This window comes from Leptonychotes weddellii, chromosome 7 (genome assembly GCF_054177405.1).
Source record: "Leptonychotes weddellii isolate Sample4059 chromosome 7, ASM5417740v2, whole genome shotgun sequence".
Taxonomy (NCBI): Eukaryota; Metazoa; Chordata; class Mammalia; order Carnivora; family Phocidae; genus Leptonychotes; species Leptonychotes weddellii.
This window is the reverse complement of record NC_138375.1, coordinates 79,864,587-79,928,881: the sequence shown is the minus strand read 5'-3', so window position 1 is coordinate 79,928,881 and position 64,295 is coordinate 79,864,587. Positions and strand designations below refer to the sequence as shown.

The following is a 64,295-nucleotide window of genomic DNA, read 5'->3' as shown; positions in this document are numbered from 1 at the left end:
CCCTCGCTCCAGCCGAGGTCCTGGCTTGACTAAACCCCGACGCCACCCCCATGCACAAGCCCAACTCCGAGATTCCTAAGCAACCGCAATCCGGAGCTGGCGCAGGAGCAGGACCGAGGTCGCTGGTGAGGGGCCGAAGGGCCGACAAATAAAAAAAACACAACAGCCCTAGCGGATGCAACTCAACATGCCCGGCAGAGGAAGCTTGCCAGCCCCCCTCTACGGTTCTCAAACCTTGGAGGGCGGGCGCGGGAACTTGAACTCGCGCGAACTTGGGAGGCCTCCCAGCCGGCTACCTGGGCCGCAGCGCGCCCCCCGCGGCCTCGCCGCGCGCCAGCCAGGAGCGCGCGCCAGCCCCGGGAGCGCGCGCGCCGGCGCACCAGCTCCAGCAGCTCTGGCAGCCCTGGCAGCCCGTCTCCCGGGAAACACCAATCAGACGCCCGCTTCAGGAAAGGGCCGCCAGCAGCCACAGCTGCAGGAGGACTCTGGCTGTTGGCGGTCACCGGGAGGCGTCGTGCTGCCCGGCGGCAAGTCGGCCGCCTTCGCCGCTGCCACTGCCTAGCTCAGCCAGTCACCAGAGTCCGCTGTCTCCTCTGTGCACCGCCCACGCCAAGCACCTTGCAATGCGACTGCTAAGCCTGGCTATTTTTAGATCTCAAAGAATGCGTCGTGCGGGAGCTCAGCTAAACCTCAGTCAAACCACCAAACACAGTGATGTGCTTCTCTTTGAACAAATATGGCTCTGAACTCCATATTTCCCTGAATAAAGTCGATTATCTTCACTTTTTAAAGTCCTACCCCCTGTGGTCTGGCAGTTGGCTGCAAAGCGGAAAACCACATGCTCCCACCTCAAAGATGGTCATCACCTTTCTAAGGAAGTGCACTAACTCTCCCGGCCCTGATTGAGGGCAAGCAGACATTCTTTAGGAGCAATCATAACTATATACTTTTCATTTCCATTCACCTTCTTTAGAATTAATTCCACTATAAAGTCGAACGATTCCCAAAAGGGGTGAAATAGGTTCTCTAAGCAGATGAGAATGAAGGCTTCTACTGATTTCTGTTCTAGGTTAACTTGTGCTAAGAAACCGATGAACACAGAAACAGGACAACAAAGCCATCCATTAAAATCTGGAGACACTGAAGAACAACCTTACATGCCCCGTCACTGTTTAGCTGTCTCGAAATACTAACATTAAAACAATTGGGCCAGTATTATAGATGTCTTCTTCCTCATTAACTTCTAAAGGACACCTTGTCTCTGTTGCCCATCTCACCACCTCCACCCCCAGCATCCATCCAAATGCAACATCATATATAAGGTGTGTTTTACTTACCCTAACTTATTAGGGAAAAGCTAAGTCATAGCAAGACAGAGTGGGAAAAGGTATGAATAATGGCATTTCCAGAGGTACAGACACATAGAAAAAAAAAAACAACTAGATATACAGTTACACACTTTTTCATACATTTTCTAGCTATATTAGAAAATAAAACCTTTGGCTTTATCTCTCCATTTCTAAAAATTCAAAATTCTCAAAATGCTAAACTCTCTTGAACCATTTAAATGTAGTCTATAAATAGGAAGAACTTTTAGGAACGTGAAATATACTTATCCTTATCTCTTATTCAAGTGGTTTCTTAATTTTCATCAAAGACTACACAAAATCAAGTTAGAATTCATATTTTTCCAAATAAGGAAATCATTTTAATTTAAAAATTAAACAGAGCACTGGTAGAAATGTACTGTTTAAGACTTCAAGAAAAACCACTTTGAGAAAATAATGCATTTTGAATGTAAATAATGCTTTTATCTCATTACTATGCACACTAATGGTAATTTCACTAAGGGGCTCTGAGACTGGTGGATATATCCACTCACATCCTGCAAGGATATTGCAGGAGTTTTCCTATGTATCTTTTTTTACCTCTACCCAGTTTCCACTTTTGTTGTTGTTTTGGATTTTTCTGTAGGACTGTGTTTTTATGTTATATCCTCTATAATTCTATTATTGAGTGACTTTTCATTTTTAATTTTCTAGTAGAAAGTAGGACAAGGAAAATTAGTTGGTTATATCCCTGTATTTTCTTTCACAGGTGTCATTTTATTGGCCAATTTTTAAGTATTTCATGAAAAGATTCTAGATGTCAAAACCTGCAGTTAACGTTCCTGTTTAGAAATACACAAAATAATACCTTTGACGTTGGCAACTCAGATGTATTATTCAGCAAAACAGCAATTACTCATTGTTTTGCACTTACATGTTAAGAACTATGCGACACTTGGTGACACAATAACAAAATTGCAAAGTCAATTATATTTAAAATAGACATCCCAATAAAACATACACAACCAACTCCTTTTACTCTTTTTGAACTGTTTTGTTTCCTTTTTCTGACTGTTTACAGTTAAATCAATTATGTGAATGTTAAATCTAAGTATAATAACTGATTCACACACATCATGAGAAAAGGAAAGTTAGAAAATGGGGAGGAGGTATAACACAAAGGGAGGTGTATTCCTGAGGGTACCTGAATCCACCTAGGGAGGTGCCAGAATGTTGCATATTTTTTGAAATGTACATCTATGATGTTCTTTTGCAATGTCAATCATAGTGGCAAACTCTGAAAGAGCAGTGTCTGCCAAAATTCCAAGCAAAATTTGGGCTAGATTCATACTAATAATTCTAAGAAGATCTAAAGCAATAAAACCCAAGTAGAGTCAATATCTTTATATCTAAGAAGGGAGGGTTTCAGGTGGAAGTAGTTGTTTGTTTTATTCTATTTTAATTGCACAAAAAGCATTTTTGTAACTTGAACTTCCCAGTAATGAATTCCGCTTCTCAACCCAGCCTGCCTGCAGCCTGAATTGAAGTTCCCATCAGAAAATTAAAATGTTTGTCTGGATAAAACAACTTCTAAATGAATTCTCTATTTCTTTTCGTTTCTTTTTGTATTTTCTGCAATGTAGCCCCTCGCAATGATATTAGTTCTAGTGTGGGAAAATATTATAATTGAGATCTGGTAAGTTATTTGCAGACTTCAAGTTTTTCTTTACACTGTGCTGACATTTAGTACAGCCCTGGTGAGGAAAACAATACTACCATTCATAGCTCTAGACGTAGATTTCAATCGACTTAAGCGGGCACAATGAAACTTGGTCATTCACTGGTTACCCATATTGTGTTCTCAAATTTTCTCTCAGCAAAAGTATAATGACTCAGTATTGTATGGTTGCATAGACAAGGGCTCGGAACAAGAGACACTAGTTTTGTCTGACGGTGTGAGAAAGTCGTGAAGGGGTCTTTTCTTCCAGATGGTGTTAAATTCAGCTGCCTTTTTAACATTGGCCTTGCACAGCAATCTGCTGCTCCGCTTTCACAAAGACTGCGCTTGGTTCCCACTAGTTAACATGCATCCTCACGCAACCTGCAACTTCACTCCGACTGTTTCACAATGCAGCGGTATGCTAAATAAACTTGATCCGGTTTCTGCCAATGTTAAAACTAGCTTTCAAAGAACTACTTAATCGGTATTTACACTTTTTTTGACTTATATGTACATGCCTTTGGAATATTTCAGATTTCAAAGAAATATCACCTTATTATAAGGTCACTGTAGAGATTACCTTGGACATCCTTCAGACCCATGCTCAGATATAGTACCTCTCTCCAACACACACAAATAAAACAAAATGTCAGAAGTTTGATGTGCAATAGAAAAAAGAAAAATTGGGACATGTTGCAGCAGGAAGAGTGGAACAGCAAAAAATAAAATGAAAATAATAACATTGAAATGTATTTTTATTGATCGATAAGTCATGTAACATTAGTATGGTACAAAGCAAGTTTGATATGACAATGGCAAACACATAATTATAATATTGTTTATTTTCCTTAGATGCTATATTTAACATATTTACATAAAAGACCAAGATGTAAGCAAAAGCTTCAGTAATTTGACTCCATTGAGTGCTTTCAGTAAACAATAGGTTTCCCTAGCAAACATCTTATTGCCTTAATTGAACCTCCTTGAGAAAGAAAACCACACACTTTGTAATGTAAATGTTAATTGTAGTAGACAATGGTTCTAGGTAAATAGCACCCCTGGACATGAAGCAAATGAAAGGAATACAGGCACTTAACAATGAAAGGTTGTTTGCACAAACAGTGCTTCAAATGTAAATAAACAAGGGTCTTCTCAACGGTCACTACAGGAGTAAAACTTTGGCACGTGTTCAGCAGCCATAATGAGAATTTACGTTAATAAAGTCTCTCAGAGTTTCTAACTGAAACTAACAATGGGTTTACAGGGTTCTCCAGTCTGGAATCGTAGAAGGTGCTGAAGCTACGAAGGAAAATGTAATGTTTTTGAAGAAAAATTGTAGATTTGGGATTTGAAATTGTCAGTAATCCAGGCCACATGGAAAATAACAGGCCGTTTTAAGCATTTTCTTACTGCAATGTTTGTATTTACGTTTAATGCCTATACAAATGTTTGCTTTGACACGTGGAAAAATGTAAGAACTTTTATGAAAAGATTGCAATGGGGACCTCCAAAGCCCCAAAGTTTCTGCTAAGTATAGTCATTTTTAGATTCAATAAAAATGGCTGAATAGACTGCATCTTACTGGGACTATACCAAAACAACCTTTTATCATGTTACTATTGTAATTAACTTTCTGTAGGCTGATGATTTTATAGTTTTACTTCCAGTGTGTGTCTACTAGCACAATTAGGCCAAGTTCCTAGATATATCATGTTAAGGGGTAAACAGCCTGATGAAGTGATAATAATGTCCATTATAGAGTATGTTTTTTTTAGATATAATCCACCCAAAACAAAAGCCAAAATGTGTTCACAAGGCCAAAAGTACAGACTGAGAATTTGACGTGAAGGGCAGGCAGAAACGGGACTTTTTTGGAACTGCTTTCTACTAGCTTTCCTTAAATATTGAAAATCTTAACCAAAGAAGAAAGCTGAACTTAATTATGGCCAAATTAAACAGCGGTTATAAAATTAACAGAAACAGACAGTATGCAGCAGCTACAGACCAGTTGATGCTACCATTTGGGAGGTTGCAGATGGCTGTGGGTGGGAAATGCCTCTACTTTCTTGAGCGATGGAGATGAGTATGGTGTGTGCACTTGATGTTTTTTTCATACTCCCACCCCCCAACAGGGCTGTCTGTCATAGGCTGCCGGGCCGCTTTACCACTTGCCCCCGAGCGTGGGAATCGGAGCGTCCTGCCGTTCACATCTCCTGCATTCCGTTTATCGGAATCAATTAGGCAAGACAGACCCTCAGATTCCCCACCCCCTTTCCATTTTTGTCAGGTCTATATACGTCCTAATTATTTCAGTTTGGGATGCCAGAGCTGTTTCCTGGATAGACCTGATCATCCTTAAACAAAAAGAGAGGAGGCGCACACGTGGGTTGTGGCGTAAATGTCACTTTCATTTCCAATGCTAGGCGCAGAGTAAGACAGAACATTTTTTTAACACTTTGACAAGAGGGGAGGCGATCTCGTCTCCATCATGTCTTTCTGCTTCAGTAGCTTCCTCAAGGAAACCCTCTTGGAACAGAGAAGCATCTGTCCTTGTATTTTGAATAGAAGAATAAAAATCAGCCTTCGCTTTTTTTTTTTTTTCAGTTTTTCTGCTAGCTGTATGTCCTCAGAGATACAAATTATTAAACTTCCATTATAAACTTTTCTGATAGTCTAATTTAATATAATTTGACATACAACCCCAATACATGTAGTCCTCAAGCATAATCTTCCAATTTTTCAGGGGAGGGGAACCTCAGAAGGAGATAGCCTAGGTCTACGTATTATGAAATCATTTTCAAACTAGATACCAGACATCTCTACAACAGCTTTCTAAGGAAAAAAAAAACACCCTCATATAAACTTTTGTCTTAAAGTAGGACAAACTACACATGCATCTTTACTTATTAGCACTATACAACTCTCCTTTGCAGCTGTAACAACCCTTCTCAAAGTATCCGGCACCTTTGTATTTTGGCATCTGTGTGTCACTTAATTTCCTCTAATCCCACCTTTAATCATAAGGAAAAAGAACAAAAGCAAAAACAAAAACAAAGTTAGATTCAATAAGTATTCCTGACCTTTCTGGTTTTTACTGTCTCTTGGTTGTAGTCTTTCATTCTCACATGCTCCCCGGCGATCTTGAAGGAGTTTTTACTTTCGGTTATCTAGCTTTATGAAGACCAATACACTCATACAGCTAGATAACCAAAGATAACAACTCGCTTCCCTCACACGCCTCTGTCTTCCTCTGGCCAGATTCCAGATCCCGATCTCTCTGGCAATACCGAAGAGTAGTCCTCCAGGACACTTGCCGTGCATAAGATTCCTTCTTGCATGTAAATATGACCTGGTTTCTGTTTGTGTGTGCAGCTAAAACATCCAAACGAGATCTGTTGCTTTCAAAGTTTATTCCGAACTTTTTTTTTTCCTTTCAGCAAGTAATCTCCGGCAGCGTTAGCCAACAATTCATCTATTAATATCAGAAAATAAAACCAGCTACTAAGGTGCAGCAAGCAGTTATGAGTGAGCAGCAGCATCCGTCCCTCCACAGGCCTCTATTTGCATTGTAAATTGCTTCATTCTCACGCAAGACTCCTTAGCCTCCCTCTATAGAGATGTATAAAGCCAACGGCAATTTCCAGCGCAGGTTAAGGAGGAAGGAAAAAAAAACATCCCATTCTATAGAAGAGGTGACAGCTGATTCAAGGATCTGCTCCTGATCCTTTTGGGTTAGGCACCGTGAGCTTTTTACCAAGCGGTGGCAGCTTGATCGCACGTATCTCGTGTGTGTGTGTTTTGGGGGGAAGATCCTCGATTTCACAGGGCTTCTAGGCTGGGGAGGAGAAGAAGCCGTCTTGCTGGCGTGTTGCTGCCCCCGGTCTGAAAGAAGGAGAAAAGGGCCATCATTGGAGGGGCTTTCACTGCCAAAATGTGGACCAGCCCGGCAAGGTCAAAGGTTCGAGACCGCAGGAGACCAAGGTAATGATGATGTCATGAGAAATCTCAAGTACACGGTTATTGATATGCATCAGTGATCAGCCAACTGCCCCACGCCTCCTGCCCGCAGCAGCGGCCGCGGCCGCAGCATTGCAACAAGCCCTATTTTCTCAATCAACATCTCTTCCGCTAGCACTACCGACCGCTCCAGGATAAGCAACCCGCGGCCTTTTACCTCCTCCGTGCTAGTGTAGATCGCTCTAATATCCAAAGACTGGAAGAAATCTCTCTCTAAGGACAGATAAAAGCATTTCAGATCTGGGGAGCGTCTTTGCCTGCATTTCTCTTCTGGCAGATTGCATGGGCAGACAGATGGAAGGCACTTTGCTATTGCTTAAAGCAGGGCCTTGCTTTCTGGCGCTGGGAATCAGATCTGTATTACGCAGTGAGTCGATGTGTGATTACATTGACAATGTGCTCTGGTGGTGTGTTTTTAATGGCTTCACGGCTCAGTCATGTTTTGTATCTACGTGCCATGGCGATAGCGTATTTTGTTCGCTCTGTAAGTTCAAACGGAATGCTCTAAGCAGGCTGACTTCATCCTGGTTTTTAGAAAAAATGACTCTGTATAGGGTGTGTGCCTTAGAATGTAGCACAGGTAAACACTGCAGCATTAGTTTCTACTGCTGTACACAACTCTCCTGTAATAAAAACGCTGAGCCTTTGTTTATAATTTCAAAAATCAGTTTTCATACGTACTAGTCTTCCTTACGAAATTATGAAAACAGTATCGTTACCTCATGAAAACGACAAAATACCTGGGTGTTAAGAGCATAACTCTACCCCACCTTTCCCTGTCCCACCCCCACCTTTCTTCAATCTAGAGGAGAATACTGTTTTATTAATTAATTAGCCTCATTCCTTTTCTTAGGACTTTTCAAAGTGTAAATATGGTCACTTCAAAGAGCTCTTTTCTTCTTCTCCTTCATTTATGGGTAATCTATGTCTAATGCATCTATGATATGTACAGTTCTAATACTCAGATGCCCCTCAACAGAATATCTAAGGTGCAGTCCATATAAGATGCATATTCACCATGGGTGAACTTTATGGATTGTTTTCCAAAATTGGGAGTCATGTTTGGTGGTGTTACTATTCTTTAAAATATATGCTACATGTGAATGTCATAAATCTTCATATTCATTTCACACATCACTAGTTTATCACAATACTTTCATTTCTTTAGGTTGACTATTTTGCCCAAAGACTTAAACACTTTCAGAATTAATATATACTCTTCCATTAATTCAGTAATTTATTCTTGTAAGACATGAGGGTGAATATGCTTACCAAGTTACATACAGAGCACACATATGTAAATCCTATGGAAAAGACTGACAAGTAAAGAGAACCAAAATTGCTAAGAAAAGCACCCAATCTACAGTTCATACAATAATATTACACCAATTACAGACACAGTTTAGAAACACAGATGCCAACTTTCCCTTAGGTTTTTTATTCACTTTTTTGGGCGAGCATTTGTGTTCTGATTATTTAGAAAAGACTCAGCTATGGAAATTGCTCATCTATTTTTCTTATCAAATCTTGGTATAAGAAGTATGATCAGAAATGGCTGCACTGGGTTACATATAAAATGTACGTGCAAACCACAAACTAATTCAGAGACACACACTCCCATAGAGTTACTGTTCCTTCTTGAACTATGAGGTCACAACATTAACTAATGGACAGAATTGGGCACATGGCTGAGGCACATGCCACTTTGACATTATGTAAAACCATAATGAGCTTGGCTGCATTGGAAGATTGAGAGTATTCTGGCCTTGCTTTCCAAGACCTAGAAGCAGAATCATTAATGATTTGGCATGTACTACATAAAGCAAGCATATGATCAGATGAATTCAATTCTTTAAGTTCAAAACCCTAAGAAATGCCAGATATTTTTAGAATATCTTTTTGCCTTATATACATCTGGGTGGGGGTTGGTGAAAGTGGAGAGATGTGGTACATGTATGTCTGTGTATGTGTGTCACCCTATATTTGTATGAATTCACAAATTAATGTGGCTATATTCCTACATTTAACGATTAAATCCATTTTTAGAACCCAAGTAACTATCACGAAAGCCAAGACACTGAACATTTGACATGCTTCTACAATTAGAAGCTATGGAAAATACGGTCTTAAAATAGCATCTTCTAAAGCAATGCCACATAGTCACATGAACTGACTCCAGGACTGGCTCTCATGCATGCCACATATACTGTAGATTCATTGTGAGAGCCCCCAAAAGTGAAAAGAGCCAACATAAAGGTTATGGGCAGTCTGTTCTCTAGCCATATAGCCAATTAAATGTTTCACCTCTCCATCTTCTTTCAAGGTATGGAGAAATAAAAGATACACAGCAAGGCTTCACACTGAACACCTGATTATTTTGAATATTGCCAAGGTTCATGTCATGGTTTATCATATACATTTCAAGGACTTTATTATCACTTAGGATGTGAGCCAGTTGAAACAACTGGGCTGATTCCTAGCAATGCCTGCCATACATTGTTATGAGCAACTATTAACACCTACATGTATTTATTTCAGGTATTTTTGTTTTTCAGAAAGCTATTTATCTGAGCTACAGAACACCCTTTCTGAAATCTGCATATTGAAGGATATACTGAATTCAAATGTCTTGCCTGATCATTCTCTAATAAATTCCCATTAATGGCCAGTAGATTAGGACGTGATTGTCGTGCTTGTTTTCTAATCTTTTTATAAGTCTCCAGATGGCTGAAACATGAATTGAAACATCCTGGTTTTCTTGGGAATAAACAATCTCTGCTTAAGTTAGAAGTGAAAAGTTATGATTTTCCACATATTTGGATCAGAATTATGCTATTCCATAAATGCAAATAATCAGGTTTGCCACTCATATTTAGAACACCTATCTGAATCCTATTCAGACTACTGCAGAGTATATAAAGAATTGGCCTATTACTAAATCCCTTTTAATACTGAGTTTGTAGATTCTTATGTAAGTAAACCACAGTCCACTAATACAGTCAAGACTACCATTTTCTACATAAAAGCCATTTAATTTACAGCGATTTGTATAGTTCAGGCAAGGTATTTGACTGGCTTACTTTCTAATAAAAGTGTCCTATTATGTCTTCCTAATCCTGAATTTCATTTTTATAGGCAGTTACAGGTTATGTTTGCATCAATCTTGATATATAGTATACAAAGGCTACATACAGGGAAAGAAAACAGCACATATGGAAACTTAGATTTTTCTGGAATTGTATCTATTGCACGAACTGGGACGTATGCAATACACTGCAGGCCTACCACCCAGCAAATGATATTCTATTTTGACTTTGTATAGCATTTTGATTTTATCAAACGTAAAATTTTAAATTACCTTTGGTTGGTTGTATTGTCTATTCATTTTAGGCTTCTTTGTAGTCTTACCTGAAAAATAGTTAAGAAAACAAATGATCACAGTTTTAATATATACATATATGTATATAATCATGTTTAGATTTGGCTTCATTTTAAAGTATTGCAATTACCATGATCCCTTAAAATGCCAAGAGATTACAGAAAACCCCAGTACAATGTATGCTGGGCTTCAGCACCCACAGGGTTAAATATGCTAATTTGCATTTAAATGGAGACATGCATGATAATGGGATTGCAAAATATGCAGAATCTGGAGGGGTTTGGGAAATTAATTTTTTTCTTTCTTCTTTTCTTTTATTTTTAGCTTGGAAGGAAGAGGGACCCTTAAAAGACATTAGGGATTTGAACACTGTAACCTGCCATACAAAAGACGAGGGAGAGTTCTTCCATGTAAAAATTTCAAGACTGGAACAAAGTCGTATTTTCTAAATGTTTCAGGAACTGGATTTCCAGGCCTTTCAAACAATGGGAATCCCTAGATAAATATCTAATCCATTAGAAAGATGCAAATAGTTTACTGTAAGGCCACAGCACGGTGAGATGTGCATTCATGTCTATGGCTCCTGATTGGCTATTTCCTTCAGTAAATCAATGAATAATGTAAAACCTGATTGCTGTAAAGTGGTGGATTTTATTCCCTTCCCCCATTCCTCCATGACTCAATATTCAAGAAGTCTTACTCTCCCGAAAATAGGTTGCTTTTCTTTTATGATTTTTTAAATGCTTATTGTTATTTTGGAGTAGTGGGGTGGGGCTACTGGGTTTTGCAAAATGAAAGTACTGCACCCGTTCAATTATGCTGACTATGGGAGCTCGTTTCTGAGACAGCGCCCTAATTACTGGTGGCAAGGTGGGGAAGGAGGGTGCTGGGAAGAGCTGGGCACCAGGAGAGGGAGGAAACTGGATCCGACCCTGTCATTCTGGGCCCAAGGCAGCCACAGCCCCAAAAGAGCCCCGGCCATGGCCGTGACTTGACAGGCCTCCGGTCTAACTTCTGATCAATACCACTGCTGCCCTGACCCCTCAAGACAGTCTCCCATTCAAGCAGCGCCGGTACATTTGCAAGAGAAAACGCGGCAGACCCTCATGCAAATAAAGTGCCTGGGTTCCCACCTCCCCGTGTTCCCTCAGACAATTCCAGGCCACGGAAGGAAGGGCTTGCCTCCCTCAGCGGGGTCTGGGCTCCAAGCAAACTGCAGAGACCGGGCTCCACTCGGATACCAGAAGCATCTGAAGCTGAAATGTTCCAAGTCCCAATAACTAACCGCGATGGCTGTATCTTGATGAATCTGAACTTGGGATAACCCTGTAAAGCGGCCTCTCGCCTCCCAGAATCCAAAAGGCTAGAGAAAAGGGAAGTGGAAATCCACCACGTCTAGTTACCTAGTGTACATTAAGTTTCCGCCAGAATCCAGTCAGATCCTCACTTCGTTGCCAGATGATTGCAACTTTGAGGTGGTTAAAAGAATCATTCAAAATGCAAATTCTGGATCCAGGAACGCAAAATACAATTGTATTTAGCTCTAGGTTTATAAGAAAAAAGTCCCACTAAACAACAACACAAAATTACATACAAAATTCCCCTTTCCAACGCGAAAATTTCCTGGCATCTCTCCGCAACTGGGGGTCAGACCGCTGGATAATTAACAATTCTGGCTCAGACAACTCAAGAGATCAACAGGTTTAGCATCCGAGACTCACAATCAATTAGCTGAAGCAAAGCCCCGGACTGGCCCTCGGAGCGGCCCGCAGCGGGGCTCTGCGGTCACCGACTCGAGGACGTGGTGAGGAGCGCGGGCGCGGGGTTTGCAGCGGTCACTGCTGGCCCCGTGCCGCCCACCGAGTTGCCGCCTGCGGGCCGCCACGATACTCACTTGCTCTCCTCCCTAAGCCAGTCAGTGTTGCCCCCCCAAATCCAGCTGGGCAGGAATCAAGGCGCCGGCCAGAAGACAAGATCCAGAGTCACAGGGCGGCCGCAGTACACAAACAGGCTCCTTTCGGCGTCTCAAAAAAAGAAAAAAAAATTTTCAGATCATTCCTCTCCTTAGCACATTTAAAACTGCCGCTCAATTCCACACGGTGATTCTTGCTTGATTGCGTCTAAAATAGTTTAAAAGGATCTTCCCTTCTGGGGAGAGAGAGAAGGGCGCAAAAGACGAAAGAGGAAAAAAGCCAACTTTCCCCCCCCGCCCCCCACGCCAGGCACTTGCTCCCTGAGCCTCGGAGTGGAGAGTGAAGTGGTGTGTGCGAGGCTCGGCAAGTTTTTGGGGGGGCTGTCCAAGGTCTAGTCCAGCCCCCTCTGCCGAGGAGGACGTGCTCTGAAACTCAACCAATTTCCCCACTGCTTTTGTTACTGATGAACTGAAGCCCTATTGTTCATCCATTGCCACGGTCTTTTTCAGTCCCCACACTACGTTCTGCGTTGCCAGAGATAATGAATTTGCACCCAAACCTCTCATAGTCCCCTCCTGACAGACGGAACAAATTAGAAATGTCTCGTCTGAAGGAAGGCAATGGCTACGTTTTCCTATTATAAGATGTAAAGCACACATTTCTTTGGAAACTTCTTTTGCCTTTTCTACCTTTTATTTTCTCTATCCTCTTTTTCTCTTTTCCTTCAGTTTTTTTCTCTTGATTTCTTTAGACTTTCTTTTTTTTTTTTTTAAGAATAGGCCTGTCTTGTTTTTCCAATGCACCATTTTATGTAACTTGTGGATCTTTTCTACCTTCCTTCTTTCCTCTTTTTTTTGTTTTCTTTAAGAACTCCCTTTGCAATTTTATTTACAAACTTGGAGAATGACCTTTTGACTTGCGGACTTTTTTTTAAAAAAAGAAAGGTCTTTTGGTTCAAGTCCCCCTTCCTCAGTCCTCCTCCTCTTTTTGTTGTGATCGTCAAACGTGTTTGGCTAAAGACAAGCAATATGTTATAAGGATTTTTATTCTTTAAACTCCAGAGCTATTCAAAGGGTACCAGGGACGCCCTATAGGGGTTATCTTTTTGAGGGGGAAGAAAAAGTGTGTGTGTGTGTGTTCCAGGGAAAGAGGCAGAGAGATGTGGGCGGGTGTGGGTGGGAGTGTGCAAGGAGAGAAGGGTGGGGGCCTTGAGGGAAAGTGGGCTTCCTGGAACACGAGCCGGGAGGCTGTCAGGCGTGTAGGCGCGAGAGGGAGGGTGCAAGAACCCGTCTCGCCGAGGGCGGCTTGCACCCCTGGGCCTGCTCTCGCTCCCAGCCGGCCACAGCCTGGGCGCGGGTGTCTGCGCGCGCGGGCGCTTGCTCCGAGCCTGCGCGCGTGCGACCGGGGCGGAACGGGGGCTATAAAAATTCAGGCGAGTGGCCCGTATGTAAATGCGGCCCGGGGGGAGCGGGGAGGTGGTAATGAGAGCCGCCGGCTCGCCGGCGGCCCCCAGCTTTCCCGCCAAGTGCAGCCGGAGGACAGACAGCCATGCGTGTCCTTGGCGGGAGGGCCCCCGCCCGCGCGCGCCCGCCCCCCGCGCACACGCACACACTCCCTTCGCAGGCGTGGGGCCCGGTGGCCACGAGCCTGTCAGGAAAACAAAGCTAGGGTTGCGAGGTGGAACGAAGAAACGGCAGCCTTGGCGGCCAAGGGCAGGACTGGGAAGCCGACACCGCGGCCTCCGGCGCCCCTTCCTTGGCAGCCCGCGACTCTGCCCTCCGCCCCGGACTCCGCACCGCCCCGGCCCAGAAGAGGCCGAGGATCATTTCCTAGCTACCTAGGAGTGGGTGGGCGAGCAAAAGCGGGGGCGGATGTGCACTGGGAGGTGCCAGCGACTCCCGCCGGGTGCGCAGGCACGCACACGCCGGCGCGCGGGGCTGGGGGGGGGGTGGGGTGTTGGGGAATAGTCTGAAGGCCTCCCTGCCGCGTAGCGGAGAGTAGCTACCTCCTCGCTGAGGCTGCTGAGCTCCAGGATAAAAGCACACCAGGCTGAATCCGCCAGGCAGCGCCCCGGGCTGCGACCAAGGAATGGCTCACACCTCAAAAGACCTCCTCCCGCACAGTGTAATAGGAAGGGCCTGGCTGTTCAGAGAGAGAGAGCCTTCTGTGATCGACACACCCCGCCTTCCCAAATGGGTGAAATTCGAACTCCAGCCCAGGAGCTCTGGTCTAGATGGCCCTGCAGATAAGTCCCAGAGGTGGCCTTGGAGAAACACGGATCTCGCTCTCGTCTCGTCCGCAGCGCCTCCTTAACACACACACACACACACACACACACACACACACACGACACTTCCATCACATTACAATGCAGGCTAATAGCACGGCAGTTAATGAAGCCGACGCGCTTAATGAGTGCACAGGTAAACAGGTACCAAAACCAAAACGAGAAGCTCCCAGTCGGCTGGGCGATTTACCTCTCCCTACTGGAAACACGTGTAGCATATCGTGTTTTAGGAATGATTTGCTGTTGTCCGCGGTCTCCCCCTCTTCTTGTTGTGGAGAGAAGCCAAAAAAGCAAACAAAAAACCATGTTCCATTGTCAGAGTCTTCTCTCTGATAAGCTACCCGAATATTAGTCTACAACATTTGGGGATCTGATTTGGTTTGTTATCTGTTGATTTGGGTTTGTTGTTGAGTGTGTTGTTTTTCTGAGGGAAGCAAAAGAACGTGTATTTGGTGGGGCCCGGAGGCGCAGGACAAGAGCTTGTGTGTATGGCCGGAAGGCTGGCGAGGCTGGAAGCCAGGCGGTGGTGAAAGAAGACGGCGGCTCGTCCTCCCCCGGGGTCGGTACGGGGCCCCTTGGCCTCCTCCGGCTTGGGCTTGGCCGCTGCCGCTGCCGCCGCCCGCATTAGCGGGCTCCGCCGGCTGCCGCTCCGTGTTTTCCCCCATCCCGGCTTCACGTTCAAGGTTTAGCTGCGAGGTCACGTCCATTGACGTCAGCTCCCTGTCTCCCTCTACGTCCGGCTACATTTACATACATCAAGGAAATTAGGGCATTAAAAAAATATGCAAATCCTGCGCGGAGAGGAGCCGGTGCATTCCTGGCGCGATCGCCTTTTATTGAAGCTTTTAATTAAAGGGGCCAGTTGGCGAGCCCCTGAAACAACCGCCAAAACCCCCAAAAGAGAAAAATAAACGCTGTAGCCTTCGGGAACGGTTGTTTCGGCTCCTGTTCTGTGGGCGGCTGAGGACCGCCGGCTGCCGGGCTCGGAGAAGAACAGGTTAGAGGAGGCAGCTCCAGCCCATGCATAATCAGGGCTCCGCGGCGCCTCCATTCTTTCCTCCTCCTCCTCCTCCTCCTCTTTTCCTCCTCCTCCACCTCTCCTCCTCCTCCTCCTCCTCCTCCTCCTCCTCCTGCTCCCGCTCCTGTTGGTTCCAGCGTGTATTATTTTTAATACTGATGCATATGTAAAGATATATTTGCATTTTTTAATTCGCGAAAAGTTCAGGTTGTATCGTTTTATTGATCCCCCCTTCCTTTTTTGCTATCTTGTTATGTCTGTCTCTCTTGTCCCTTTCTGTCTGTGTTTTTTGGCGAGTGTATGCTACTGTCTCTTGCTAGATAATATGCACAGTTGCTTCCCTGCTTCTGTGTATTTAAGGCTCCAAATATGCACATCTGTCATGTATGTAATGCCAGCTGTGTAACCTCCTGGTTTGGTCATAAAAGAAAAGACACTCCCCCCCCCCCCCCGACATACCCCCTTGGTCGGCTGTAATGTCCATCGCTCAAGGCTCAAAGTTTGATTATCTAATTAACTTCATATTAGCAAAAACACAGTTCGGGCCAGTGCATTTGAAATAATGTATGTATAAAGGGAAGTGACTCCAAAGATTTCTAAATAATTTCTGTGCTGAATAACGGAGAGTTGCGGCATTCGCTACCCTATTGCCTTATAGCATTTCTTATTGCAAAAAAAAAAAAAAATCTATTTTAAAATGTGTAGACACAGCAACGGACAGCCTTCTGCAAGGAAGACATTTTCAACCATGTTGTATGTTGTACCTTATCTGCTGCACTCAAAATTTACTGAGTTTCATTTTTATCTTATGTGACTGGAAACAGGCACATTATCTCGATTGAAAAGCCTCCTTAATTCCTGACTTTGAAATGAAAACAAATAAACAAAACAGTTGACTATATTAAGCCATTTGACTTACCCTAAACTATACAGGCCTTGAGTTAGATATCAAGCAATAGTAATCTTGTTTATAGGGTCAGATTTTCCTTTGGCAATACATCTATTCAATACAATGGCTTTTGGAAAATATGTATGTATGAAGTCCACTTTTAAAATTCTCCCAAAGCTATCATTTTTAAAAGACTGAATCCATAATTGCATAGCCACAAAGAACAGCAAGTATGCACACATGCAGCTTATTCAATTAAACAAGTCCAAGTACATGCACAGGTAATTAGTTTTCTTATGAATGACTTACCTGCACAGATACTCAGGGCAAGATTCAGCCCTCCCCAATGGCTTTCATGTATAAATATTCACATGTATTTTCTCCCATTTTAAACCTACAGCTGTATGCCATCTTTCATGCTGGACTATCCAGCATCCATTTTTAGCACCCTTGAGTCTTATGGCATTTCCAGCCTTACCTCTGACTGTAGTTTTTCCAAGCCTACACCAAAGTGCTCATATGATATGTCACCCAATAAAAAGTGGTCAGATGGCTACACGTAAAACATTAAAAAACGGAAACACACTCATCCTTTACGTTTGCCCTTACCTTGCCATACATAGCAAGATTACCTTTCCTAAAGTACGTTTTCAGCACATTTTATGAATATTTGCAGGATTTCACAACTGGTTGCAGAATTGCCGGTTTCTGGGGGGCACCTGGCTGAACGAAACAATTCGGCAGGTTAAATGTCTCTTCGAGTTTGGCTGCAATTCAATCGTGCGTGGCGGTTTGTTCCAGCCTAGACTCTCGAACATACCTGCCTGCCTTTATGCAGGGATCAGGACAAACACACCCGCCACGTTTCAGGGCGTAGAGTGGCGGTGCATATATTTAGATGGTACTAGCAAGGAATGTGTGCATGTACGGATGTCTGTGCATGCATGTGTGTACAGACGTGTGTGCGTGCGCGCGCGCGCTGTGACAAGGGACACAGAGAGGTACACCTCTTATCTCTGATCTCTCAGTAATCTCCTTTTCTGTTTCTAATCTCCCTTATTGGCTCATGGTAGTAACCTGAAGCATCTGAACCGTCACCGTCACTGCCGTGTGCGCGCTGTGGCTTACCCCGGGGGCCGGTGGCTCGGTGGCTCGCTGGTTCAGTGGGTGTTGTGGCGGAGGGTGGGTAGCGCCGCTGCCGCCGCCGCCGCGGGTCCGGGTGCTCTGTCCCAGCCCGGCAGCGGAGCGCGCGGTGCCGGAGCCCCCTCCCACCCCGCCCTCACCCGCATCCTCCCCTCCTCTACCCTCTGCGCCTCCCCCCACTCCGCCCCGCATTACCATATGGAGGCCGAGTCCCTGCGAATCACAGCAGCAGCGGGCGGCATTTGAATAAGCCCCGCAACCCCGGGCAGACCCCAACTCCTCAACAAGCTGCGTGCCCTGCATCAAGGGCCACCACTCCGGCCGGTAACCTGGCAGCGACCGACACCTCCCCAAAGTGTCCTGGGCGCGCGGGAGAGAGGTTCTGGGCCTCCCACTTGCTACTTTTATATTAACTTGACTGATAGGATCAGACAATAAATGGCGGGGGGGGGGGGAGGTGGAGACGGAGAGAGAGATACACACACAGAGGAAGGGGAGCAGAATGGGGGGGTGGGTGAAGAGATGGGAAAGGAAAGAGGAAAGGCGCTGCGGTGGGGGGTGCGCAACAAGGGAAAGGAAGACAGAGACTGAGGAAAGGGGGAAAGAGCGGAGAAGGGAGCCCAAATGGTTGGGTGAAAAGGGGGTAAAATGGGGAGGCAGTGAGGAAAAGTCTGGAGGGGGAGAGATAACCAAATACCTGATTTTGGACTTTCAAAGCTAAAAATACCACCTCACTGAACTTCACAGCCTCCAATTAGACACGTGTTTCTCCCCCCTCCCACATCAACGAATGATTAATTTGCTGTCTCAATCAGAAATAATTATTTAGAATTGTATAACAGAAACAGGATTTAACGTAAAGTCGCCGATTTTGTGAAACATAGCAAAAGGCATGACATTTAAAGATGATGTTGGCCACCTCATGGTAAAAAATTAAGGCTTGCCTTGAATACTCAGGCATTTGCCCAGCCTTGTCCCCCAAGATAGCGAGACCAAGGCCCAGAGTCAGGAACAAGATGTGTTCCGAAATATTTTGGACTTTAAGTAAGAATTTTTCTTTCATTCTCTTTGATATTTGATTGATACATTTTTCTTCTTCACCAACTGATGGTGTTTACCAAAAAATATAGATCAAGTGTGGGGTTTTAAATTTTTTTACTGCAAAATGTCCCCACATTTTAAATGAAAATATGGCTTTTAAACGTTAGTTCCATTTTGCATCCTAACTCAATAACTCGAAGTTCTGAATTTAGCGCTTTCAATGCGGTCCCCTCCTCCCCACCTTCGAATCAGAATAGTGATTTCCCCGTATAAAACAATCAGAATCATAATAAAATCTCCAGTTACCTACTGGATGCACCCACTGTAAATATCCCTCTCAGTATTCATAAGCCAAACCTCCTCCTTTTGAGACACACACAAAAAGAACGCTTCTGATTAATAATCTCTTACGCGGCACACCGAGGCCGAAGGCAAGGAGCTGCAGGACGCCAGAGATGGGCGCAGAATTCTCAATACCTAGAATTTCAATACAGATTCCAAAGACGTGCTAACTGCTAGGTTTCCAAAGGGGAATAATATTTGTCAAGCAATGCTTTGGGAGAAGCCAACCACATCCAAATACTGACTCCTTCCTGGGCCAGGGGAGGGGGGCGGTCGCGATTACCCGGCATTTCTGCGTGCAGAGGTATGCACAAGATGGTATGTAGCTCACGCATGTGGCCAGGCCCAGGTTTCTTTCTTTTTCTTTTTCTTCTTCTTCTTCTTCTTCTTCTTCTTCTTCCTCTTCTTCTTCTTCTTCTTCTTCTTCTTCTTCTTCTTCTTCTTCTTCTTCTTCTTCTTCTTCTTTTTGAGGCAAGAAGTTGAAACCAATCCACTCTTTGTGTGGCTAGCTCCCACGAAGCTGGGGATTTCAACCTCTGATTTTTAAAGCCACTGAGGAGCCCGGGTTGGAGCCCCAGTTGAATCCCCCGGCTCGGGATTTTACCAGGATTCTCCCTGTGCCCGGTCGCTGCCCACAGCACGTGAAGAGAAGAGAAAGGAGGGAGAGTTGGTGGCTTCGAGCCGCTTCCGTCGGGGCCCTGTGTTTCGCCCCAACAGACCCCTCTCTTCCTTCTCTCCCCGAAGGCGCTCCCTTGGGCCGGCCAGTGTCGCTGCGATCGTGGCCAGGTGAGCGAGGGGACAGTCCCAGATGGGTAGCGGCCCTCTCTCGGGAGCTCTGGTGGGTCTGTGAACCTGCCTGGCGCGGAAGACTGAGTGGCGCTGGGGGCCAGCGCGGGGCTCCTGGCTCCGGCCAGCAGGGGAACAGCGACACCTACTGGCCGCATGGGCACCGCATCGGGGCCGTCGGGGCGGCCCTGGGCTGGGGGTGCCCGGTTGCGTGGACTTGGGAGGCCACAAGAATCTGCGCCCAAGGATCGGACTGCCCCTCTAGGCCTCGTCTGCCTCCGGGAAGGCAAAGCCTGAGCTTCTAGAGACTCAAGTGGATTGTAGGATGGGACAGAACACTCAGGCGGGTACACACGCTCCCCCGCCTGAGGTTCTTTCTTCTGGATACCGAAAGGACCCGCAGTGCAGTTGACCACCGTCTCCTGGTTTTATGAGAGACTCAGGCTGAGGTTGGAGCCCTGACCTCTTCGGGTTCACGAACCAGGCCTCTTCTGCACCACCCCTATTTCAGTGCTGACTAAAGACGCTATCTTTGCAAATGAGGAACCTAGGAGAGTTCATTTTCCTCCCTTAAGAGGGGAAATGTGCGAGTCCAGGACACAGACTCACAGTCAGGGGCTAGCTCCCGGCATGCGGACCCGCCGAGCCTTCCAGCTCGCCAGCCTCAGGCACCTTGAGCTCGCCCTCACCGCTCCCGGGGATTGAGATTGGGTGGTTTTTGTTTAAGAATTACGATCTTCTTAATTACGCCGGAAGTAAAAGCAAATTTGGGGTGGTGGAGATATTTTCGAGACCTAAGGGTATATATAGATCTTGCTACATATAAATGTAAATGCTTCGATTATTGGCTTTGGTTGGGAAGGGTGGGAGAGGGTGCCAAGGGATGGCGAGGCCTGAGGAAAACGTAGTAAGTATGAGGATGGAAAGAAACCAATTCCTGTATTCCAGATTTACTTTCTCTTATCAGTCTTTTCTGCTCAAGCAAATAGGCTTTTCATATGAAAAGGAGGTGGTCCCAGCAGTGGGTGGAAGAAAGAGGGATCTTAGCCTCTTCTTCTCCCTTAAATACCTCCTGTTTCCCGCGTTTGGTTCTGAGTCTCACCTGGGCCTAAGAAACATGATTTAGTGTGATTCGGGTGTTAACTTACTTAAGTATTAAAATATATATTTCTTCTCCTAGAAAGACTGGGGTATTTGAACCAATATGAATCCTGGAAATTTTCTATTTAAAATATCGCTCATTAAAATTTCAGAATTTAAAAAAAAACTTTCATAGAAAGTTCATCTTGGAAATTATTTTACTTAGCTTTAGATACTGGTTGAAACTAGGGTCTAAAGTGTTTTGAGGGGTGCCTAGCTGGCTCAGTTGGTAGAGCCTGTGACTCTTGATCTCAGGATCCTAAGTACAAGCCCCTCGTTGGGTGTGGAGCCTACTTTAAAAATAAATAAATAAAGTTGAATAAGGTAAAAATTTTAAAATAATAAAGTGTTTTGAGGAAAAGGGGGAAGGAGTCTTGTTAGGGCTAAATTTTTGTCTGCATTCTCTACAATTGCAAAGTTTTACTAATTCTGTTTTGTTTAAATACGATTGGAATCTCTTAGTGCCCCTAATGTGAAGAGTTTTAGATTCAATCTCTTCCTCTTTTTTTATTTGAAAAACTCTCTAAAATGCTCAAGAAGGCCACTCCTCAACTGTTTGCAATATTTTCTTCTTATTATTTTTTATCCTGCAAATGTATCTGAATGTGTTCTGATAATATATGAATTCACATCCTAGAGCAGAGGCCCTTAGCAGTTTGTATAATGTATGAACAAACCTGTATTACTAATAATGAATAAAATAGAACTATATCCTAATGGCATTTCTCTCAATGAATCCTGCATCCCACTGCACATAGCAAAGTCAACTTTCTTCTCCTAAAATGGAAATCTTCATAGAGGAAGAGAATGATCACAGGAAAATTAAATTACACTGGGCACACGACAAGCACCCATCAACCAAACTCAGTTCAGAGGTGGCTTTGGGTATTGAAAGCACCTTGAAAAATGCAGGGCTTGAAATGTTTTCCCTTTCTTGGGAAGCATTAGGTTTCTAGAATGTAGCTTTATTTGAGACTTGAAAATCTTAGCTAGAATGAGTTCTCATTGTTGCTTGATATTTTTTGGTTTTATTGAATCTAAAAATTGTTGATTTAGCATTAAAGAAAATAGAAAAATAGAACTTAAGTGTCAAAATGGTGGAAATTCTCTATATACCTAATCACCCCTCAAAGCATTAGCATATTAAACCCTAATTAAATTCAGAACAGAAAATTAGGCCAGTGAAATTGTTTCTTATTCCACAACATGAATATATATGTTACCATTATATTATATGTAATATATATTATATATATAAATATAAATATATATGTAAAATATATATATATATATATCCATGGTTGTTACAGTGATGTGTGTGTGAACTAAAGGTGGAGACAAAGCTTGTCATTCTATTTAGGTCTTCCTTAATATATTTCTCTTTTAATCCCTCTTTCTTACCTAGAAAATTAAGGAATGAAGACAGGCTAAGCTATCATTAGACTGTATCTGTGTTCCTTTGTCACACCTGCTCTCCTCAGGGCTCGCCTGGGAGTGTGTGTGTGTGTGTGTGTGTGCACTTCCTTCCCTGCTTGTTGAGGAGCATGAAGGAAGAAAGGGATGCAAGGATGAGAATATTGCTCAGAAAGGCACATCATTGTATGTGAAAAAGAGATGGATACATTAGAAACCCGGCTAAATCCCAGCTAGTTGGTTATCTGGGGGAGGGGAGGCTTGTGTGTGGTAGCTGGCAGGCTGATTGCAAAGATCGTTTGGGGAGAAAGGAGAGGCTCCCTGACTCCAGAGTGGCCTCCCTTTCAGCTGCGCTGAAAACCGCAGGGGTTCAATGAGGTTTGGCTTCAGGGAGTAGAGCTCCAAGGACACCTGTGTGCATCTGGTTGGAGACAGGTGGTGTGTGTGTGTGTGTGTGTAGGGAAGAAGTAGGTGCTTCATCAAAAATTCATCTGAAAATATATTGGTCCTAAAATTCTGCCATGTCATCAATTGGGGTCAGGCACCAAGGTCACACATGTCCCAGGTTCACTCATGGACCGCGGCAACATTATTGCTTTTGATGGTACGAATATGGCTTCTTTCATGTCTTTGCTTCTTTATGGTACTTCCTCAGAGTGGGGCGAGCCTCCCCCTCCTCCCTTCTTCATCCCTGCAAACAAAACCATTCTACCACTTGAGCCATCTGCCGCAGGTGTAATGGATGGCAGGGTGCCGACCTAACCACACTTCAGTCTCTTCTAGGTCGTCACCGCTCTGCACCAAACAAATGAGTCCTGTTTCGCCACTAGGGTGCCGAGGTGGATGGTGGATGCCGGCCCCCGCCCCTGGCAGCAACGCGCTTAGAAACCAAAGCCAGCTGACAACACACGAAACACACAGGCACAGAGAAAACGCCGAGCCAACGCGCGCTCCCTCTGCCCCCTCCCTCTGCTCTCTGTACACATGGAGACACGTACACAGCCTTTACACGTTTAACAGCCCTCGCGACTCCGAATTCTTGGTTACTTATGATGGCCTTCCCGACTGCACATAGCCCCTGGTGTGTCTGTGTGTATGTGTGTGCGCGCGAATGTGCCTGTGTGTTTAAAACGCTTATTGGTAAGTAGTCAGCAGCTGATCAGACATAGTAATCCAATGATCTTTTTGAATACATACAATTTTTCGTTAAAGGTAATTTTTTTTAAGGAAAAAAAGAAAACTATCAATTTCTCGCGCAAATCTCTGGTTCCCAATTTAGGTTCCAGGGAACCGCGGAGCTGCTCAGCCCCCGCCTAGCCAAACTTTCCCTTTCCGAGGTTTGAACGAGGCGCAGATTGTCACTTCCTGACAGAGCAGGATCTCATTTGCACGCGAATGTGTAAAAGAGGGGAGCTGTGGGAACGCGCAGCACAGAGAGGGAAATCGGGTAGCTGGCAGCCTCCCGTAGTCGCTCGGAACCCTGGCAGGACGCACAGGGTGCCCCAGGGCAAGAACCGGGGGTCCAACCTCCCAGGCGCACAGAATCCTCCTGGCCCCCGCCCTCGGGCTGGAACCCTGCCCGCCGCCCCCACCCCCGCCCGCCCGCTCTCACCCCACCCCCATTTGCATCATTATTTGAGTAGCCCCAGGTAATGGTACCCATCTCTCGGGCCTCCGGTACGGGCGAAGGCTGGACCCTGCCAGGAATCGAACTCCGCTGTCCCCAGAGTACTTACCTCGAGCGAGGCCCTGGCAAATGGTGGCCCAGAAGCGTCAAGTTTCCTCTCCCAGCCGCTGTGCCAGATTCCCCTCCTGCCTGCAGCTCCTCTCGGCAGGCTCGTCTCTTTCTCTCTCTCCCTCACTCTCTCTCTGTCACACACGAGGATTACTGGTGACTTTTAGAAGCAAAAGCTTGCTTATTCAGAAGAGAAAGGGAGGGGGGAGAGGCCAGGGAGGCGGGAGGGAGGAGAGGGGGAGAGAGAAATAGGAAGGAGGACGAAGGGGAGGTGGAGAATCAGAGGTAGTGAAGGAGTAGGTAGAGGAGGAGGAGAAGGAAGAAGAGGAGGAGGTGGAGGGACGGGAGGGGTAGGGTGGAGTAACGGAAGATGGGCTGGGATGGGACGGCGAGGAATAAATTGCTCCCCACCCAGCTGCAGTGCGACGCCCCCAGCGTCCCGGGGGAGCCGGTGCGTCAGATCGCGGCTAGCCAAGGCGGGGCAGTACAAAAGCGCCGCGGGACCCCCTTCTCAGGCTTCTGTCCAAGCCGACTGAGCGCCGGAGGCCGCTCCACGCTTCAGCTCGGACTGCGGAGGGCTCTCCTCAGCTCGGACAGGGGTGCCTATCTAGGGATTCCAAGCTCCACGGAACTTTGATTTCATTGCCGGGCGCCTAGCCTTCTTCGCCTGCGTCTCAGACAAGAGCTGGAAGCCCGCGCAGTCCCCGCGCGTCCTCACCCAGATCCCCGGCGCCCACCTTAGCCATAGCCCCTGGGGCGGGCGACGCTCACACGGGCTGCTTCCCCACCGCCCAGGCTCAGCCTCAGTCGCGCGCCTCTGTTCACATTTGGGGCACCCCCTCAGCTTGTTTTACGGAGCGGTGTGTGTGTGTGTGTGTGTGTGTGTGTGTGTGTAGCGCGCGCGCACACTCCAGGCTAGAAAGAAGGTGAAATCCCGGCACGAAAAAGTAGCTTCGGTCTCCTGCAGCTTGGAGCCCACGACCGAGTCCGATCATATTCAGTATTTGAGATTCAGCAGCAAGGACCAAGGCGGGAGCTTACTGGGTCATTTCAACCGAATTTCTATACAGCAAGGATTGTTTGTTATTATTATTAAACACGAAAAATAGGTTTTAAAAATAAAGGATAGTTGCATAGAAAGAAGGGGGACATTTTAGCAATGGTCAGGAACCAAAAGTTGTTGAAAGGGTTTTCTTGGACAAGAGCATCTATAATGGATAAAGGTGGAAGTCTCAGACTGGTACAAAACCGTTTTATTACGTGACGGGATTAAAAAATAGGAGCATGCTTTTCGGCACAGACGACCCATTAGTTCTGTTAAATGCATTAAGCCAGCCCAATGGAATGATTACACGGCAGCCTTTAATGTACAAACATGGGAATAATATAGAGGGTGCGCACAAGCGTTTATAGAATTCTCTGTATATACACACACACATTTATAAAGAGAAAAGTTTGAACACCAGCACCCTCAACTAATTAAAGAAGTGTATTTTCTCGAAGTATTCTTTAAATAAGGTAATTATCCTCTGCATTTTCTTGCTGACCTGTAGACGAGACATTACAGTTACAGAATAGGCTACCAGGATCGACATAATTCTGCTTACATTTATCGTGGATGGCACGTCATGAAATGCCGGGGGGAGGGGGGGAATCTTGAGGGGCGGGGAGAAGAAGGCTTTTATTAACAATTACATTCTACCATAACAGTTTAATTTAAATAATAGCAATGATGTCCTTCTCCCACTGCAGTGAAACCACTGGATGGTTTGGTGAACAATGTATTTGTATATTTATTTAAGGGATTATTATTGCTATAGAGTTATAGATCTATCCTGTGGCATTAAAAAATCTCTGAATGTTAAACTGCTCGACATTTGGCATGTTTTAGAGCCCATTTACCTGCCAAATCTTGTTCCAGAATAAGGATGATAAAATATTGCTCGTTTGTGCCCACCATAGTTTTGAAGGAAAATGGAACAAACGGAAGTTGTTCTTTAAAAACTCTTTGTTGTAGGCAAATGAAAATATTTCCCCTCATCAAAAGGAGCCGGTGTGCAGTCTGAGTTTTAAAAATTCTTTTGCAGAGCGATGATAGGAGAGGAAGTAGGAAGTACGCAGACCCCAGCCCAGCCTGCACCAGTGGGTCGCTATGCTGCGAGCGCACACCGCATACATCAGCACCCCAGTTGTCGCGCATCCACGCGGTTTGGAGCTTGGTTTCTGAGGATGAGAGTACACTCTCCGTGGATCAGCCTACATTTAGAAGTGGGTATTTGTATAAGGGCAACGTTCAGGCTATAATACAATGGTATGATGGGGAAAGGACTCATTTTTGCATTATTTAACAATTGCTTACTAATTAAACTGCTCTGCTTATTGAATACAATTTTAGAGAATTTGCTTCTTTCTTTGAAATTATTAGCCACTGTTTGCTTCTAATCCTGAGGCTTCAGGAGTAGGGTCTCTGGAGGAGGGGGAGCGGGCTTGCCAAATACAGCTCTGAGATAAGAACAATTAATGTAAAAGAAAGTAATGGATTATCTGTTAGCTAGAAGATGACAGAAGAAATTTTGGTTATATTTAAATAGGGCTTAACATTGTGCAAAACTTTTCTTCTTTATTTTAAACAGTCAACTTTATAAATTACATTCCTTTTTTCCCCTACTAAATCATCCCTGATGACCTTGGAGATTTCATCTTCCTCACTAGCAAAATGCCCTCAAATGCCTCAATTTGACACCCAATAGCCACTGATGCCCCAACGATGTAAGGCCTGCCCCTTTCGAAGGTTTGGGACCCTTTGTGAGGACTCAAGGAAAACCCCAAACGGAAACTGGCTCACTCGTGACTGCAGTGATGAGTTTGCTCTATGTTTATCAGTCTTTTAAGCACCACGTGATTAGACCGGAAAGGTAACTTGAAAACGCAACCTGATTCTGGGTAAAATCATTTTGTCCTTTGGCATGAAAACATAGTTACATCTCCAAGTTCCTCCCAGGGACAGACGGCTGCATGTCAGGGCTGGTCCCTTCCCAGATCACTACAGGATCTTTAGCGGGCAGATGAGATCCAGCAAGAAGAATTCGTGAAGAAACTCCTGTGCGTTTCAAAAAAGAGTGGGGGTGGGGGTGCTGCTTCCTGATTCTTTTTGCTAAGAGCTCCTGTGATAGCAATCAGTAGCTTCTGCAGCACCAAGGAAAGCAAGAATTCCCTACTAAACATTTTTGACCATGGCATATTCAATGGAGCTAGTTTAAACTTTGTTTTAAAATTTTCCCCACAGATATTACTCTTCTCCCTGCTTATTTTCACAAGATTTTTTAAAAAATCTCATTTATAGTCAGTCATTGCTGAGGTTGTGCTACAATTAACATGGGCACAGGGCAACTCCGGGGTCATGTAAATTATCAGTGTAAAGGGTTTGCCTGCTTCACCTGGCAGCTTTACCTCTGTATATGAGAGCTACTCTAGAGAAACAGAGATTTTTATTTGTGTGCTTGCCACTCAAGTTTTCGTGAGTTTTCAGTTGAATTCCTCAGTCCAAATTAAGGAGTTGGGATACTTGCCCAAATCTCCTGTAAATAACCACTTGGACGCCCAGCCCCTGGCCACTGTCTTCACAGTTACTGTCGTAACTCTCCCAGTCTTTGCTTTTAACCTTCACATCACCTTTAAAGATAGGAATTAGTCCTTTTGGTACTAAACACGGAGATTCAAATTTAACCTTCGAGTTGGTCACTTAAACATTATTTGCTATTTTATCATTCCCAGTGAAGCCCACTACCCCAAATCGAGCATTTGGCTCTTTAAGGGGCAAACCCTTCCTAAGGTCTTTAATAGTTCAAACCAGCCCTTGGCATTGAATTCCATGAAGACAACTATTTGGTGTCCACAAGTAAACGGAAGGTTTGGAGAGGGAGATGCCACCATTCCTAAATTTTCTTTCGTTTCTGCCTAGCAAAATGGAGTCTGACATTATATGCAATCCCCTTCTACAGCGTACCAAACTTGGTAAAATATTTTTAAAATTCTAATCGAGCGGGAGTCCCGTAGTCTTGCATCCTATCAAGAGTCCCGAACTGGCTCGCTTTGGTTGATTTTTAGAGACCTGGGCCCGCCGAGGTGGCTTTCAGGTGAAACTACCGAGATGAAGGCGGGGCTCCCTGTCACCTGCGAGGGTATTTTACTTAGAATCCCCTGATTTTCCGTCCTATCCTACACGCAGCCACACTCGCAGGGGGATCTGTAGGCTAATAAAAGGCAAATAGTCATAGGTTGGAAGCCCACAGTTTTTACCAGAGGGGCTTTACCAGAAAACAGAGCGCGAGCGGGGGCAACCTCCTGCAAGCCCTTCGCGCCAGGACTTCAGGTTAGCCCGGCGGAGGCTGCGGAGGACGACCTCAGGTGAGCTGCTCCGGAAGGGGAGCTGGAGGCTCGTCACAGGGCCCCCAGGCCTGCCTCTGGCCCTTCTCTGGGAGTGCTTTGACCAGGGCCGCCATTCCGCTTGGTCTTTTCCTGCAAAAAAACACCTGCTGCCGCGGATCAAGTACACCTGACACCAGATGTGGTCAAAAGAAAAAGGAAAAGAAAAGAGAAAACCCCACCCTCCTTAATTCCGTTTGGTAAGAGCCCTGGCTGCCAAATCCATTACACAATGTCAGCTCAAGCTGACACCTGTGTGGGTGCTGAGCTGGATCGGGTTCTGGCGGCGGATCGGGCCTGGAACGGTGTGGCTTGGCAGCGCCCGGCCAAAGGCCAAGGGGAAGAGGAACGAATTTCGGGCTGGAGGGCGGCACCTCGGTGTGTGTGTGTTGTGGGGGGGGGGCGAGTGGGAACTGTGTTCCGGAGGGGAGACTTCAAGGGTGGCTTCCCATTACCACGCGGACATAAAAATCAAAGCCGCGGTTTCTCGGTTCCAGAGTCCTCTCGGGGGACATCCGATGTCCCTCGCACCTCCAGGCTAGAGGGGGATCCCTAGGGCGCCCCCTCGGACCTCATTAAGGGCGGGCTACTCACCTGCTGCGGGGCCTCCGGGAGCCCTCACTAACGGCCTGCACCCGCCTACTGGGTGCTATTGATGCTGACCTTGGAGGGTACCTACGGCGTGGCCTGATGGGATGCCCCTTCCCACTGAAGGCGTACCAGTGGCTTTATTAATCGGCCATCATTAAACCAACCCAATAGAAGCCCGATGCACAATGAGGGCACGTCAGGTATCTTTTGCCTGTAACTGAGCAGTTTGGATAAACGATGGCTAATGCACTGAACCCCGCTCTCCCAAAGACCTGAATGTCCAGATATTTGGGGTCTGCACCAATGACTGTGAAAAAAGGTCGGTCCCCCAAACTGCTAGGATATCCACAGTCCTCCTCCCCAAACCTCCTGCTCCCCCGCTAAGGCGAAACATCTCCGACCGCGTAACTCCTCTATCAAAACCCATATTAATATTTCCAAGATTTTTCTCCAAAAGAATTATGAGCTCCTCAGGTGACCCTTCCACACCCACCAGAACACCGAATCAAAGGAACTTGTTGTGGAGGTTACAAATATCACACACTTGGGCAGCGCTATTGGAATAAACCTGGGCTCCGTTTCATGCAATTCTTAGGGATTTAGTTGAGGCCCTGAAGACATGACTCAATCTCCTCAGTCCCCAGTGGAAAATATTTGGAGGCTTAAGTTGGGGGGCGGGGGGCTAGACGTCAAGCTCTGTGTGTATCTTTAAAACAAAACAAAACAACAACAACAAAAAACCCACGCACACTCAGCAAGAGGTAAGGACCTTCCCTGGACATTTGCAGGCACCCCTTTCCTCCCGGGTTACAATCACCAGGGTCGATTTGATTTCCTAGTGTCCCTCTCAACCACCCCACCCCTCCCCACCCCTTCCGCAGATCACATCAATAGGCATGAGAAACGGCGTCGTTTCTATTTCTTTGCTCTACCAATTTCAAAGATATCTGGGCATTTTTATGTACTCCGCACTCTAAATAAATATTCTTTTATATTCGTGTGCGCCTAGGACGGTGTGGACCTGGGCCCCTCTCCCCCGTGGCTACCGAGTTGGAAAAATCCGCCCGGGGGACCAGTGTGCTAAAGGGGCCAAAACGCGCGCTGCCCAGCCTCCGAAAGCTGGAGCGCAGAGCCGGCCCCGCCGAACCTGCGCTAGCAGAGAATGTTATCTTCACAGCAATTTAGCAAGCCCCACAGAACAAAAGTTAAAGCGTGATGGCACTATACCTTGCCCCGGGTTACTCAGGCGCCTGTCTCCCATTTTGGACATGCTGGAAGTGTTGGGTTTGGGGAGGTTTGCTTTGGCTGGGTTTGGGTTGCCTATATAAGCCCTGCCGGAGTACTGTACCGAAGAACGCGCCTTGATGGACTCGGGTGTTAATTAACGCGCGGCTAATTTGAGCTTAAGGAGCGGGGGGCGGCCGGCCGCGCCGCGAGCTGCGAGGGGCCAGTGACCTCTAGTGGACACGAGGGGATATGCAGCTCGAGCAAGTCTGCACGCGGGGCTCGGTAGCGGAGAAAACTTCTGCGTGCACGGATGCCTGGCATCTCCTCTGAACTCAGCGACAAGGAGGTACACGAGTCCCCGGTTTAAGGGGAAAAAGACCTTCAGCAAGTGATGGCGATCAAGGGCTTTACCTCTTCCGATGTATCTGAAATCTAAACCCAACCCGTTTTTTTTGTTTTGTTTTGTTTTGTTTTGTTTTTTAAACACAAGTCGTTATTTAACAGTTCTTTTCAGATAGGGAGGGCCTGTGTAAAGGGTTTGAGAAGTGAGCTTCAAGGACTTTGGTTTCGGAACCTAAAGGAAAGCAGAGCTTTCGAAGCTCCGGGGGTCTTTAGCTAGTCAGGGGAAGGAATCAGAATGTGCTTCAGTAAACAAAGTTCATCAGTACTCCCATGACCTGTTTTTGCTTTAAAGAATAAAAACAGAGGAAGACGCTTATGTGCCTAACAAGAGGAAAGCAAGAGAATAAATGATGTGTTGAACAGTCCAGATGCCTTTAGGTTCACACTCCTCAGGCAAATAAGAAGACAAACACCACCAAAATACTAGGAACCATAACACAAAAGAGCCTTTTCACATATTAGAAATAAAGAGAAAGGCCAGGAGAATAAAATGACCTGTTTTTGTCTCACCTCCATTTATTTTATCAGTTAGCTAAAGTAGTGCAGAAGTTTTGGGAAAGATCGTCCCAGCACTATGTGAGTCAAAAGCAAAACATGGACCATAGTAATTTAGACCAAATGTTCGTTTTTTAGAGTAAATATAATTCTGCATTTTATTTCCCCCCGTCGCACACCTCAGCAGAACGCGGAAGCTGGCGAAGCCCTTATAAAATCCCATAACCCGCCACTTCGGAGCTCAGGACTCCGCCGTCTGAGAGTGACTGAGGGAACCTTGTGGACGAAACGTGCCGCACGGCCTGGGCCCTGTCTCTCGGGTCCCGCCCTCAGGGCATTTAAGGATTTCTTAGTCTCCCTTCCCCGCAGGCACTATTCCCCTCGAGGGCCGTGGGCCGAAGCTCGAATAAGGAGCTGCTCAGAACAGGAACGTGGAGGTGACCCCCTCCCTGGGGGTCTCCTCCAGCCGGTCGCGGGCCCTCCTCGCTTTGTGCCAGACTGTTTCGCAGGTGCCCGAATCTGTGGTTAAGGGCTGGGGGGCGGCTACGGGGAACCCGAGGCATTGCCTCTTCCCACACCGGGAGCACACCCGGCTTGGGCTTGGTTGCACACCGCCCGGGACTGAGGATCTGTGCCTGGAGAGCAGTAGTCGGGGTGCGCAGGCACGTACCGCACGAAGCGCTACTGGGGCCTATGTCAGCGGACAGCAACGGCTGGGAGGGACAGCGGGGGCAGGGGGACAGTCTCCTCCGGTGGCAAAATAAAGTTTGGACCGCGACGGAAGGAAGAGCAGAACTGGGCGCTGGGCGAGGGAGGAGGACTGTGTTATTTCGCGAAGTTTCCCCCCTCCCTCCGCTTTGCGCGTTCGGAAATGTCCTGGAAGTAAGGCGCAGAGGCCGGAAGGCTGCGGAAGGAGCAAGGCCTCGCCCCCTTCGCCTCCAGGGCCGTGGCCGGGTTTCCGAGTGGACTCTGGGCAAGGGGGGCTCGGCTCTGCCGAGACCGGGAGCTCCCATCCCCTCCTTTCTCGGGCAAGAGACGTTGAGGGTTCCCTGTGAATGGGACCGTCCAGAGTCGGAAGTAAGCCACAGGATGCGGCTGTGTCTACACTCGGAGCAAGGCTGTCAGATTGCAGTGCGGGGGAGTGGGGTGGGGGGACTGTACCCCAGCAGGGCGAGGACTGAGCGATGAAAATGAACCCACGGGGACCGAAGGTTTCGAAGAGCTGTATTTCACTGCAGCCAAAAAGGAAGGATTGAGAGCTGCTTACATGAAGTATGAGCGTTTTAAGTCCCAAATATAAAATAGAAGTTATAACAAAAATGCAATAATAAAATAATAGATTTTAATAGGTAAAAGCGAGTTGTAATGGTTTTAGAAATGCTCTCACCAGTAAAGTAACCAGGAAACAAAACAATTTTCAATTTTAAAACGCCCAGACGTGAGCCGCATAGCAACAGGGCATCCCGTGGTAGGCATTTTCCTTAACCTCCCCTCCACCGCGCGGAAGGAGCTCCCTGTAACCCAGGGATAGGAAACCCCATCAACTTAGGAATAAAAAACAAAACAAAACAAAAAAACTCGTAGCGCCCCAACCAAGGATCGACTCGCGTTCCTGCCCTCCTTGCTTAAACTCCGTGCCCCCAGGAAGTGGCACAAATCATTCTTGGCACCACTTGGGGCGACTGCACACCTGGGGCCAGAGGTGAGGAATCCGCGCCTAGGGACGAGCAGTTTCCAAACCGGAGTCTTGCCCGTTTGGGGCCCTTGGAAACTTGAGGACTTGCCTTTGGCCACGTAGCACCCCTTTTGCCCTGTCATCAAAGGCAAAATGAGCGCTCTTTTCCCTGTAAGCTAGGACTTACCAAGGGCAAACCCGAGCCCAACAGGCCCCCAGGGACCCAGTCTCAGGTCCGAGAGTCCCAACTTCACCTTTGTTGGTGGCGCTCACAGCGGCCTTCCTCAGCCAACTTAAAAGTGGGCGCCGATGAGGAATAGCCCCACATTTGTCTTGGAGAGTCAAAATAGCGAGCTTCTGTCGCTTGACAGACCCTGGCACCCCAGGCCACTATCCCAGCTCTGGCATATCTCCACCAGGGTAGCGGGCGACTGGGCCGGCTTCCCGGTTGACAAAACCCCGCAACCTGGTATTACTATTAAAGAGGTCTCCTTCTCAAATGGGTCATGTTCAGGACCTTTTCCCAGTAAGATTTCGAAAAGCCTGAACTTGAAGAGTTGGCCCCTAGAACCTCTGAGAACTTGGCCCACGAGCGGCCAGCATCTCCCTCCTCACCTCCCCACCACACCCCATTCCGGCCGCTTGTGGGGGGTGTAAAGACTCAAAGGCCGGGCAATCCCCTCCTGCCCAATTCCCGGGGGGCGTCTTCCCGCAGTCCCGCTGAGAATCGGAGCGACCACATTTCCCAGTTTATTTGGAAAATTTGCAAAAAATAAAAATAAATCTGGAGTTCGAGATGATTGGTGACGTGCCAGCTCAGGGCGGTGTCGCCAGCTCAGGGCGCCCAAGGCCTGGCAAGCTCTGGGGCCAGGCTGGGTGGGCGACCGGTGGCCCCCAGCCCGCAGCCGCGTGGGAGCTCTGCTCAAAGATGGTGCTGGGTCTTTCTCCCGGATCCCGGCTATTACATTCCTTTTTTTTTTTTTGGCTGGAGTTCTAGATTTTCTGTGTGAAGCAATTTAGAAAATAAATCTGAATTATTTCAGCCATTCTATATATTTTTTAAAGGACCTGAAAAGCCTCGTTCTCCTTTTTCTCCTTTTCCCTATTTTCCTTTTTCTCAAACTGCAAAATTTTAGCGCCTTCGTGAAGAGTAGGGAAGAGGGAGGAAGACCAGCCGGGAGACTGAGGTGTGGGACCCAAAGTCTGCAAGTGAATTTTTTACTACCTATTTTACCCTCAATGTCTCATTCCACCTTAACGACGACCTCCACGATGATGATAATCTGAACGATAACAGAAGTCTATTTTGCTGGTCCTCCTTGCAGTTTGGGGAAATCTTGGGAATCAAACCGCATGAACTTGGATTCCTGTCCTGAAACTTTTGAATGAGGCAGGAGGATACCTAGTGCCTCGCTCAGACTTCGCGAATGGCCCCTTTGGAAGCCCTGTGAACTGTCTCAGAAACCCAGAAAGCATTTCACCCCCATCCTGGCGCTGCCTCCCGCACTGACCCTCCAACTTGGTCCCGTTGCATTTCTTCTGCGTGCGTTTTTCAGCCCATCCCTGGAGTTCAAGACTGAGAACGTGCCGGGCGGAACTCCACTGCGCGGTTCGAAGATGCGCCGTCGGGGAGGCTGAGCTGTGGGCTGAGCCTCGGGGTAGACGAGGACGGCCGAGCTTGGGTGGGGAGCTGAGGATCAACGCTCCTGCGGACTCGGGCACTAGGGTAGAGAGAAGGGCGGGGCGGCTCTCCAAGCAAAGGCGCTGTCCTGGAGATCCCTGTTCCACCGCCACTGGCGACGTGGCCGAGTGATAATCTCCCCCTGGCCTCAGTTTCCCCATCTGTTTTAGAAGACCTTTAAGGAACCTTATTCTTTTTAAAGTGATTCCCTCTACCCCCTTTATCTCTTGGACGCTCGCACCGTCCAAACCATGGGAAATCTCTCTTTCCCTCTCTCTTTTAGGGTTAATTTAAAAGAACCACGAAACTATGCACAAGACAGAATTTACCTGCTCATATACTTCTTTTGATGGAAAAAAAATGTGTTTTTATTTCTGTTGATTTTTAAAAAGGAGATCTGGAAAGTATTTGGCTTATGAGTTAAGTAATTCAGTTACCATTTATTTAATAATTTTAAAGCACTAGGAATTGAGCTAAATGCTTTATATATTTTTCTCTCATGAAGTCTCACAGCAACCATGTAAGATAACTTTGCTTCTCTCTCTTCCTCCCTTCCTTTTCTTCCAATCTGAAAACTGCAGTGCAGAGACAGTACAGGACTTTCACAAAGGTGCAGAGCTCCCAAGTGGCACGGGCAGAGTTTGAACCCGTCTCCTGGACCCTAGGTGGAAGCTCTTAGGAAAGATCACCCAAGTTTCCAGGTGAGGCCATGTCCCCCCAGCACTCTCCAGTACCCTCCAACCTATCGTTCTTGTTGCCCATTAAAAGGGAAAGCTGTGGTTAAAAAGCAGTAGAAGCAGTGAATAGCTAAGATGGTTTGCTTTCCAGTGAAGACAGCTTGAAACAGGCTCATATTCCCACCCCATTCAATCAGTGCTCTTCAGGGCAGAGTCAGATCTCATATGGTGTTCATTCTGGCACCCTGGATCTCTTCTTGGTCATTCCCACAGACATTTGCAAAAAACCCAAACATTTTGCCATTTTCCTGGGTGGTTTAATTTTAGAATTTGAGGCTAGAATTGTGGAAGATGTATTGGAATGATATAAAGAGGGACAACAAGTACCAGGAATAAAGATTATAAAGGAGATAGTCCCTCCAAGTTTGATGAATAATGCCAACACATAGAGGAAATTAAATGATAGCTTAATAAAATTCCATGTTTTTTAAAAAAGTTACTTTTAATTTTATTAGTTCTGATAGGGAGAATCTTTGTATTCAAAGATTTTTTTGGTATTTAATGTAACTGTATTTTTATGTATCTTATTTAAGACAAATGAGATAAAACTATGAAGAGATTCATTCTCTATTCATTATGACATGTGATAAAGGAAATTTTAAAAATTTTAAATAAGTGTGTCAAAATATGCATGCAGGGTATTCATCTGGGGGAGATTATGTACATATTTGAATAAAGTCACTTCCTACAATATATTTGAATTCTTTTTCTTTTCCTCCTCTTCCTCCTTGTTCTTCTCCTGTTCTATCTCTTTTTCATCCTTTTTTTCTCCTCCTTCTTCTCTTCCCCTCCACTTCTTCCCACCCCTTTTGTCCTTGGAATTGACTTCTGAGACACACGAGGAAATGAGCTTCTTTATTTTTTCTTCCAGTGGTATTTTTGAAAAGAAAAAAAGAAATATTATCTTCTGATATGCCCATTTGAATACCATTCCTCACTGTTGCAGATATTCAGAACATCATGTGCAATTCCAAAGAAGGTCTTCTATGGTCCCTATTTTTTAAGATGTTGCTTTACAGTTACAATGGATTTACTATTAGGGTAACATTAAATTAAAATAGATGATACCATAATATTAAAAATTAACATTTTAAAGCTACCATCGTAATGTATTTAGTACTGCAACCATTTTAAAAATTAAGGATAAAGCACAATGTCTTGTAAGACGCAATCTGCTGTGGGCACAATCATAGCACTCATGCACAGAGATGATGCAATTTGTCATAGCTCTAGGAAAAAATGTTTGTCTGATTTGTTGTGTCCCATATCCTATTGAAATAAGTAAACATTTATACTTTCATGTAAAATACTCTAGAACCACCATTTAGGAGCATAAAATAACTTTGTCTTCTTGTGTTGAGCTTTTCCTGCTTTTCTCCTTTATCAACCAAACTTAGCTCTCTTTTCTTCTTCTAGTCTTTTAGGGTCCTGCTTTTTGCTTTCCAAGGCAATGATTAGATCACATGGTAAAATGAATCCATGCTAATGTATTGATGATTAGAAATGTGTTAATGTCCAAATCATAGGCCACCATCCCTTCATGCTCCCCAGTTCAGATGTAAATTCTAATGAATGTGTTTGGAGGGAATACACTTGCTTTTTCTTTTCTAACTTCAAGTCATCGCTGCATAATCACACGACAGAGACTCACTTTTTAAATTCTGGCCAGTCTTCATGCTTAAACTGATCAGTGCAAATATGAAGAAAGCCCAATAGGGAAAGAGCATACTTCTCTGGGACCTAAGACTGCTGAGTAAAAAAATGGCAAAGACGGAATTAGAATTTAGAAACCGGTTTAGAAGATCCGTTTCTATCTCTTACACATTAATTTTTAAAGAGCATTCAGTGAAATTTAAATTACTGGGCTTGTGTTAGAAACTAGACTTCTCTTCTCCTATATGAAAACCACATTCACCTTTCTGTCCCTAGAGCACATTCCTCAAACACTTTGCAGTTGCTGGTCTCCACCCTGGAACCTGGCCCCCAGAATTTAACATGGCTGCATCTTTCTCAATGCTTCCTCAGGAAGCATTTCCAGGGCCAAATCCACTACCTTACCAGTCTTTCTCTGCCATCTTATCTTCTAAAATAGAACCTATAACATTCTGAACAAAAATATGTTCTTTATTTGTTTACACTTTTTTTGGTCTGCTTCCCATTCCTAGGATATAAACTCCAAGAGGTCAGAGATTTTGCTCCCTCTTACTCACCACATGACAGGTCCTCAGTAAATATTAAGTAAACTATGAAATATGTTTATCTGTAATATGGTTCATCTTTTGCATGTCTCTATTATTATTCCTCTTTCACTATAATATCCACCAAAAAAGTGCCTGCTCTGCTTTGCTTATCGAAAAACACAAGAGATTTCCTCACCAGAAACTAAAATGGGGTGGGGGGGAAGGCAGAGCCTGGTTTAGAAATTAAAGCAGAGGAGTAGCTACTTGGAAAGAATACTTGTTATGTAGGCCATGTCTCCAGAAGCAATTTTCTAGAGCCTAGTGATCATGTGTATAGATTACAGAAAATATCAAGAATATATTAACCATTAAATACTTGCATTCATTTGTTCATTATTTCAGTAAATATCCATAGAATGGCTACTCTATGGTTGGTGTTCTGCATACAAAGACAATTGACATGGTTCCTTCCTGATGGGTTACAGCAGCATGGTAGTAGTCACCATCCTTTTAGGCAAAACTGCAAAGTCAAGGAAAACTAACTGCCCTGTATCTAGACCTTTCTCCATTTGCTTTCACTCCCCCCTCCCACTTCTTCAGGCACCCTTTGTATCAGGCTCTCCCTGTTCTTCAATCATTTGTAGAAAAGTATCTGATAAAGTTTCATACTAAAGTGTAAAAGATTTACATTGGCTATCTCCTAGAGATATTTACATTGTATCTATTAGAAAGTAAAAAACAAAAACAAAAAAACAAAAAAAACTCCCTAATTACGGACTTTCCAAACCAGAAAGGAGAGAGAATTACTTTTAAAGCCAGTGTCTTTGAAATCACGCTACCTAGGATACTGCTTACTTTGCTTATTTGTAAATTTTGAGAACTTAATATTGAACAACAAAGGGATTTGTCTCTAAGATCTAACAGGTAAGACTGCATGGATATTTCTTTTTTTTTTTTTTTAAAGATTTTATTTATTTATTTGACAGAGAAAGACAGCGAGAGAGAGAACACAAGCAGGGGGAGTGGGAGAGGGAGAAGCAGGCTTCCCGCTGAGCAGGGAGCCCAATGCGGGGCCCAGAACCCTGGGATCATGACCTGAGATGAAGGCAGACGCTTAACGACTGAGCCACCCAGGCGCCCCTGCACGGATATTTCTAAAACCAAGTAAAACTTTCCTCAATGCTTTTAACATTTGGAGTGAGGATATTTTTAGTATGTTCCCATCTTTTTCTTCCCTTTTCCTCCTTTTCTTCCTCCCTTCCTCCTTTCTTCTTGCCATTCTCTTCCTGATCCTTCTCCTCCCCCTTCTCCTTCTCTTTCTCCTTCATTCTCGATCTCTCACCCCTAGAAATCTGGAAGATACAGGAAATGTTGTAACAAGTTTCTTCTGCGAAGGGCGCCCGGGTGGCTCAGTTGGTTGAGCGACTGACTCTTGATTTCAGCTCAGGTCATGATCTTAGGGTCGTGGGATCGAGCCCCCCATCAGGCTCCATGCTCAGTGTGGAGTTCGCTTGAGATTCTCTCTCTCTCCCTCTGCCCCTCCACACCCCTCAATAAATAAATGAATCTTTGAAAAAACAGTTGCTTCTGCTAAAACAACCCCACTGCAAAAGCAGACAAATAAACAAAGAGAAATGCTGTCTAAATACTTCTATACCTTGAGCACCCAAGATATATTATAGGCAATTAATAGCTAATTTTTACTAAATTAATTTGCAAACATGTAATTAAAAATTTCATAGAGACCCTTGATTGAGGACAATAAGAGGTTTGGAAACACCACTCAAATATATTTAAAATGATAACTTTGAGCCTTGTCTTAGTCCCTTTAGGCTGCTATAGCAAAGTGCCATAGACTAGGTGGACTTTTTGCTATAATGCAGAAGAGGAGAGGGATGTCTCTGGGGTCTCTTTCATATGGGCACTAACTTCGTCCATGAGAGTTCTGCCTTATGATCTTATTACCTCCTAAAAGCCCACTTCCAAATCCCATCACACTGAGGATTAGGTTTCAACGTCTGAATTCTGGGTCGGGGGGAGGAGCAAAGATTAAGACCATAGCAGGCCTATTCTCCTTTTCTTTAAATAATAGCTCTTTGCCTTTGAGGGTGATATCATGACACCTCTCATTTGGGAAGATTGGTGATAGTAACTTCTCTGTTCCATTAGTGTCTTCGTCAATCTTAAAATAGTATCTGTAACAGCACTCCTGATACATTTTATTTTTCAGAACATAAGTTTGCAGAGAAACAGAATGAAACTTCTTTCTGAGCACTGGGGTCAATATTCAGACAATTTCTTCCTCTAAGTGACCAAGCAGATTATCCCTTTGCATGTTTTCTTTCAAAGTCTTACATGCGATATACACAAAACCTTTTAAGTGTCTGGAAACTTGGGGGTTATAAGCTCTTTGTTTATTCAGACTTCAAAGACGAACAAGATGAACAAAGCAGGGTGGGAGGGGGCTGGAGAGGGAGAGAGAGAAAGATGTTTGGGCCTCAGCAGGCGGGACCGGGCAGTTAGAGACAATGAGGAAATTGCTTTGAGGGATAGGTAATTCTGGGGGGCTATTCAGTTGCAGCCCTGTCCCCTTGGCCTGACTAGGAAACTAGTTAGTAACAACAGCAGGGCCTGTCCTAAGCCTAGGAACTTGAATTATTCATCAGTCAGACGTAAATTACCATCTAGAGGCAGGTGACACACATGTTTTCTCGAACAATTATTATCACTAATCATCATTTTCCACAGTAATTTGTGTGCTCTCATTATTAGCCCTTGATTTCTATGTAAATCCCTTTCATAAAACTGCCACAAGATGGAAGTTTTTTTTATTGGCTCTCTTTACCTCTTGATATGTTTCTTGGCATTTTTGCACTCCTCATCTGGCACTTGATGGTTGGGTTTTCAGATTAGGCTGACTGTTGACATGCCCAAATAAAACATTCTTTCATTGAGCATATTGCATTCGTAGGGGAGGCCACCTTCTTTCACCTTCTGCCATATTGTACCCATATTTTTTTATATAAATTGTCCAAACATTGACTCTCACATTTCCCCCTTTTTGATTTTCACTGTGCACCATATTTGACACTTTAACTACTTTTACTAGTTGTCCATGCCTTGTCACAAAGACCGAAACTGACACAGACTTTGCCTAAACACTTGCCTTGAATCAGTACATTTGCCATACGGATTTCCCCTTCAAATCCTGTAAAACATCTTGGATATTTTCCTGTTTCTCTCTCATTACAATTATTTGGGTTCTGGGACTTAACTACTTGCAAAGTTTGTAACCTTTATTTCAAATGACCTAGATTCACTTTTGAAATGAACTTCAGGAGGAGTTCTTGAAATTAGCTGGTTCATGGCAGCACGGGTCCCCGTCTGACTCATGAGGGAATGATGGAGATTTGCTTATAATTCTTCTGGCTTATAAAACTCCACCCTGATCTAATATAAGAGCTAAAATTCTTACCTTTAGAACGAACCTCATTACACTTTGCTAAGGGGAGGGGCAGACACCCCAGAAAGGATTGGTGCATTAATTCTCAGCATTTACAGCTTAAAGGTGACAGACTCAGACCATCTCATTCAAGTTCTGGCTTTCTGATTTATCAACTGGGTGACTTTGTGGCAGTTTACTTAACCTCTCTGTGCCTCAATTTTTCGTACCTGTAGAAAACGTTTAACGATTGGGCCTATCTCATAATCCTCACTGAGGCGTCAGTGAGTTAATACATGTAAAGCACTCAGTGTCTGGCATATAATAAGCAGCTATGTAGTGTCAGCGGTTATTAGAATAGTAATAATAGTTATTCTTATGGTGGCGTGAATTTGCTTCTTGCGCATTAGAAGCAAACGGACGCCCGCGTTTAGGGTTTTTGTCCCTGGAGGTTGGGTAAGAAGGGCCTGAAGCACAGCATTTCCTAAGGCCTAAGTAGGGATCTCCAAAAGAAAGTGCTAGGTGGCTTCAACATCATGACATCATTGCCGCCAAGGGCTTTGTGCCTGGCTGGGGACAAGTGTTCAGGACAAATGTTTTGCCTAAGCTCTCCCACGAAGCATTGCCTACTAACGATTCGGAGGAAAGGGAGGCTTAGTGAAGGCTTTAGTGACTCTTACTAAAAGATATTTTGTGGCCTTAACAGAGCTATGGTATTTATTACTCTGTCCTGGGATCAATGCTGAATTCCACATTACATATAGACATCTCCAATCAGCTTCCTACACTAAAAAATATACTGTCCCAGTTTTGGCTTTTACCTCGAGGCGGGTTACACCAGGCTCTTGCCTGCTGCATTTTTTTTTAAAAAGATTTTATTTATTTATTTGACAGAGAGAGACAGCAAGAGAGGGAACACAAGCAAGGGGAGTGGGAGAGGGAGAAGCAGGCTTCCCGCCGAGCAGGGAGCCTGATGTGGGGCTCGATCCCAGGACCCTGGGATCATGACCTGAGCCGAAGGCAGACGCTTAACAACTGAGCCACCCAGGCGCCCCACCTGCTGCATTTTTTAAGGCACAAATCCCGTATTCCGCCTTAGTGTTGAGTCTTGTCATTTTGGTCAGAAGATGTAAACTGCAGTCTACTACAAGGTCTTGATGGTGTCTTTACATAAAGCACAATTTTCTTCCGCAAGGAAGAGAAGTAGCTGCAGATTAGTGATACTGAGAATGTAAAGTGAGGGTTTTAGCTTCAAGACCTATCCAAACAGTGATCCATGTCACCACACAACATGTGTGCTCACACACGCAGACTTCAGAGTTACAGGCAGAGACAAACACAGCATAACATTCCACATTGTTATGGACCTTCCAGAAACATGAAGCTTAGGGACTCAATATTACATCATTGTAAAATAGTGTCACAATATCCAGCCTGCCCCTCCCCCTTTTGACATTTCTGAAGAAGAAAAGGAGGCTCCTGCTGTTCACCCAGGCGCTGAATGAGAGGAACGTACATGAGGTGTGCCCAAAGGGATTCACAAAGCACGGTTAAAATAACTTCTCTGCCTCCCCTTGGCACATTAATTTTTTTCTACGTAAAATAAACACGGTGGAAAAACATGTCATCCCAGGAATGCAGTGTTTCACAGACCCCTAAATCAACACCATTCTAGCCTGCTGAACGGAAAAAAAAAAACCAAAAAACAACAAAAACCTGGAAATAACTAGTTAGAAGAGGTATATAAATACAAAACCTAACATAAGAAACAATAACAATACAATATACGGCAGGTAAGTCTTCCTTAATCTGAGGCCTTTGTTTTTGGAAGAGCTACTTGTTTAATTGAAGCAAAAGAAAATAGCTTGTAGTATTTTGCACACTAAACAGCCTGGGGTTTTGTATGATTATGTTTCCTTTCTTGCTTAACTTTGTGGTACCATATATTTTACCTTTATCTGGAGATCCACTTTGATTATCTTGCTTATGTTATAACCCACGTGTTACCATTCCTGCCACCACACAAACCACTTGGTTCATCTGGCAGAGGACAGCAGTGCCCCAGCCAAGATATTTGGTTGGATTCCTGTCCCTTAGCGACTGGTTGGCTTGGCTCTTTGCCCCAGCAACAGATGATATTTCTAACTCTTTAGGACATTCTAGTTTCAAAATACTTTGCCAACAGGGTTTATACTTTAGAACGATTATTTTATTTTCCAAAGCACCTAGAATACCAGTGTTCTGCACCCAGGATTTAAAAACTATTTGCTTAGCGAAGGGAAAAACAAAGAGGCCATCACAGCCGTCTCTCAGTCATGTCCTTTGGTTATAAGTGACCAAAAAGACCATCCTCCCTTGCTCAGTCACCATCTTCCTCAATAAAGAAAAATTACATGGTTAAAGTCTAAATGAATTTACATACTTGGTTACCTGAGTATTTGTAAAAGTTACATCAAACTTTTCATTATGTTGGCCCTATTTCCTGAATATATGTATTTTGTGGTAGAAGGATAAGAAATGCATCAGCCCACTATTCAAAAATCCTTAGTGTTCGCCATTGCAGGATGCTGATCTGTGGGGGAAAATGCAAATGAACACATGATGACATATCATTGCTCCTTCCTCTTCCTCTTATTTAGCCTTCACATTTCTTTGGAGTAACAGGGTACAAAATTAGAAGCTATCTAGATTGTACCTGGGCTTTTAACTTAAGACTATTGAAGATTCTAACTTGCTTTGATTAATTTTTTTTTTTTAAAGATTTTATTTATTTATTTGACAGAGAGATACACAGAGAGAGAGGGAACACCAGCAGGGGGAGTGGGAGAGGGAGAAGCAGGCTTCCTGCTGAGCAGGGAGCCCAATGAGGGGCTCGATCCCAGGACCCTGAGATCATGACCCGAGCCGAAGGCAGACGCCTAACGACTGAGCCACCCAGGCGCCCCAATTTTTTTTTTTTTAGCCAACTTAAAGAACTCTGACTTCTTTCTGCTTATAAATGTACGTTCTTGTTGGTATAGCAGACTTATATTATTAAATTAGCTAGAATTCTCTCAGACAATTCATGTCTCCCGAGGGGCTTGGATAAAACAAGATGCAACATACAGGAAACTGGGGAGTGCCTCGCTCACCCAGTCAGTAGACCATGTGAAGCTTGATCTTGGAGTTGTGAGTTCAAGTCCCACGTTGGGTGTGGAGATTACTTGAAAATAAAATCTAAAAACAAACAAACAAACACAAAAAACAAAAACAAACATACAGGAGACTGGTTTTGTAAGTGAAATACAATCCCTGGTATCTAAATGATTTAGGTAATGAGTAGTGTTAGTAAGGAGAAACATGTTTCTGTGGAATTATTCATTATGAGTGGAGAAACCAGGTCTCACAAAAATATATAGCCCTTAAATACTTATGTATAATTAATTTATTTGGAAATACTGCATAAATTAACTAGGAATGGGACATTATTAGTCACTCAAATAGTAGATATGAGAAATTATACTAAGATAATGTATTTATGAAAATATAAGACTATAGGGGCTCCTGGGTGGCTCAGTCGGTTAAACATCTGTCTTCGGTTCAGGTCATGATCCCAGGGTCCTGGGATCGAGCCCCGAGTCAGGGACCCTGCTTCTCCCTCTTCCTCTGCCCCTTGCTGCCCCCTCCCCCCACCCCTCTCGTGCTCTCTCTCCCTCTCTCTCTCTCAAATAAATAAATAAAATCTTAAAAAAAAGAATATGAGACTATAAATATAATGGGAAAATGTGATGGTATTTCTCCCTAAAAATTTTAACTTAATTGTATTTTATTTCTATGCAAATAAAAACAAAAACTATTCTATTAGAAATCATTCATTTTGAGCATAAATTATGTTAGTGTACTCTTCTTTGGTTGAGCTTAAGTTCTTACATTTTAAGGAGTTTGTTGAAGCCAGAAAATATCATCATCTTTTTATTATTTGTTTATTTTATTTTATTTTTAAGTAAGTTCTATGCCCAACTTGGGACTTGAACTCATGAACCGGAGATCAAGAGTCCCCTGCTCTACTTACTGAGACAGCCTGGTGCCCCTATCAACTTAAATTTTTTTTTTTAAAGATTTTTTTAAAATTTATTTGACACAGAGAGAGAGAGACAGCCAAAGAGGGAACACAAGCAGGGGGAGTGGGAGAGGGAGAAGCAGGCTTCCTGCTGAGCAGGGAGCCCGATGCGGGACTCGATCCCAGGACCCTGGGATCATGACCTGAGCCAAAGGCAATTGCTTAATGACTGAACCACCCAGGCACCCCTCAACTTAAGATTTATCTTTTAGTGTTGAGTATAAAATATTTCAAATGTACAGAAAAATGCAAACAAAATAACAGAAATCCTTGTAACCACCATCCAAATTTGAAAGATCTTATTTTTTTCCTTAATCTCTCTCTCTCTCTTTATTTTTTAAGAAAAGAAATACAGGGGCGCCTGGGTGGCTCCATTGGCTAAGCGCCTGACTCTTGATTTCAGCTCAGATCATGATCTCAGGGTCCTGGGATCAAGCCCCATATCGGGCTCTCTGCTCAGCGGGGAGTCTGCTTCTTCCTCTCCCTCTCCCTTTTCCCTTCCCCCTGCTCACACACACAAACTCTCTCTCTCAATAAATAAATCAATCTTTTTTAAAAAAAGAAAAGAAATACAAAATTGTAAATTAGCTGTACCTCCACCCACTAATCCCTTTTCTTCTCCTTTCTTTCCAGAAGTAACTACTATCCAGAAGTTAGTATGTATTTCTTCTGTGCATTATGAAAATCTGTGACTACATATTGGTATATTCAGAAATATGCTTTTTCTCCAAAAATTATGTTCTTAAGATTTTTCCATGCTGGTACATGCAAACTAACCGTCCATCAGTAGAGGGAATCAAAAACCGTTGTTTATTCTTACAAGGTACGGTATTAGGGATCAAAATGAACAAACTCGATCTAAATGTATAAGCATATTAAGTATTTTATTTTTAAAATTAATTAATTAATTTTTAAAAAAAAGATTTTTTTATTTGACAGAGAGAGACACAGTGAGAGAGGGAACACAAGCAGGGGGAGTGGGAGAGGGAGGAGCAGGCTTCCCTCAGAGCAGGGAACCCGATGCGGGGCTCAATCCCAGGACCCTGGGACCATGACTTGAGTAGAAGGCAGACGCTTAACGACTGAGCCACCCAGGCACCCTGCATATTAAGTATTTTAAACTAATTTAAAGAACTAAATAATTATGGAATTCTTTATGTTACTCATATCATTCATTACCTAATTCAGTAAATATTTGTTGACAGTTGATTCTATGTCAGGTACCAGTCTAGCAGCTTAGGATGTCACAGTGAACAAAACAGATAAAACCCCATTTTGGCTAGGTTGCCATGTGGGGCATGTACCAGTTAGGCCAATCTTGGGGTTGCTGTCAGGGGAAAGAAAGAAGTGTCATACCCAGTGATGGTCAGGGTGGAATTCTAAAATTTCAAAATAGGTATCTTCAGCCTCTCCAATTTTTCTGATCATTACCTAAGAGTCAGCCAGAAGAAGATGAGCCCTTCCTGTGGGTAGATGCCTTCAGTGACCAGCCTGCCTTAGGATTTCGTAGGGAGGTGAATGTGATGGAGTCGGAAATCCTTTAGGGTTGTTTTTTGAAAAGGGTGTACAAATCAAATGTTTGTGAATGGTTAGGTACATGGAATATCCATTGAATACCTTGAACTTTGACCCATTATTGAGTGACCTTAAATTTTTAAAAATGCATAATTAATTTGCATTCAGGAACGCTTTAATATTTAGTTCATTACTCTTAGTGGTTGGTTCCAGATAAGGAAAACATTCATTTACTATGTCCACTTGCTTTCTGGAAACTTTCAGCTCAGTTGGAGGTATATTTAATTTTTACCAAGATGCTGTGAATATATATCATATGTAGTGCAGAAAAATATTCCAGTAAGTACTGAGTGCCTGATTGATGTGTATATTTATACTCAAATACACATATGTAACATATATGCACATACATATATATTTATACACTCATATACATAATATATACACATATAACTATACACAGAAACTGTGTATGTATATATGTGTGTGTGTGTGTGCATATGTATATACAGTTATATGTGCAAGGATTTTCCAAATCCTTACAACATCTCTAAATGTAGGTATTATTATTTCCATTTACAAATGAGAAAACCAACTCAGAGATTTTAAATCATTTTTTATACAGCTCGTAGTTGGCCAGGGGAGCAATTCAAACTCAGGTTTGTTTGCTCAAAGGTTTATAATCTTTTGACCGTATCATGCTGCTGCTTTACCAATGTCCACAACACTGTAAATGAGGCCATAAAGATTTAAGACACTTCTTCATACATAATAACTCATATCATTTTCCTAAGGACTTAAGATAGTATTTATTACATAATAAAAATAGCACAAGACCAAGACTGGAGATTATTTTAATCTATATGACAGCTTATAAAAACAAAAGACTGTTGGTGGTTTTGTGTGTGTGTGTGAGCCTTGCCTGCACACCTTTATTCCACACATGCACTTTCGTGTCCTCTGTTTCAGTACGGAGGACCACTGAGAAGTGATACAGGAATCATTCTTTGATGTTACCCAGGAAAAATGGAGTAGTGAGCCAGTGACCTTATCATTTACATCCACATAGCTCTTTGCAGAGTGAGGATTTCTTCGGCTCCTTCTGCTTGTCCTCCAACTTGGGTCGGCTGCTTGGGTGTGTGCAGCCCTGGCGGTGGTGATGGACAAAGGAGGATGAGCAAAGGCCTGGGTGGGGAATATTTTGTTCCCATAGAGTTTATATTCTGAGACAGATATCCCTGTAGACAAAATCAAGGCCTCTTTTCTGTTTTTTTATCGTATCAATCTGATTCATGTTCATGAGCTCTTTATACATTCTTTATGTGTGTGGATGTGTGTGCAGGTGTGTGTGTGTAAATGCTCCCTGTTGATCAGAGTTGTACATGTGAATTTGGTTAAATGCATAAAAACAAACAGTCCTTAGTACCTTATGAAAAATATTTAATGTTTTAGGATTTTTTTAAAAAAGGATTTTACTTTTCTTTCTTTCTTTTTTTTTTTTTTAAGATTTTACTTTTGAGTAATCTCTACGCCCAACATGGGGCTCGAACTTACAACTGTGAGATCAAGAGTCACATTCTCCAACAATGGAGCCAGTCAGGTGCCCCAAGGATTTTTTTTTTTTAATAATTAAGAGAAGAATGCAATGTCCTTTCCACTATAGCTTCAGAGTACTTAAGCAGATAAGCCTTGCACTTAATTTCACTAAGTGTACCTTAGAATGCACCTGGGCCCTTTATTTTCATTTGTGCTGTCCTTTATTTAACCCTCAAGGGATGGGTAGATGGATGATCAATTTTATGGGAAAGTGGTTTAATATTACTGGTTGCATTGACTAACACTTTTGGTCTACACACACTGCAGCTTCAAATAGTTTCCCTGGGGGAAAAACAAAGGAATTCTCTTTTTTGGACAGTCTAGAGACAGAAGATAAACAGTCTAGCTTTCTTATTCTCTTTTCTGAGGTTTAACATTATATTGAGCAAGATTTGGTAAGAATATGGTATAAGACTCTCAGTAGCAAAATAGTCAAGTCATTTAATATTCTGGAATACATAATGCCTTCATCTTTGAAGTAGTCAATTTATTTGATGTGCATTGTTACATTACATCATCAGTCACAATGTAATCATATTACTCTACCTCGACTACTTTAGGATTTGTGATTATTTGATCAGACTGAACTAAAGCTTACCTTCCTTTATCGATGAATATTGTGAATCTTTGTGAATGACTATTATGGGGGGTATGCTCAAGGTACTTAAGAGAACAAATAATTTTGAGCAGCTCATCTTCATTTGAATTGAGGCTTGATGGAAGTATGAGGATTATTTGTAGTGAAGTAGGTCCCACTATACCTCGACAGGAAGCACTGTGGAGTGATGTCTCTTACTACTCTTTCCTACATAATATTCTGAATTTGAGATTTCTCTTCATATAATAATTTTTAATTTTTTTCAAAGATTTTTCTTTTTTTGTTTTGAGAGAGAGAGAGAGAGAAAGCATGAGTGAGGTGGAGTGGGAGGGGCAGAGGGAGAGAGAGAGAGAGAGAGAGAGAGAAGCAGATTTCCTGCTGAGCAGGGAGCCTGACATGGGACTTCATCCCAGGACCCTGGGATCATGACCTGAGCCAAAGGCAGACGCTTAACCAACTGAGCTACCCGGGCGCCCCCCATATAAGAATTTTTTAAAAAGTGAGGTAAAGTTTACCAAATAGAGTGCACAGATCTTTTTTTTTCCCCCCACACAGATCTTATATGTGCAATTAGATGCATTTTGAAAAAGTATCCCAATCAAGATAAAGAACATTTCTATCACCCCAGAAATTTCCTTGTGCCCCTTCCAGTCAATTTCCACTTCACACAGTCCACCACTGTTCTAATTTCTGTGACTGTAGATGAGTTCTTTCTATTCTCAGGTTGCAATACAAATAGAATTATACAACATGCTCTCTTCTGTGCTCGACATAATAGATGCACACATTTTAAGGAGTAATGTTTTAATAATTATTACTACAATTAACACCAATGTTGATTACATTCTGGCTTATCTAATAACTAGTCATATATGATTTTCTATATGGAGACATTCAGTGCATTCTGTCTCATATTTCTTGATTCTATATTTCACAGTAACTTTCTCTTCTATTCCCAGATTTTACAAAACACACTGTTAAAGGCAGGAAGAAAACTGGGCTTTATTAAGGTGGGTGAACTTTCAAGGACTGTTGTATATGTTCTCACCTGGTTTAAAGAGAATTCTGGACAGGATACACTGTGTGGAAGAAGTAAACCATTTTTTCTGAATCCTTTCTTAATAATTGAACTCAAAGGACTCAAAGTTAGGATATCACTCACAGAGAGTTTAGGGGGAGAGGTAGCAGAAAGTATTATCCTTTATTGTCAGTAGAACTCTGAAGTAGAGAACATGTTTTTTGACTAGGCCAAGCCATTTCTTCAACATGTTTTAAGGGTAGAATTTTGTGCATGCAAAGAACATAAACCAGGATAGTAAATGCAGAGAAAAGGAGGTAGGGGATTGTGAAAAAGCTGTATTGTTTCGAGCCTTCCAAATCTTACTTGGAAATTTAGCTGATGAATTAGAAACTACCCCAAAATGATATACTCCCCATGCTATTTCAGCTGGTTGTTATGGACACAGCAGTTGGTTAGGATAACATATTTTCTGTGCTCTAGTACTAAAGCTGGGTTGTTTACACGTGGGAGCAGCTTACAATGACAATGAAGAAGGCAGCTCTCAGTTCAACAGAAACCCAGCCAAGATTTTTCAGTCTTAAAATTAGATGGCTCAGTAGGATATACAGACTTTGATTAGGCAGAGTAAATTAAATATTATAGAATGAATTAAAATAAAGGTGGGCAATGACTTGGAAAATGGCAGAGAAAATCCAAATACTGTTAGAAGAGGATATTTGTGATTTAACTACGGGAAACTGCTTGCATTAGTAAGGCTTTCTGCCTGACTAGTGTGGTCAATAGGAGAAGCAAAGTCCCAATCTTAAGGTTTTGTTCCTGTCCTCCAGCTGAAGATGAGAGTTGCAGAATCCTAAAGGCAAGCTCACCAGTCCTGAGCTTTGCTCTGTGCATGGGTATTTCCCACAGGCCTTTTTAGCTAGAGGAGAGATTTCTAAAAGTCTGTTCTGTTGGCATTTATATTTGTTTGGAAGGCTTTTTTTCTTTTTTCTTTTTTTTTTTTTATATATTTATTTGACAGAGAGAGAGAGACAGCGAGAGAAGAGGGAACACAAGCAGGGGGAGTGGGAAACGGAGAAGCAGGCCTCCCGCTGAGCAGGGAGCCCGATGTGGGGCTCGATCCCAGGACCCCAGGATCATGACCTGAGCCTAAGGCAGACGCTTAATGACTGAGCCACCCAGGCGCCCCAAGGAAGGCTTTTTTTCTAAACTAAAACTTTCTTCTTTTGAGTAAGTAAGCATAGTCATATAGTTAAAGAATCAAAATAATATTAATAAGTATATTCTGTCAAGTCTTGCTCCATCTTGTTCACCCCTCTCCCCAATCCCTCATTATCTTGGTAACTTGGTTGGTTTTTTTGCATATGCTTTCAGTGTTTCTTTATGCAATTATAAGAACATTCATTATTTTTGCCTCCTACATTTTTACCTGAAAGATAGCATGCTATGTACACTGTTCCATTATTGCTTTTTTATCTAACAATATATTCCAGAAAATTTCTGTGTCAGTACATAGAGGGTGTTTTGTTTTGTTTTGTTTCTTTTAAACTGTTTCATAGTATTTCATCGTGCTGCTATAGCACAAATTGTTTAAACATTCCTTTATGAATGGGCACCTTCTCAATATTTTAATCATAGCTCTTGCACATATAAACATTTGAATACAAACAGGTTTGCACATTCAAGCAGGGTTCTTATTCGTAAAGAGAAGCAAGCATATACCATATTGAATATTTATGGAATAAATGCCTGAGGACTTAGTCTCTTACTCTAACTACTGCTTCTAGAAAAGTTTCTCTGTGTTGATATATTTAGCACCACTAGTGGGAAGCTTTAGGATGAATACTGCAGAGCATGGCTCTCTTTATTAGTAGAACATGTTTTTTGGGCATCAGCAAAGTAGGAGCATACCACATTGCCTTTTGGGAAAGAATGTGATGTTGCTAAGAAATAAAAAAGCACATTGTAGTCATCATAGGAAAAATCAGAACTTTGTTACCTTCTTTTCTCATTACTTTAGAGAACAGAGTCATGTTTATTTTGAGTAACTTGTGGGGGAGTAGGGATTCTGATCTTTTCAGTGGTTAGCAACTATAAACATCTTAATTGGGCTTCAGAGTAACCCTGTGAGTTTAGAGATAGGTGAGAAAATTGATACTTAGATAACTTGACAAATGCTTCTTAGCTTGGGAGGGATAAAGCTGGTCTGATTCTCAACCAGGAGACTGGATGCCCTCTGGAAAAACTGCACCTAGTGTCTTTGAGCAGGTAGATTGCGTAGGTCAAGCCCATGGCAGAAAGGTACTCAATATATGTTAGCAGCTTGCCTTCCCTCCCACACCAGCTTCAGCTTCTGTTTTCTCAGGTTGCCTGGGGTCACTGCGACCTTCCCACCAGCACCATGGTGCTCTCTTTAAGGAGGGGAAGGCGGGGCAAGGGAACTGACATGGACCCAGCATTTCTGGTGGTAGAGTGTTGGGTCAAGAGCTTTCTTAATTACTTTCTTCTCAGTGTGGAGTTGCCCCACTGGTAGTTCATGTTTCTGCCTGCTCTTGTATGAGTCACCAGATTCAAAGGGTGACCTGTCATTTCCATTTGGCCCAGAGTAGAAGTTGGCACCTGGGGCTGAGAATTTCAGGACTGGAGATTCTTCCTCGGTTCTGAGCTGGTCAAGACTGGGTGTGATGGAGCTGGTGGTCTGATGAGGCTGCCGCTAAAAGAAGGACCTACTCTAGGGCCAGAAGCTATGAATAGTTCCGCTGTGATTTCCTAACTGTGATCTCTGCCTGGGAGAGGAGAGGTGAAGTGAATAGCTGTATTTTTGCTGATAGAGACATTTGCTCTCAGGAAGTAAGAACAGTGGGAATCTGAGGGAAACAACCCTAGGGAAGCCAGCTTGGCTTTCCTTTTTCATCACTGGATCCTGCTTCGAAGTTGATCTCTACGGGTATGTATAGGAAAGATGCCATAGGAATATGCACACAAAATGGAAAAAGGACTTAATTGACAAAATGAAAACTCAGATACTCTGTGAGAATCATTTTCCTTTACCAGATTCCATAACTCTATTTAATTGAGACTCCCAAACATCTCTGAAATGAAAGGACCACATAGGAATTGGGCCTAGGGGCACAAAATGTAATTCTCTGGCTTTTGGTTAGGATGGTTCATGTCTGCGTTCTGCTCCCTTAGGTCTCGCCCAACCCATAAACATGCTCAGGTACCACCTGGCCTTTTCACAACCTTGGCCTTTATCTCTGACTCTGTTGGCCCCTTATGCCAGCTCTCTTCTTTTAATCACAAACATTGTGAAAGATGTGTTCATACTTTCACAACATCTGCTAGACAACTTCTCTCTCCCATTCCATTTTATTGAAATGATTCTCAGATAACACCCAAGGCCAAAATCTCTTTCTCCATTTTCCTCCTTTGTAATCCCAATAAAACATTTGACATTCTTGATTTTTTTTTTTTTTACCTTGAAACCTCTTTTTGCCTTGACAGCACACTTTGGTTTTCCTTCTGTCTGAATGACCCTTGACTTCTTCACAGGTCCTTTCTTCTCTGTAGCTCTCCCCTCTTCAACATTCCCTTCTAAGCCTATTTCTTCCCTCACCCTTGACCTTCCCCTTGACAAGTTCATTTCATGGTCATGGTGTTCACTATTACTCCTTTGTTAATAACATCCAAAGCTTTATCATCAGCATTAACTGGTATCCTGAGTTCAAGTCTACATTTACAACATTCTCATATTCTACTTGGATATATAAGTCAAGCCCAACATGCTGAAAAGTGATTTAGTTACCTTCCTCACATAGCAGTAAGCTCTTTCCATTTCCTATGTGGACATTACTATGATCCTAATCATTTAAGCTTAAAACTGAAAATTTTAACAATTCTATCATCACTCCTGCCATTAATCTCATCAACGTGCTGAATTTTGACAGTTCCATCTCTTCTAAATCTTCCATTTAATTGCTTAAACCCTAGAGTTCTAAACTTGCAATTATATAATCAGATCCCAGCCAACTCTTCCAGTCTTGTCTCTTTCTGCTCCTCTGGCTATTGGTTTGAAACCTTGGGCGCTTCCTGGGTGAAATCTGAAACTGGCTCCTGTATGTGGAGGTAAGGAGAGACTGAAGAAAGAGGCAGATCACTTCAGAATTGGTAGGTGGCAGGCTTAATAAGCAAGGGAATTTATATATGAGCCTGGTCTTTGGTGGCTACAAGATTAGTAAATCTCCACACCAGCCTGCCAGACTCTTAAATTTATTTAGGGGCCTTAACTGGGTTCAGTCATATATACCAACAATACATTGCTTTCTCAAGGTTGCATCTTTGAAAATGGCTCTCCTTGTGGGAATGGTTAGGGTGTGGGGGTGGGGAGTGTACCTTCTACAGACAGGGGCAGGGGTGAGGAGGCTCCGATTGTCTGGGTCCAGCTTGCAGTTCAGCTGTTAGTCATGTCCTTTTGATGACCTTCTCCAACACCTACACATGGCTGTACTTTATCTAAACAGGATGGGCCACCATTCCTGTAAATTTTTCTCTTGTTTCCCCGTCTCTGTACCTTGACACCTATTATTTCCTCTTGTAGAATGTCCTCATCCAACACTAGTCATAAGTTGTGGGGCTTAGTGTGAAATGAAAATGTCCCTCTTTCCTTTAAAGTTACTAAAATCAAAGCTTTCCACTTTTTTCTTTTCTTTTTTAAATTTAAAAAAGATTTTATTTATTTGACAGAGAGAGAGAGCGAGAGAGGGGACACAAGCAGGGGGAGCAGGAGAGGGAGAAGCAGGCTTCCCGCCGAGCAGGGAGCCCAATGGGGCCTCGATCCCAGGACCCCGGGATCATGACCTGAGCCGAAGGCAGATGCTTAACCATAGAGACACCCAGGCACCCCCCTGTCTATTTCCTCTGCTCACACACAGTCGGACTACACTTACAAAACAGACTCAAAGATGAAATTATCAAGATGGTGACAGTAGAGCATGAAACTAAGTGTGGGGCCACATGTGACTGCAGAGGTCACATGCCCACGAATCAGTCCTGCCCTCATCCATCTGGGCCTTTCTCCATCCTACCCACCACCCTCCAAAGATAAGTCCAAGGTTGCCTCTGCTCCAAGGAAGTGCCCATGCTCTGCTCTGCTCCAAAGATCTCTGAAGTGGTTTCTTCCTAGTACTTTGCAGAAGTCTCTGAGAACAGTTTCTATTTCCTATTAGTCCTTTAATCTCCTATTAGTTTATGAGTTTCTTAAAAGCAAGGGCTACATCTTCTCATCCCAGGATCCACCACATGAATTACACATAATAAATGCTTAATAAATGTTTGCTGACAATGAATAAAAAGAACAGAGAGAAGAGCACTGCTATCTTGAAGCCACATGCAATGTTTCCCCAAGCTGCATTCTTTTTTCCATCAGAGCAGGAATCACCTTGTGCACTAGTCCAAGATCTCCAGGTGGCTGACCAATGCCTTCTTGTTTTCCTTTTCAGTTTCTAAATTAGTCTTTATGTTGCTCCTTCTAAGGACATTCGCTTTGGAAATTATCATTGGATTTTGGTAATACATATATTTTTTAGTTTCTAAAAATGTATGAATTTACTAATTTTTTTCAAGTATTTAGATAAAAGCCTATGTGTTTTGGTTTTGGGGTTTTTTTCTTTTTTTTTGGTTTTGTTTTGTTAAAGAAACTATTTTAATGAAGAAAAAATAAATAAATCTGAAAATACTTTCCACACATTTTAGTTTAAAAAATAATTTAACTTACTGTATGATAGTGCTTTTCAGAATGACTTTTGGACAATTCTCTGTGTTTAAGCAAGTTATCCAAGATCTTCATGGAACTACTTTGATAAAGAAGTTGAACCACTTGATAAGAATCTTGAACTGCTCACACTGGCTGAGTACATATATCACCCCCAAGAAAAGAGGTCCAATTTACACTTTTCTTCCCTCCCAAACACAAACATCCCCCTTTTGTAAAAGTATTTTGAGTTGGAAACTCAAAATGCTTACTTGCACTTGTGGGAGAAGCTGCTTTTAACAAACACTATTAAGTGGAAAAAATTTAAACAGCAAAACATTAATTAAAAAAATGCACCACAGACACTGCATCACTAAGAAAGCCAGTAACTTTACTGAATTGTCTGCAAAATACAAATTATACCTTATTTCCAGCAGGAGAAACTTTTGAAAATTCCCCACTTTTATTCACTACAGACAGCTGAATGAAGTCCCTTGAGATACACAGATGTGGTTTAACTTAGTTATAACATCTTGTCATCTAGTGGCGACAAAGTCCAGCTTATGCCGCTGTGAGCCTCTATTTGAATATTTGTTGCAAATGCTTGTATGCCCTCATTTACAAGCTATTTTAATTACTGTCATGTAATGGAAACAAGTCCCCAGAAAAAGAAAAAGAAGAAAAATGATACAGCAAACCATTTGAAGCAATCCAAGTCCTATGCCTACAGTGACCCGGGTCTGCGAGAGAACACTGGTACTGCATTCAGACCACAACAGAATCCATCACTTAGCTGACCTCTCTGAATTAAACTGAGGTATGAATCAATTTGAGGTATGGCTAGGGAAGGCAAGATGCAATACCCGATTATGAAAAAAACCAAAATGGACAGATTGAATGTAGAAGATATGTGGCTTGGATTGCTCCACATCTTTGGTTAAAACATACTAAGAAAAGCCTTTAATTACATCTGTAGTCTGAGTCTGAAGCATTCTAACAGACACCAGTATTCCATCAATCTTCCAAAGATCTGTGGTGGCAGGAAATTGACGCCATCACAGCAGATGGCACAAATGGGAACAGATGAAGTATGCCATGCTTAGGCAACAGCCTTTACTGAGGGTTCAAGTGGCTGCTTCTTTAAAGAAGAATTTTTTTTTTTTTTTAAAGAAAGAAATTACAAAGCATTTACCCTCTGGAAAAACAAACAAAAGCATAACGGGGGCAAAAAACGCTAGCTCTAAATTAAAAGATGGGTATGTAAGAAAAACGAATACATCGGAAGTGTGAGAGGGCAGACGTTCTTTAAAAAAAGTGTATTGGAATTCTTTTCTTTCTCACTTTTAGTCAACCTTAAAATGATCTGAGGATGATAGGTATTTTCATATTCATCATTACAAAATGCTAAATTCCACCTTTGGGAAAAAAATAAGCCATTTTACTAAAAAACACAATTTTAAAAAAGGTTGAAATAAACAGCCTTCCACTCACCAATGCATACAATATACAGGGTGTGCAGTCTCCCTATATTGCATCAGTGTTACCGGTATTTAAGCTTAATATTACCAAAAATCTTTTAAAATAGGATCAGCTATAACAATATTTGTAGCTGTGTAAAATGCTACTTAGGGTTCTTTTACTTGCAATGAAGAATGTTGCCTACAACGTTACTCTAGGGTGGGTTATGTAAAATCATACTCCCTCAGGGCTCTGCCCTAAACTCCTGAATACAAAGGATTTACTGCGATAAAAACCCAAAACCGTACTAGCTTTGCAAATACAACAAATGGTAAATTACAGATAAGGTAGAAGGGTAAAGATAGACAGTGATTGTTTACAGAAAGTGACTCATCACAATCAAAATTGTGCTTTTTCTCATTAAATCATCTTAAAAAATTCTCAGATTATCCCTTCGCCTATCTTGCTACCACTTTATATGAATTCAGTAGTGGGAACAAGAGATGACTGGCATCCATTTTCAAGTGATTCTGTTCTTTTCATGTTCTTATAAAACTATTGTCAGAACTGCTATAAATAGCCAAGGCTTCTGCTGGTACTTTAGCTTACTTTATCTTCAGCATTATAAATTCACTTTTCCTTTGTTGCTGAGGCAAATTGCAGGTAAAAAATTAATATGGCTATTTTTTCATATTTTCACATAACGACCCTTTCCCACTGGTAAATTTCTGCTGATATTGATAAAGTGTTTTGAAATGACAAAGAACATTTGTGACATGTTTGCATATTTTATACACATCAAGTTATAAGGATGGTTGTAAGGATGGGATCAAGTCTATGGTGAGGAAAATGACTTTCTTAGATTTTCCCCTGTGTGAATAAGTATATGTGTGTGTGTGTGTTTGTTTTCAGGATGATTCTCTGTTTTTCCTCTGCATAAATGATTTTCTTTCATGTTCCATGGATACCTTGAGTAGTGGGATATATGGAAAGGTTGAAAGATTTTTTTTTGTTTTGTTTTTAGTATATAAAACGTTCGTACAAGGCAGGCTAGCATCCTATACGGATACAACCAAAGGTGCGATGTGGTCTAATTGTGGATTTCAGATCAAGTTAAGAAAATACAGCCTAGTTAGTAAGGTCTCTTGGCTTTTGCCACCCAGCGGCAGCCTTTTACAGTGAGAAACACATAGCAACTATGCAAGTGAAAGAAAAGGATGGATAAGAAATGTCCTAGATGTGCTATAGCAGTGTCGATCTTACTGTCTGGATCTTCGTTGCTGTGTATGTCAATGCACATGAGTGGAGATGAATCGACAGATCTTCACATTCCAAGAGAAGGAAAATCATTCCTAGATTGAAATCTCTTTTAAGCAATATATATCAACTTTTTTTTTTATGGCACTCACTTTTTAAAGGGTCTGAAAATTAATCCCTTATAGACGAATATTAGACAAGAGTCGTTATTTTTTGAAAAATTTAAAAAAAGGGACATAGAGAGGTTCTTTAATGGGATTTCTTGAAATGGCTATTAAATCTCTTTATTGAAGAAAAAAATAGATGACATACATGCTTTATGCAGAAGTGACATTTGGGGGTCCTGACACACCGGGATTGTTCAACAGGCCTATATTGCTGACAAGATTGTTGAGGGTCAGTTAAAATAATTAAAAATGGATGACAAAGCAACTATCCCTTTACCTGCTTCCTTCTTGTCTAGCACCCAGGCTTTCACATTTTTCTTCTGTGGGAATTTATAACTTGTGCGTTGAGTAAACGCCATATCACTGGTTTCTAGGGCCATATTTGCAGGACTTGTGCCCCAACACAGCTTCTCTATTCTGGGCATGTTTCTAAAAAGTGTCTCAAATTCTAGGCTGAAAACCAACCAGATAATTTAGGATCCGGGCAAGTTAGGGTATGCACTTACTGAATTCCAAGATGCATGGTGAAATGGTGAGATCAGAAAGGGGCCCTGCATTTGATAATAATGCAAAAACAAAAACAAAAAATAGCATGAAAGAAACTCATTAGTATATACAATGGATGTCAGTTGACCCAATAGATTGCTAATGTATTAAAAACAATTTAGGGTGTTGCAATGTGATATGTTCTAATCCCACAGGTTATCCTTTGACAGCTGACCTTGAACTTATAAAATGTATGCAGAGTAAAAGAAAACCGAAAGAAAATAGTTACTCAAATGTGCAACTGCACAAATATACCCCCCTCCCGCTATTAAGATAACAAAACTTCTGCTATTACCATAATATTATATATATTAGAAAGCTATACACAAGCATGTTAATTTCACAGATTTTTTAAAAGATTCTTAATATTTTATATAATTAGAAATACACATTTCAAAAACAAAACTTCTACAAAGAGAAAACAGTTATCTTGGTTAGCAAAGCATGGAGTTCCTCATGGCTTAGGGTAGTGCTCTCTATACAAAAAGTCCTTTTTGGTTTTTTACAGGACTGTTTAAAATATTAGCGAAGCTATCAAGGGGGAAAAAAACACATTTTGGCTTAAGTAAACTACAAAAAGCCACAAATGCTTTGCAAACTCTGTCTTACCTTTTATATGAAAATAAGCAAAATGTAATGTACATATTTTTATATTTTTATTTAATAAGAGATGCAGACCCAGATTTATTTATTTATTTAATTAAATACGTTAGCCCTCAAACTCCACATTTTTTTTTTTTTAAATAGGTATGGTCCTCTTTTAATGGTCGTTGATCCTTTTTAATGAGTGCCATACGCCAATGATATGCGTGCAGGTTTGTGAGCGCGTTCTCAGGATGTTAGGTGACCTGGTGTGTTCCTAACATTTACCAATGGCCACCCTTTGCCGGGTCTGTCCAAAACATCTATACATTTTTCTATATGTTGCATAACAGCTGCTCTCTCTTTCAGTAAAGATCTGCCGCTTTTGGCAAATGTTTCCTTTTGTCTATTTACATGTAAATAACGTTGAACCTGCAACATGACACTATCTATTGTAACATACATTTTGCAAAGGAGCACAACAGTGAAAAGAAGTTAGCCTTAAAATCTATTTTGTACAAGTGTTCTGTTGTACAACTCAAGTGCTAAGCTTATCTCAGCATTTCTGTTTATCTTTATACTGTATCACTGAGGCAATTTAAAAGTACTTTTACAAAACAGAGTACCTGACTTTTTTTTTTTCCACACACAGCACATATAATGCATATCGACCCCCCTTCCCCATTAAGGTATAGCACACACACACACTGCAAGAAAAAAAAAAAACTATTAAGTAATAATCTGATCATGTTGCCCATCCTTCAGAGAGTCGCATGCGCTTGACTGAGGGACTTTCCCTTTCGTCCGGCGAAGGTCTGGTGAGTCCAATGGGGGAGTGGAATTCATTCCGGTGATCCTCTCGGTCGCTCCCGTCGTACGAACTGCTACAGCTGCTCAAGCTGTCAACAGGAGATCTCCCCGCCTCGTGGCGCGTGTGTTGTGGGTATCTCGAAGGGGTGGTGGTACGGTCTCTAGGAGGAGAAACAGGTTCTGACTTGATGTTGAGGCTTTGAGTAGAAGGCAGGGAGAGATTTGAACTCTGAGATAAATGAGTGCTAGTGCAAGCTCTGTAGGAGGAAAGGAAACCCAGTTACAGATGGAGGAGGCCTGGAGCCCCCAGGAACTCACAATTACATCAAACATCAGCTTCAAGACTCGCACAGACACCGGAGCATGCCCAGAGGGAGGAGAGCGTGCCTGGAAGCACTCGGGGGCAGCGCCTTCTCAGAGCCATTGAGGATGCCTGGGAGTAATTACAGTATTTAACAGGGCCAGGCCTCGGGAATCATACCTCTAGTCTGTGACAGGCTCCCTACACCTACAGGTTACTGGCTCAGAGAGGCTTAACATGACATGCTGGAAAACGCATTTTCTGTGTCTATGGAATTTCTCCCTAGACTAGTTCCAAAATATAACTTAAGATTTAAGATATAACATTTAGCTTTTGAATGAGACGTCTCCGATTTACTAATGCATGTGTGTGGAAATTATTGTCAAAACTTGTGACGGATATAAAATGCGTCCCTCCACAAAATAAGCACGTACACATGAAGTTGTACGGTCTTCAGAGAGAGTGAAGAGAGTTCAAATTTCAAATGAATAAATCCCTAAAATGCTACATTCAACTGTATCTGGTGAAAAGCTTGGAGGGGGGAAAGATGGGGAAGGAGGTTGAAAATGATCTGCAGAAAAGTTTAGTGTTGGCTTTAAAAACACTTAGACTTCCTACCCCACTAACACTGGTCAGTCGCTGGACTTTCTTCATCCTTTCTCAGTTACATGGGATGCAAGTAGTGTCTATTTTCCACAAGTACCTCAGCTTCATCACTGCCAGTCTCTCCCTGCTGGGGTACGTAGTAGGATATCACTCAGCCTCTAGTTATAATTGGCATGAGTTGAGGAATCTGGATTTGTCTAAGGAAAGGCTGTTGTAAAGAAGGATCTAGTGTGATTTTATTGCGTTTATAAGCCTTAATCCTCATTTATTCCAGGAGAGTGTAACTTTCCCTTCTTCCACAATGTGGAAGAATTTAGATACTTGAAACTCTGGAGGGAAAAGCATTAAGCCCTTAGGTGTCGATTGGCAATCGCAATGACTTTGATCAGGATAAACCGGAGGGACACTGCTGACATCAATTTTAACATGCTCGTACTGCTCTTGCATTCTGATGGCATTGACATCGTGGCTAGAGTCAGCACTACTTGCCCACATTGTCAAGAAAGTACAGATATCTCTCCTAGTGAGCAGTCACAGTGAAGAATAATCCATACAGATACACCCGTTCTAGACAAAGGAAAGTGAGCCCACCTACTCATGGACGTGATTATGTTACTTCCAAATGGAGAGAATTAGGTGACATTAAAAAGTCATTACGAGCAGTGAGAAAAAAATATATATATATATTCAGAGGAAAAAGTGGAATAACTTGGGGCTGGCTTTTTGGGAGATGCAGTTCAGGCTCAAGATGTATAGAGATATAAAATTAGTCAAAATGAGTTTATCTTTGAGTGATGTTTTATACAAAGGCACCACCTACTGGCAAAGAATTACTTTCCTTCTCTTATTAATAGATGAGCTAATGTGTAAAATGACCTAAAGGAGAGTTATTTTTTTCCCCTAATAATTAGCCTTTCTTTCTCTGGCTTTTATGTTATAGAATCAAAACAGTCTTAGCCTTTATATCGAGTTACCACATTGAGTGCATATGATTTCCAATCACCTGTTTATACTTGTCATTATTTATTTGTAGTTTTTCTTTTACAGTCTATATTACTTTACTAATTTTCTAAGAGTTTAATTAAGTAATCTTTAAATCAAGAGGATATTAAGACGGGGTGGGGGGAAACACCTGTATTTCAAAAGGACCCATAATAGTGGGCTATTTTATCTTGGTTCAAAGTTACTTAATGATTCATTTTGATGTCAGAGGAAATAATCTTTTGATTTCTGGAAGAAAGAATTTTCCTGGCTCTGGATGAGAAAGACTATTTCACTAAAATTTAATTAAATACTTCTACTATGAATCACACAACTCTTTAATAATGAACGTCAATTAGCAGTCTGAAAACAAAGTGGCATATCAACAAATACTTTTGACTGCCCTTTGACATTTCGATTGCTTCTTCACAGGCAGGGAGACATGGACAATTAGACAAAAAGTTTGGTGAGTTGGACAAGTATAAGCAGTTAATCTGGATCAATTAAGCAAAAAACAGTATAATCAAAATGCTGTTTCTTTTAGAAGCTGCATTATCTACTTATTTACTGTATCTACAATTGTGAACTGGCTTGTATGGGTTTTGTTGCATCTCTTCCCCATAAGAGATATAACTCTTCTTGTTTATCCCTTCCTATAAACAAACAGGCTAGTTCCTAAGTTTACTTTTTGGTGGCATTTCATTTGACACTGAAAGCACATATGAAGCATTTTGAGTAGTTCTGGGGACACTAAATCCACAGTAATGAAATGTACGTGATGACTGAGATTCACCTTCATTATACTGTGGCAGAGGGTTCCAAATAGAATGAAATGTAATTGGCTAGTCTCTTGTTATCAAACTATTATCTTGAAAAGAAAAAACATTAAAAATCACTTAGCTGTATACATGCTAGATTCATATACAAGCATGTTGGTCTGCTTGTTCTTGAGAACAAAATTTTTATAGACACAGATAATTGTGAAATATTCCATGTTTGTGGGTGAGAAAGAGGTGGGTGGGGAGACAGAAGCCAGATATGCAAGTTGCCCATATCAAATCCTGCTGCAAGTTTTCATGTGCTACAGATGCCTTCCAACTGGGAAAACACCTACCCTTCCTCATAATTGCTCCGAAATGAAACATGACTGGATAGTTTTATTCAAATTTCTTACTGCCTCTGCCTGGAAATTACACTATCAAACTATATTTAACTTAACCTTTTAAAAGTTGTCTTTAAACACCCACATCAACAAAGATGGTGTATAGAAATGCTTCCAGAAAACAGGCTGCCCTTTTTTTAAGGTGATATGAGAAAAAAGCTTAAAAATTTGAGGGTCATTTTCTCAAATATTCCTATTCAAATGATTGTTGCTAACCTCAATGGCAAGTTCCTTCTGCCAGTCATCCCTGCTTCCTGCATCAAATCAATGTATGCCATTTATCTGACTTGGTTAGATAAAACCAAATACTAGATAGAGTTAAAACTGCGGCTTCAAAGAATTAAAGGTATTTCCATTCACAAAACACGAAGAGCTCTTTTATACTCTTAATTTTGGGAAAGAAATGTGGTGACCATCTTGGGCTGCTGGGAATATCTGCTTTGGAGGAGCTGAAATATATTTTACTCTACTCTGAACACTGTATCTATATAAAGGAATGTGAACCCACCACACAAGAACATGAGGATACTGTAGCCTAAAAAAATACTGATCTTTTGAATTAATTCACACTGTAAGGAATAATAATAAAAATAAATATAATTTATTTTATTTTACATAAATATCACAACTTGGGATTAAAAAAATAGTTTAACATTTAATTGTGTGAACATGGGCTAGTCCATCTGAGGGAACCTCCTTTTGAAAAAGCTACCATGTTTGTGTGTGTGTGTGAGAGAGAGAGAGAGAGAGAGGAAGGAAGGAAGGAAGGCAGGCTGGCCAGAATTGGAAAGACTGGAAGGGGTATCCTATCTATTTGAGGGATAAAGGAAGTGATTAAGTGCAA

At 42.8% G+C, this 64,295-nt stretch overlaps 1 protein-coding gene and 1 long non-coding RNA gene across 19 annotated transcripts in view; both read right to left on the bottom strand.

The window, feature by feature from the left end:
- Positions 1–3,785: 3,785 nt before the first annotated feature.
- LOC115942712 (uncharacterized) lies at positions 3,786–30,606 on the bottom strand. 3 transcript variants are annotated; one of them, XR_014147085.1, is made up of 5 exons: positions 30,395–30,606; positions 24,153–24,285; positions 12,339–12,468; positions 10,424–10,473; positions 3,786–6,930 (listed from the first exon to the last, which is right to left on the bottom strand). It is a non-coding gene; the product is annotated as an uncharacterized LOC115942712 (long non-coding RNA). The 3 variants fall into 3 exon arrangements; XR_014147086.1 differs by lacking the exon at positions 24,153–24,285 and having other exon boundaries at positions 30,395–30,601; XR_014147084.1 differs by lacking the exon at positions 30,395–30,606 and having other exon boundaries at positions 24,153–25,011.
- Positions 30,607–55,951: 25,345 nt separating this feature from the next.
- Positions 55,952–64,295, bottom strand: part of MEF2C (myocyte enhancer factor 2C) — a 172,534-nt gene continuing 164,190 nt past the window's right edge. For 13 of the 16 annotated variants that reach the window (XM_081826592.1, XM_081826596.1, XM_006744818.3 and 10 more), the window contains one exon: positions 55,952–60,658. In XM_081826592.1, coding sequence (XP_081682718.1) covers positions 60,337–60,658 — 322 coding nt within the window. In that variant the 3' untranslated portion in view covers positions 55,952–60,336. The remainder of the gene's footprint in view (positions 60,659–64,295) is intronic. The other 3 variants (XM_031040781.2, XM_031040784.2, XM_081826599.1) reach the window with 1 other exon arrangement.